The sequence below is a fragment of the Canis lupus genome, chromosome 5 (assembly GCF_048164855.1).
Source record: "Canis lupus baileyi chromosome 5, mCanLup2.hap1, whole genome shotgun sequence".
NCBI classification, from domain to species: domain Eukaryota; kingdom Metazoa; phylum Chordata; class Mammalia; order Carnivora; family Canidae; genus Canis; species Canis lupus.
The window spans coordinates 65,990,518-66,062,606 of record NC_132842.1 but is presented as its reverse complement, the minus strand read 5'-3'; the positions used below and the strand labels follow the sequence as shown (position 1 = coordinate 66,062,606).

Below are 72,089 nucleotides of genomic sequence, written 5' to 3'. Positions count from 1 at the left end.
AAGCCAGGCAGCGGCTCTTCTCTGGTTCAACAGTGCTGAGTGCAAAAGGTCGATCAAATAAGGATGCGCAATTCAAATATTTACTTTTCAAACATCTTCGGAAAGTTTATCATACACAAACAAGCACAAGAGAGAGAAGGGTTCAAGTTCAAGCCAATTCATTTGCCCAGTGGCCCCAGGGAACATGAGCAGCATATAGTGAGTCGACCATGAAAGGCCATGGGGGTAGTTCCTCCTGGCAGCCAAAGAACTTGGCCGGCAGGAAAACTCAGCAGATTTGGTGGTTGGCTATGAAGTATATGGTAGAGTAAGTATAACCAGAGTCATCACCAAAAAGAGTAAGTAAGATGCCAAGTGAGCATGAGAGTCTGTACTGGGAAAATAATTCAACAAAAACTTAAATGTGTCCAGGATAGTCTATAAGCAGCTCATGCAATGTATTTTAACACTCTGATGTATAGCCAAGTGAGGCAGATTTTAAGGAAAACTTCAAAATAAAATGCAAGCAATGCTTCTTTGGAATCTTATTTGACATATCCGCTTTCTTTTTTTCCTTTTGCAAACCATTTGCTCATAGGGGAAGAAAATTAACCTCAATCCATCTTGAACAGAGAAATCACAGAATGTTAATTAAGCATCTACTATATATACATGGCAGGATGCTAGACAACAGCATAACTTCCAGCTCCTTAGGTAGGGCACATGATCCAAGACTAACCTGGGAAGCAAGATGAAAGGATATCTGGTGTGACCACAAGCTCCTGGGCATAGAAAAAAAATCACTTGACAGAGTATATTATGCACCTGTTAGGTTCCAGGCATAGAAAGGCAGAGGGTTCAGGGCACTTGGGTGGCTCAGTCGGTAAGCATCTGCCTTTGGTTCAGGTCATGGTCCCAGGGTCCTGGGATCAAGCCCCACGTTGATCCCTCTTCCTCTCCCTCTGCCTCTCCCCTTCCTTGTGCTCTTCCTCTCCCTCTGCCCCTTCTCTTCCCTGTGCGCTCACTCTCTCTGTCAAATAATTTTTTTTTTTTTTTTAAAGAAAAGCAGAGGGCTCAGGCTCAGGCTCAGGCCTGTCTCCTGGGGGTTCAGTCTGCTGCTGAGACAGACAGACCTTTGATGGCATCAATGAGATAAATGGTGTCGTCAAAGGCATTCCTGGAACAATAGAAACTAGGAAGGTGTCACCTCTGAGATGTCTGAGGAGGCTTCCAAGAGGATGGAACATTGTGTTGAGTCTTAAAGATGGAAAGGAATTGAGTGGGTATACTAAAGACTAAGGGTGGGGTAGTAAGGGTGGAAGTTCTACCATAGGATTCATGGGGCCAGAGACTGGGGAGGTGAATATGAGCCTACACATGGCGGTCTCTATAAGCTGGGTGTAGGAATCTGCCTTTAGCTCATGACCTAGGGCTTCTCAAAGCTCACACAAAGACATACACACACAGACACACACAAACACACACATACACACACACTCTGAGGAAAACACTGCATGAACAGTTAAACCCCTATAACTCTGGATGTTCTCTTGGCAACAAAGCCAACCAAACAGAAATGCAGGCACTTAAATCGCACAACAGGATCAGTTATAAAGTAGTGATCCAGATAATCTAGTGTAAGTTTATATTAAAAATGTCTTGAAGATTATCATGAAAACTGAAACACAAAATCAAAATATCCTCATAGAACTCACAGTCATCTTGGTACAATTTTAAAGACCCCCAGGAGTCTGTGCCCCTAATTTGAAAAACACTCCTATGGGCAATGAAAGGTTTTAAGTATATAATTGGGGTGGGGCAACGTACAAGCGGAACTGGATTAGATTTCCACCATTTCTCTAACACTGACTCGGTGTTATAGAACACTGCAGCTGACAGCAGCCTGGAGGGCTGGAGTGAAGGCACTGGTGTGGGGGTGCCTGTAGCCTCAGAGGCAGTGAGAATAGGAAAGGAGAATACAATTTCTAGACATCTTCTATGTTCAAGGTCAGGAGCTACCAAGGATCTAATAAATCATTAAACAAAAAAGTCCATCAACAGACAAATAGACAAAGAAAATGTGGTATATACGGGCAGCCCGGGTGGCTCACCAGTTTAGTGCTGCCTTCAGCCCAGGGCCTGATCCTGGAGACCCGGGATCGAGTCCCACGTCAGATTCCTGCATGGAGCCTGTTTCTGTCTCTGCTTCTCTCTCGCTCTCTCTCTCTCATAAATAAATAAATAAATAAATAAATAAATAAATAAATAAATAAATAAATAAATAAATAAACAAATAAATAAAATCTTAAAAAAAAAACAACAAAGAAAATGTGGTATATACACACATATATATTTTTTTTCCTTAAAAAAGGAAACGCTGGGGCGCCTGGGTTGCTTAGTCCATTGAACATCCGACTCTTGATTTCAGCTCAGGTCATGATCTCAGAGCCGTGAGATCAAGCCCTGTGTCCGGCTCTGGGCTCAATAGGGAGTTTGCTTCTCTGCTTCTCCCCCTCTCCCTCCCAAATAAATAATCTTAACAAAACAAAACAAAACGGAGATCCTGCCATTTGCCACAATAGGGATGAACTTGGACGACATTATACTAAGGGAAATAAGCTAGTGCAGAAGAGCAATTACTACATGATCTTCCTTATATGACAAGTTTAAAGCAGAAGCTGGGGGAGGGGGAGTTGGGGAGATGTTGGTTGAGGACACAAAGTTTCACCTAGGCAAGAAGAATAAATCTTGGAGATTTACTATACAGCATAGAGCCTGTAGTGAAGAACACTGTATTGAATACTTACAAATTTGTTAAGAGGGTTGATCTTATGTTAAATGTTCATTTCCAAAACACTAAAAAAGAGGGAAGGAGTAAACTTCTAGAGGTAATATGTAAGTTCAGGGCATTGTATATGGTGACAATTTCATGGGCCCTTATTTATCTTCAGGCCCATTAAGACATGCACATAAATATGTACAGCTTTATTTTTTTTTTAAGATTTTATTTTTATGTGTTCATAGACACAGAGAGATAGAGGCAGAAACACAGGCAGAGGGAGAAGCAGGCTCCACACAGGGAGCCTGATGTGGGACTTGATCCCGGGTCTCCAGGATCATACCCCAAGCTGTAGACGGCACCAAACCGCTGTGCCACCGGGGCTGCCCTATGCACAGCTTTCTTGTATGTCAATCATACCTCAGTATAAATGCATATATACACATATACATGCAAAAACAAAACCAAAAAGTAAAATGCCCATTAGAAAAAGCAGGATTTGGGGCGCCTAGGTGACTTGGTAAAGTGTCCTGACTCTTCTATCTCAGCTCAGGTCGTTTTTTTTTTTCTTTTTTTTTTTTTAAGATTTTATTTATTTATTCATGAGAGGCCCAGAGAGAGAGAGAGGCAGAGACACAGGCAGAGGGAGAAGCAGGCTCCACGCAGGCAGGAAGCCAGATGTGGGACTCGATCCCAGGTCCCCAGGATCACACCCCAGGCTGCAGGCGGCGCTAAACCACTGCGCCACGAGGGCTGCCCTCAGCTCAGGTCTTAATCTCAAGGTCATGAGTTCAAAGCCTGCAACACCCAGCGTGAAGCCTACTAAAAATAAACAAAAACTAGAAAAAGTAGGATTCTATGAAGGGCAGACTGTCCTTCAGAAAACAAGTCCACTCTACACAGGAAAGACTTCAAGGTGAGTGAGAACTTAAGACTTTAAAGCCTGGAAAATTGGGACACCCATGGAAACACCATGCATGGAACGTGTTGGCAATCAAAGGAACAGGTCCTGCTTGCAGAGGCCAGCCTCTCTACCTGTCCTCCCAGAGTGCTCACAGAGCTGCACAGTGCATGTTCCCGGGCACCAAGACAGACTCAAGGAAATCTCAGTGCATCTAGGTTTGTTGTCACCCTCCCCCGGGGTCTGGTTTCTAATCCCAGAGAAGTTGCACCTCCTCTGAATGCAGAAATCAGGATGGTTTGGTATCGTGAGACCTGATGATGGTTCTAGCATGCAGACTTTTTCTCCACTCAGAAAAGCAAACTTGGGCAGCCCCGGTGGCCTGGTGGTTTAGCGCCGCCTTCAGTCGAGGGTGTGATCCTGGAGACTCGGGATGGAGTCCGACATCGGGCTCCCTGCAAGGAGCCTGCTTCTCCCTCTGCCTGTGTCTCTGTCTCTCTCTCTGTGTCTCTCATGAATAAATAAATCTTTAAAAAAAAAAAAAAAAAGAAAAGAAAAGCAAACTCTTCGATTGCTTTTAAAGGTTGATTATTTTCCTCTGACTGGATGCTGAAAATAAATATTTCCCTTATGAAACCACCCTCAACTTTTAGTCTATAGATGTCTGCTTTCTCTCTTGCTAGAGACAGGTGGCTTTTTCCACTTGTACCTTCTTATCTGCAACTGAACATCACCGCCCAGCATCCTTCCCTAAGGGCATCCTAACCACGCTCCATAGCTTCCCTTTGGCAGCCCTGGTTGGATTTGAGCCCCAAGCACAAGTTCAGAGGTTGTTCGTACAGACTGGCAGAAAGGGCTCTCCCCACACCAGCCCCCAGAGCTGGATTCCTTAAGACCTATGAAAGGGGCAGAGTTAAGTTTAAAGAATTCCAGAGGGTATGTGCGGGCATGTGCAGATGGCAGTGAAGGGAAACAAGTATCCAGCATTGTGATTCTTCCTGCTGTATAGACTTTGTATCGAGGACTCCCTCCTGCTGCTGGACATGTCTTGAGAACCATTAGCAGCCCAGATAGTTGACTTGTAAGGAAAAGAACATGAGGTTTTAGGGTTGAAGGAGAGAAACAGAGAAGACTCTAACAGGAGAGATCCCTTCTGAAAAGCCAATGCTTTTGAATAAAATGGATGCAATCAAGGTGGAGATGAGAATCGCTCACCTGTCCACTGGGGTTTAGGGACAGTCTCACATAAAAAGGCAAAGCTTAATTATTGCCCAATTACTAATTCTTTGTGTAGAAAAAAAGGTGTAACAATTCTAGCTTACTTTCCCTATGACTGCAGCACTCACAACCATCCCCTGGGGTAGGCAGAAACCTAAGATGACCCCCAAGATTCCTGCCCCGCAGTGTACATGCCTAGCATAATCCCCTCTCTTCGAGTGTAGGCCAGACCAATTAATATTATGGGAGATCACTCTGAGTTCACCAAACAGATTATCTTAGGATCTTAGGTGGGTCGGCCTGACCTAATCAGGCAAGACTTTAAAAGGAAGCCTCCAGGGGCACCTGGGTGGCTCAGTCGGTTAAGCATCTGCCTTCAGCTTGGGTCAGGATCTCTGGGTTCAGAGATGGAGCCCAACGTTGGGGATCCCAGCTCAGTGGGGAATCTGCTTCTCCTTCTGCCCCTCCCCCAACTATAAGCCTGCTCTCTCTCAAATACATAAAATTTCAAAAAAAAAAAAAAATCAAGAAGTAAAAGGAAGCCTCCATCAGTCACTCAGTTTTTGTGGATGTGCCCCATGTATACAGGAGGCATACATGTTATTAAACTTACCTGCTTTTCTCATCAAAAAAAAAAAAAAAAAAAAAAAAAAAAAGGTGAGGCAGGCTTCTCCTTTCTCCTTTGCTGTGCTGCCTGATGCTCCTTTGCAGTTTATTCAGTAAAATTCTATCTCCTCAGTCCTTCCTGGGATAAATTCTTTCACCACCCCCCACTGCGAACCTCCACCCAATTGGCTTGCCCCACATTTGGATCCCACTCAGGGAGACTTTGCCAGCCCTGGGGCTCTCCCTGGATTCTCTGGGTTACCTGGGCTTTCCCTCAGTGGACCAGCTCTAGCACTCCTTGGGGGAAGTGATGACCTCTGGCCAAGATTACCCTTCAGTGAGGATCCCAAGCCCCAGGGGGAACCCATCGGCCCACCCTTGCTGGAAAGGGTGAGGGATTTCCACTACTGCCCTTCAGAGGGGCCTTCTCTCCCTTTCCTTTCTATTTTCAGGCCTTGGGCAGTCTAACCCTAGTACTCCTCAGACAACTGGAGGTCTCTGGCTAGGGCAGCTCCCTGGTGTGGTCTGAAGGTCTGGGGACAAAGAGTTTGGACTGTCCTTTCCTATAAGGGCGAAGAACACCTTCCCTTCCACTCCTACTCCCTCTGCAGCTCCTCGAGGGCAAATCCACACACCTGATGGACTCAGCTAGGACCCTTCCTGATGCTGGCCGACTCTCAACCACCTCACTTCTTTGGGCCTCCTCCCCTGTTACTCCTTTGTTCCTGTGGGTCCAGCTGCCACCTTGATCTACAGGCAAAATACGTTCTTATGCGTCTGAGTGAATCCAACAACTCCACATATGAATGATGATTCAAAAAGGAATCCAACCTGGTCCATCACCCAGCCCAAACTCCATGGACCTGTCCACCAAGGAGTTTCACTCAAATTGCTCTCAGCACATTAATCTACTACCATGCTCTGGTCTCTACCTGCACAGAATCCCTGTTGGACTGACAAGTTTAGGTAGGGAGAGCATGGGCCCCCGACCAGCATGAAGCAATTACTGAAGACTTCACCCAAATTCCAAAGATTTGTCATTGTCTATCTGTCAATGGGGTTGTACAGACTGCTGGCTTGAGCAATGGAAACAGAAGCCTTAATAAGGCAAAAGGGCCCACACTGACCCCTGGGCTGAAAGCAAACAGGCCTATCAGGGTACACACCTCAAAAAACCCATAAGTCCTAGCTGACCAAAGGCCTACGTACAACTGAGCACAAGTACCAAAAGAGTGAAAATTCTAAATATTTCTATATTTCCTTATCTCCCCCGCGTAAGTACAACCCCCCACCAGTGCCTCCTGGCACGGTCTCTCCTTTGCTGTCCTGCCTGCTGTTCCCTTGCATTTTATTCAATAAATTTCTATCTCCTTTAAAAAAATTAAAAAAAAGGTGAACTCTCAAAGGCCTCAGAGGCTTTCCTGGTGACCTGAAGAAAGCAAAAAGCCATGTTATCTGAGGAGAGGCCACATGGTAAGGGACTCCTGAGAATCCCCAGGAGCTAAGAAGTGTCTCCAGCTAGCTGCCAACCAGTAAGAAAATGAGGCCCTCAGTCATACAGTCACACGTTAATTAATTGTCCACAACCAGTGAGCTTGAGGGGTGAATGGATGGCTCAGTGGGTTAAGCATCCAACTTTTAATTTCAGCTCAGGTCATGATCTCAGGGACATGGGATCAAGCCCCACATCAGGTTCCTTGCTCAGTAGGGAGCCTGCTTGAGATTCTCCCTTTTCCTCTGTGTCTACCCCTCCACAATCTCAAATAAGTAAATCTTAAAAAACAAACAAACAACCAGTAAGCTTGGAAGAGGACCCTGGGCCTCAGATGAGACCCACCTTTGCCCATCCATTGCTTTTCAGTCTAGTGAACAGAGGACCCAACTAACCTATACCCAGACTTATCCCTGTGGACACTGCAAGACAAGAAAACGTGAATTGTTTCAAGCTGCTAAGTTGGTGATAATTTGTTACACTGCAAGAGGAAACTAATATACCCACATATCAAAAGACCATGAAAAATCTGGTCAAAGCCTTTAGCCAGGTTCTGTTTTGGCTCACACAATAGCTCAGATGGACCTGCTTTGTTTCCAAGGCATTTGAAACAAAAACCATCATCCCCCCCCCCCCCGCCCAAAAAAAAAGAAAAGAAAAAGAAAAAGAAACAAAAATCACAGACCAAAGTGGAAAATAAAAATATATTCAACGGGTTGCAGAAAAATTAGTATTACCAGTTTCAATTTCATAAACTTTTAATCCAAAATCCATGTGGGATAAATTAGGGTCTATCATTATACCCAAAATTTCCTACTGTAAGGCCAGAAAGTATACATCATTAGACCTCCTTTCCAAATATTATCTTACCCTACTAATTTATTTATTTATTTTTAAAGATTTTATTTATTTATTCATGACAGGCAGAGACACAGGAAGAGGGAGAAGCAGGTTCCATGCAGAGGCTGATGTGGGACTCGATCCTGGGTCCCCAGGATCAGGCCCTGGGCCAAAGGCAAACGCTCAACCACTGAGCCACCCAGGTGTCCATATCCTACTAATTTAAAGCCTGAAGATAAGCGTAAATGTTTAGCCACAGTGATACACCTTTATTTGTAAAATTCACAACCTTAGTTTTCTTTATACTCCTAATAGCAAAAACCCACTTACATATTTCCTATTGAGTAAGAATTAGGAATATTTGAAACTGGCTCTAAAACTTGTTGCTTAAGCAGCACAGGATTAGAAATGACCTAAACTGTCCATCAGAAAGATCTGATGAAATAAATTAAGGCAAATCTATACTCCAGGATGATGTAATCATTAAAAAGAGGCAGTGATACATCTGGTTTTATAATTATTTTCAAGATACAATGGAAAATCTAAAGAGGTATGATAGTGTTGACAGGATGTTAGCATTTGTGTGTAAGTCTGTATAAGCTTGCTTCCACGTGGATAAATATCTATATAAATATCTGTGAGAAACTGTTACTAAGTTAAGAAACAGAAGTGAGAGAACTATTTCTTACTGTTTCCTTTTCATTTCTCTTGAATTTTGTATTGTGTATGTATCCTCTATTTTTTAAAATACTAATTTTTAAAAAAGAATAAGCCAACTTCAGAAAAATCTGTGCTTTTAAGAAATACACAAACTGTCTTCAAAACCTGAACACAAGTTACTGTTCTAATCTTGTTCTACTAAATTATTTATGTCACTATAAGAAAATAAAGTCTCCTCTGTAGATCCTAGTGATTCATCTAACAACTCTGATCATCTCCAGAAAGTTTATATATATTTATTATGTAAGGGAGGGCTCAGGTGCCCCTAAGGGAGTCTCTTAAAAGTGGGATGAGAACTTGATGATGAACACCAGCAGGCACATGAAAGCAGACTCACAGGACACAACACAAGGGCTCCACATGGATGAATTTCTCAACCTCCTGTCCCTCTACAATTTGGTATGTGGCCACTGGCTAGGGCTCCTACCTTGCCCTGTGTTACCCACTTGGTGGGGCAGGACCCTAATGTCAAAAAGCAAGCCAAAACACTCCCAGACAGATGTAAGCCTTCACACTCTGTAGGAAAAGACATGAATTCATGTCATCTAGGGAGATTGATGCCTTGAGACAAAGGGAAAAAAGGTTTCTTTTCAATGCTGTGGAAGGAAAAACCATGCACTGGGGACAGATAACATGGAGATACATGAGGAATGACCACCACATGACAATAGAGGGAGATATGGGAGCAATTCTTCTACAAACCAAGGAAAACCAAAGATTCCTGGCAAATGTCAGGAGCTAGAAGAATCAAGAAAGGATTCTCCCTAACAGGTTTCATGGGGGGAAATGGCTCAGCTTGATTTCAGACTTCTAGCCTCCAGAACTGTGGGACAATTTCTATTATTTTAAGTCACCCAGTTTGTGGCACTTTGTTACTAAGGCAGCCCTCAGAAACAAATACACTGGGGCACCTGGGTGGTTTAGTTGGGTGAAGCATCTGCCTTCGGCTCAGGTCATGAACTTAAGAGTCCTGGGATCAAGCCCCACTTCTGGCTCCCTGTTCAGCGGAGAGTCTGCTTCTCCCTCTCCCTCTACCATTCCCCCTGCCTGTGCTCTCTGGCTCTATCTCTCTGTCAAATAAATAAAATCTTAAAAAAAAAAAAAAGAAAGAAAGAAAAAAAGAAAAAAGAAAAGAAAAGAAAAGAAAAGAAAAGAAAAGAAACAAATATACTCACAAAAAAGCCTCTGTAAGTCTTTAGTAGCCCATCCCTAAACAGATACTGAAAAAGAAAAAGGTGTTTAACATCATTAGTCATCAAAGAACTGCAAACTAAAATAATGACAAACATTTTATGTTCCTCAAAAAAACTGACAACCAGAGTTCTCAGCCACTGCTGGTGGCCACATAAAATGGTAGCAGCACTCTAACAATTCTTACTAAATTAAATATACATCTACACTATGGCCCAGCAATTCCACTCCTAAGTATTTACCCAAGTGAAACAAAAATATATGTCTACCAAAGGACCTGTATAAGCAAGGTCTATTTATAATAGTCAAATATTGAAAACCACCCAAAGTCTATCATCAGGGGGAATGGACAGCTTGTGGCAAATCCATACAATGACCTCCTGCTCAGCAGCAAAAGGGAACAATCTATGGGCTCATGCGATAGTAAGGGTGAACTTCTAGAACATTCTATTAAGCAAAGGAAGCTAGTCTTAATAAAATGCATACTGCTGAATTCTGCTTTTTATTTTTTTTATTTTTATTTTTTTTTGAATTCTGCTTTTTAAATAAAAAACATGTGTTAAAGATTTTACTTAAATCACTATTAAAGAAGAAATCAGTAAGGTGTTGCAAACAGCTGAAAGAATAATCCAAAGTCACATAGTTATTTATCTATTAAAGATTTTATCTCCCAGGACCCCGGGACCATGACCTGAGACCACAATTTGAGCTGAAGGCAGATGCTTAACCAACTGAGCCACCCAGGCACCCCTATTTATTTATTTTTAAAGATTTTGATTAATTAATTAATTTAAAAAAGATTTTATTGATTTATTCATGAGAGACACACAGAGAGAGAGGCAGAGACACAGGCAGAGGGAGAAGCAGGCTCCATGCAGGGAGCCTCATGTGGGACTTGATTCCGGGACTCCAAGATCACATCCTGGGCCAAAGGCAGGCGCTAAACCACTGAGCCACCCAGAAATCCCCAATTAATTCATTTTTTAAAGATTTTATTTATTTATTTGAGAGAGAGAGAGGCTATGCATGCATGCACACATACGCAAGTGCTGACAGGCACAGAGGCAGAGAGAGGGAGAATGTCAAGCAGACCATATCTGAGCTGAGCACAGAGCCCATGACAGTGAGATCAAGTCCTGAGCTGAAACCAAGAGTCGGACATTTAACTGACTGGGCCATCCTGGTGTCCTTTAAGATTTTATTTTTTAAGTAATCTCTCACCCAATGTGGGGCTCAAACTCACCACACCTGGAGATCAAGAGTCACACACCCACCTACTGAGCCAGCCAGGTGTCCCTACAGTCACATTTTTACATCAGAAGTATTGAAATGAGTGCACAAACCAAAGCAAAACTGGATCCTTCTACACTGGAGAAGGGAAGTCGATAAAACTTCCACTGGAAATAGTTTACTTGAATATCCATAAAAAATATTTCTATTTATTTTTTGTTGTTGAGGTATAATTGATATATTTGTTTCAGTTGTACAATACAATTCAGTATTTGTATACCGATGACTGTGAAATGATCACCACAGTTAACTACATGATTCCACTTACATAAACTAAAAGAACAGACAAAACTAAGATGACAGAAAGTCAGAAAGGGCTGAAGTGATGGGAATGTTTATACTTTGTTTTGGGTGCTGGTTACCTAGGTCTATACAATTTTTAAAACTCAGTAAACATAACATTTAAGATGTTATACTTCATTTAAGAGGGAGGGTCCAATATAATTACTAAATCAGGCAAGAATCATCAAAGGATACTAAAACAATTAGTTAAAGTTTTTGGAGAACGGGATATTTGCTTGATGCCAAAGCATCATGCCGCAAGGGAAAAATGTACCTGCTTCATGGCAGTCACTACCTCCCCCCAAGGAACCAGGATTCACAACATTCCCAGGACAACGGTTATGTGCCTTCTATTACAATGCAATAGGAATTAACACCACATATGAAACATCCTTTCCAAAATGTAGGACTTGAATGTAATCAAGCCTCTAGACCAAACTCCAGGATACAAAAAATACAAGGAACAGAAGAATAGTTAAGTGATACCATGAAGAAAATCAGACTAATCCAGAATGTAGGATATTCTACAAAACAAGTGGCTTAGACTCAAAGTCAGTATCCATGGGGGGTGAAGAGGCAGGGTGTGAGAAGACTGTTATAGATTAAAAGAAACTAGGCACACATAAAAACCAAATGTGGTGCCTGGCTGGCTCAAGAGGTAGAGCATGTGACTGTTGATCTTGGGATCATGAGTTTAAGCCCCACGTTTGGTGTAGAGCTTGCTTAATAAAAAAAAAAAAAAAAAGGAGGGGAAAGGTAAATTATTTAAAAACAAAACAAAAACAAAAAATGTAATGCACAAACTATATATCATAACTATATAGGAAAATGTTCTCATTTTTAGGAGATGCATGCTACAGGCTTAATTAAGTATTTAAAGGTGGGATATCACGAACTCTGCAACTTACTTTCATGATTAAGAACAAGTTTTTATTTACACAGACATATGACATTAAGAAATGGCAGATACGGAATATCAGTTGTTGATACAGAATATATGGATGTTCACTGTCCACATCAAATTTTCTGTATATTTAAAATGTTTCATAATAAAAACACTGGAACATAATAAAGTTAAAGGAGTCTAAATGCAATGCAATATCTTCCTGAAACAGAAAGAAGACATTAACAGAAAAGTTGGTAAAATACGAGTCAAGTCTATAATATAGTTAGTGTTTCTGTACTAATGCAAATTTCCCAGTAAGATGCCATGGCTTTGTAAGACACCAGCATCAGGGGAAGCTGGATCGAGGGAACTACCTAGACTATCTGTGGGAATTTCCTGTAAATCTAAAATCATTCCAAAATAACAAGTCCTTGAAAAGTGGCAACCAATATGTAAAAGCTAAAAGTTTTATTGTATTTAACATGTATATAATCAAACAACTTCAAGATCCAATTTCTACTACAATGACCTTCCATATATCTCTAGTTTGGCACAAAGAGACTCTGAACAGGAAACAGGTTTCCATGGGACCACATACCAAACAGAAGGGAAGCACATTCGTACCCACTGCCCAGGCACCAGGGCTGCAGGTCCAACCGGGGCCTCGGTCCTTGAAGGAGGGTGAAGCTGCCATCTGGGCAGCAGCCACCTTGTTCTCCTGGCTCCAGGGAGCTTTCCTTAGTTGAGCAGAGACATGGGCTGCACCGCCTGCTTGTGTAGCACCGACAGAAGAACTACAAAGAGGAGGAACAAGCAGCATCAGTGTACGTGCCGTGCCGACTCCACAGAGCCCTCCAGCCGCACCTGCACTGACCTAGCTGCAGCCTCCACAGACGGACATCTGTGCCATGCTTGGGGCATGTTAAAAGCTGTTCGTGCACATTATTTCATTTAATCCTGGTGCCTGGTACCAAGCCTCGTCTGACAAAGGACTATGGGACACCTTCTTCATGGAGTATAAGCCTTCACCCAGAGGTCCCTCTCTATCCACAGGAGTCTCAGTGCCTTTTCTCTCCAGACACCTTAACACCTGACTTCCTCCAAGGCCAGCTCTTGGCTTTATGGCAGCCCTGCTAAACTATAACCACTCCTTCCTGCAAAATTTCTGCAGTGCTTACACAGTGAATGGAATGATATACTTGAAATCCAAGCAAAAATTTGGACTGTGTGTTGGGTAAGAGCACGGAGCATGGAGTCCCATGGTTGGTGTGCAGTCTCTGCCCCACCAGGTACCACTGTGTGGCCCTGGCAGGCTACTCACTGTGAGCCTTAGGTGACTCATGTGGAAAAGGAAGATCATCTCACTACGTAGCTCACAGGGTTGCTTGAAGACTAAGTGAAATTCCCTCAATGTCTGCCACATAATGATAACTCAATGCATAGTAACTATTATGGTTACACTTCACATAGGCATGCTTCATGTTTTCACTTTTTAAAAAAATATTTTCTCTATCAGTCCTGGAATTTGAGGCTTAGAGGCTCCTCAGACATCATAAATGGCCATCTTAGGGGTAAGGAAAATTCTCAAAATTTCCCTAAAATGTGGTCTGTCAGATGAGGATCTTTCAGAATGATGCAGACTGTCTAGGTTTCCAGGAGGGTCAGAGTCATTGACCTATGTCTGTTCCATGTCTTGCCACCATTTTCTAAACATACATCTTTCATACCACAACCACAGCAATGTGTATCTTACAGAATTATGTTTGACTAAAACATAGAGGACTGAAACTTCACTCATTTTTTTTTTTAAATTTATGATAGTCACACACAGAGAGAGAGAGGCAGAGACACAGGCAGAGGGAGAAGCAGGCTCCATGCACCGGGAGCCCGACGTGGGACTCGATCTCGGGTCACCAGGATCGTGCCCTGGGCCAAAGGCAGGCGCTAAACCGCTGCGCCACCCAGGATCCCTCACTCACTTTTTTAAAAGTAAATTCTGTCTCTAATGTGGGGCTTGAACCCATGACCCTGAGGTCAACCAACTGAACCAGCCAGGTGTGCTCAGGAGTGAAACTTTAAAATGGCAGTAAGTATCCTAATATCTCTTGCATGAAGAACAGAGAGGGACAAAAGGTCACCTTCCTAAGAGCAGGGGCTTTGGCACCAAATCTCGGAAGAGAACTCATATGTAACAGTGAAGTAAGAGAAACTGGGCAGTGCCTTTACTTAGGTTCAGTAAGCCTGAGTGACTAAAAATGAAGTCAGCAAAAATGCCTGCTTGGCTGCCTTCCACCCAAGCCAGAGTGCATCTCAGCTCTTACCACCACCTTTGTACCTTAGTGGGGTTGAGGGTAGATTGGGGGCCTCTGGCCTCATCTCTCCCAGACATACAGGAGGAAAGGCAGCATCAGAGAAGAGCTGGCCAGGTCTGCACTGGGAAGGTAGAGGAAAAGCCTCTCTTCCTGTGCTGCCTTGGAGCTAGGGCTGTGTTATCAATCAGTCAGTACCTTAAGTATGACAGGTCAGGTCCTGGGGAGGCTGTGCATCTCCCTGAGTCAAAAAGAAACAAAGCGCACACCACCAAATGCCATCAGGGATACACAGGCACACAATTATAAGACATTCAACCTCATAAGATACTCCCTGTGCCAATTTCTTCCAATACTCCTGAAGAGTCACAGTCAAGGAGGGAGTTTCTAGTAGCGCTGGTGTCCTATTACCACCTCCTTGACCCTTAGTAATCTCTTCTCTTAACCAGAGGGAAAGCAAGCCTTAAGCTCAGAGACTGATACAGGCAATAGTTTCTAGCAGGAATATTCTTTCTGTTCTCTTTATTAGGGTTACCTTCTTTTTTACAGCAACTGACAATAATATCCATTCGTGTTAGAGATATGTTTCCCTTTTTAAGTACATCTGCAGCTTTAAAAAAGGGAGAGAAAAAAACTAGGAAAGAATAGATTTCTACATGGTAAAAACACACTTACCTGCATATTGCTATAGCCTCTTGTCACCTCCAGTAGCCTAGAACTATGCTGACCATTACAGTAGCCACTAGCCACATGTGACTATGTGATCACTATGTGATCATATTCATTTAAATTAATTAAAATCAAACAATTAAAAATTCAGTTGTTCAGTCTTACCAGCCATGTTCCAATAGCCACATGTAGCCCAACAGCTACCATACTAGACCATATAGCTGTAGAATATTTCCTCCATTGCAGAAAGTTCCATTAGACAGCATGAGTCTAGAATACCATTCCCCCACTCACCTGGCTACTCACCTGTTGGTGGTACTAGAAGGCCTGGTTTCTCCCCAAGTAGGGGACGCTTGACACACTTGGGTTGGGGGCACCCCATAGGAGCAGGTCTCTTGGAGATGGCTGCTGGAAGCAGGGGAGGGGCAAACAGACCTTTGGGATTGACCAAGCCTGCAGAGAAAAAAAACCAGAACATAAACAGGAGATATGTGAACCTGGTTCCAGCTGCTCTCCGCAAAGGGACCTTCCCTTAATCTTCAGAAAGGGGCTGAGTGGGGAGCACCTGCCACACACACAAACCCCAGCTCCTCCAAGCTCTACCAAGTCCTCTCTGGGCCCAGACTGGGCCTCAGTGCTTGTCTAGGGGCTGGCAAACTACGGTCTGGGGGCCAAATCCAGCTAACTATCTGTTTTGGTAGGACCTATGAGCAGAGATAGTTTTCTCTCTCTTTTTTTTGCGTGAGTAGGGGTGAGGGTTCTCATTTTTAAATGTTTACTTTTTAAATGGTTATATAAGTATGTACATAATATCCTTAATTTTGCTTCTTGGTCTATAAGCCCTAAAAATAACATATTGACTATCTGTCTTTTAAGAAGTTTGCAAACCCTTTGTCTAGTCAGTGCGGGCATGCATGCATGTCTTGATTATCCCGGTTCTCCACCCTCACTTTTTCGTAAGTGAGTTTTGTTCCCAGTGTTGTATTTGACACTTGGAATATATTTTCTCAAACATCCAAATCAGTGAGGTTCCCAGACAGGTCATAAAGGCAGATCCAGAACATACCTGAAGCATTCTGTTCCTGAGAATTTAACATCTGTCTGCCCAGAACCTTGGCCTGGACATAGTCACAGGGGTCTCACACATAGCCTAGTACGCTGTCACTCCCTCTTGGGCAGTCAGTCTGCCCTACCCCATTCTTAGGCTGTTGAACAGGGGCTTTTTTTTTTTTTCACAGCTCATGCCAAGGGCCTGAAGCAAGCACCTAGCCCTTTCCGAGGGTCTGAAAGAATTTTGTTTTTAAACTTTCAGCAAGGATGAGAAGCAATTCAGAGCAAAGAGATCTCCTCCTGGGCCCTTCTCTTTTTAATTCATTTACTTCTCACAGGAACCAGGTGGTAAGAATGTGTAAGGATGGATCAAGGGGCTGGGCTGAGGCACAGGGGAACATGGTGAGTGCAGAAGGAAAGGAAGGAACAAACACAGGGTACAAGAAAACCCCAACTATGTATGATGGGAATCCCTGGGTGGCTCAGCGGTTTAGCGCCTGCCTTTGGCCCAGCGCGCAATCCTGGAGTCCAGGGATCGAGTCCCACATCGGGCTCCCGGCATGGAGCCTGCCTCTCCCTCCTCCTGTGTCTCTGCCTTTCTCTCTCTCACTCTATCATAAATAAATAAATCTTTTTTAAAAAAATTGAAACTATATTCTCTCTCTCTCTCTTTTTTGAAACTATATTCTCAATCATCCCCAAAGTCACCAGGTCTGAAAGGGACAGGGGCATAGATATGTTTGTCCTGTGGGCTGTGGATCTTCAACACAGACTGACTTTGCCAATAAAAGACATCCACATGTACAGCGACCAAAGCAAAAGAACACATTCCCTTTATTTTGATCCCCAATATAGTCAAGGTAGAAATACTACTTGTAAGAAAGTAGTGCTTGTAAGAAAGATGATTGTGTAAAATAATCCGTGTTCATATAAAAGACCAAAGTAATATCTGACTCTTATGCACAAATGCATCCCAGGTCCATATGTTCTTTAAGGCCCACGAGAAAAGCCACCTTTCCACAAAGACTTCACTGCCAACTTTGTATTTAACATGGCAGACTGAAAACATGCTTTATCCAGTTTCTTCTCTGCTCCCACTGTTAATACACAAGGAGAACAGGAGAGGAGACAAGCATGTATGAACAATACTGGAAAGATGAGGAACACAGAAAATAGGGACTGAGTAGAAGAAGCTGCATTAGCTGCATTCTAGGTGCCTAAAGAGTTCAAAATCTTTACCCTTGGGGCACCTGCGTGGTTCAGTTGGTTAAGCATGTTACACTTTTTTTTTTTTTTTTTTTTTTTTAGCATGTTACTCTTGATTTCAGCTCAGGTATGATCTCAGGGTCATGGGGTCAAGCCCTGTGTCAGGGTCTGCACTCAGCAGGGAGTCTGTTTCTCTCCTCTCTCTACCCCCTCTCCTTGCTCCAATGCATGCACGTGCACTCTCTCTCAAATAAATAAATAACAAATCTTAAAACAAAATAAAACAAATAAATATAAAAACCTCTTTACCCTCAAGAGGCAGGCGAGGCTGTGATATTACACACCCAGGAACCAGAGGCATATGTAGGGTCCAGAACTGGACACTGGGCTTGACTGGAACTCTGTAAGTGGTTAGTCCAAGTTTTGTCCCAGAGGGAAGCTATGGATGTCTGATGAACATCAGAATTGAGCAGGAGGATCCAGTTTGGCTGGAAGTTAGTCAACTCTGGGGATTTTCAGCTATGTAAGCCAGTCAAGTCTCCTTGTTTTAAGCTAACTGAGTTAGGTCGCTGTCACTTACAATGGAAGGGGTCCACAGTAATACAACCTCATTTTAGGCAGATGTCAGACACTATTTAGTGCCAACTACTCAGAAAAGCCTCAAAAACACTATGGAATTCAGAGTGCATATTAAAGGAACTCCATTTAAGCCATTCTAAACGTGGCCACCAACCTTGATAGAAGAGCTCCTCTGTATTTCCCCCTCCCCATATTAAAACTTAAGCCACTCATTCAAGAGGAACAGCACCCACTGAACCCCCAAGTGTCTCTCTTGGTCTCCTAAAATCTTAACATTCAATAAACTGCCCTGCTCTCTCAGAGCAGAGCTTGTAGAGGCAGCAGAGCTACGGCTGTCTCTTATTACTAGAAGGAAGCACTGACCTGGTGGTGGAAGGAGAGCCCCTCCTGGTCTGTCCCCTAACAACGGGGACTTGGCAGGAAGGGGGAGATGAGAGCCCGGGAAGGACTGCTTTCCAGGGGTTGGAAGAAGTGGAGGCAGCTTGCCCACAACAGGGGTGTTCCTGCCTTGAAATGAGGAATGATTGCTAGCCAAAGACTCGGGAGTTTCAAAGCCTGGAAAAATGAAGAAAACGAATGGTCACCAGAAGTCTGCTGCAGAGGTTGGTGAGCTGTACAAAGGACCCAGGGAATTCAAGGAAGACTAGCATTTTTCTGACTTAGAGGTTTCTATGACCAAAGAGACAGGATATTAATTAGATTGTTGCAGTCATCATTAGATATATATACAAATATCAAATCATTACGCTGCAAACCTGAAAGTAATATAATCTGTCCATCATACTTCAATCAATCAATTAATCAGTTAATAAACTACATAAGCACTCAAGAAAAAAAAAACCCTATTGTGTTTTAATTTTAAAACCTTGACAAAGTACAACAAAAAATGTACAAAAAATAAAATATATTCCATATTTAATAAGATGAATGATTTCTTGAAAGCTCTGACATGGCCCTGGAACTTCAGCTATGTTTTCCCACAGGGACAAGTGGTTATTATTTTCTTCTCACCTACTTTAACTCAAAACAAGTAAAGTGAAGTCACCATTTTAAGGAGTTTGGCTCGTATCTGGAATGCTCATTACATCCTTCAAGATTAGGAACTTCTTTATGTTTACCCCACACTTAAAAAAAATCTACAAATGTATCAATTAACAAGCTGAAACTGCAAATCACAAAACTAACCTGATAGGGGAATAGAAACTATATAGAGAAGTCATTCCATTTATATATTAAAAATTGGATTGAAAACAAAGTTTAGTTGCGCCTGGGTGGCTCAGTTGGGTAAGCTTCTGCCTTCTGCTGAGGTAATAATCCCAACATCTTGGGATCGAGCCTTGCTCAGCCGAGAGTCTTCTTCTCCCCCCGCACCCTACTCTTGCATGCTCATGGTCTTTTTCTCTCTCTCTCAAGAAAATAAAATCTTTAAAAAAAAAAAAAAAAAAAGGAAATTTAGCTTCAAAAGAAGCATTTTAGTCTATAAAGGTTACACATTAAAATAGTCTAGTTCCTACGTGGAATATGTTTCTATCAGATACCTTTATATTACAGAAGAATAGTCTCTCAATTAAATAAAAAGTTCTTATTTTTCTTTCACATACAGATTTTCAGGAAAGGATTTCCTGTGGTTTAAAATGGGGAAGGAGAAGGAACAGTGCCAAATACCTTCCAGCTGCCCTTTCCTGGTTGTCAGGTAGTCAATAAGCAGGTTCAACTCATTCCCATACAGATGCTTTCCCTCAGTCAATAGGAAGAGAAGGTGCTGAATGTCTGAAGGGACAGAGTAGCTGGTAAGGCGCTCCCGAGCCAAGAAGTCATCCACCAGATCTCCAGCCCGCAGAGCAACTCTAGTACGTTCCTGCTGCTCCCGTTTAGAGAAAAACCTCCTGTATTCTTTAGCCACCAGCACCAGGGCATCTTCCAGGGGCATATGGCGATGAACTAGGGATGAGAAAGAGCCTGCTTTATATCAAATGGGTGCCCTGATTCCTTTTAAAATCAGAAAATAACATAGTTAATCAACTACATGTTGTTTAAGCTGTGTCAGCTTTTGGTACAGATTTGACCATCTACTGATCCAACTGGACTGGGACCCTCCAAAGCAGGTGCCCTGTCGATTTCAAAATCAAACATAACATTGTTTCAAAATTATAAAATGTGCAGCTTAGTTTATAGTTTTCATACAGACCCACAGATGAGACAGAAAGGCTGTGGGGGGGGGAGGGGGAGGGGGAGGGGGAAACAGGTGCCACGTGTACCAATGCGAATTCTTAATGCTAATTATATCTAGCTTAAAAAAAGACAGGATGCAACCTCAACCATCACTGGCTACTAGAAAAGTTTAAGGGGAGAAAAATCCTAAAAGTGAAGGTATTTTAGTTCCAGCAAACTGGGTGGACAACTTGAGATAAGACAGATTCACAGAAGAAAGTGGAAGAACAGAACCTTTAGAGAGGTGAGCAGGTGAAAAATGAGGCTGCTGGTTTTCATTACACACATTGTAGTGTTCATCTCTTCACTCTGTATAGTAATACTTTGATAATAGGCAGACAGACAGAGAGACAGAATGTGGTGCAGACTTCAAGGCTATGTCACTGTAGGCTAAGGAGTAACCCACAATCCTCTACCTGGCTCTGCAGTCTTTAGCTCAGGCATATGGGATCTTAAATCGTGTTAAAAGCCTTTCCAGATAGGGTCAGTAGTGCTCTGGGCCCTAAATATTACATATAAAATAAATTCTAGACTCCAGGAATGACTTTTACATAACTTAATGGCTATAGTCAATGCACAGGTGTCTTCTAATCTCTCCTAGGTATACCTACTGAGAATAAGACTTCATAAAAGTTTAATTTTAGATGGGAGGCCCCTACCCTGTCTTGCCATTTTTAACTGACTTCTGAACAAATTTAGGACCCAAAGGACACTATGAAGTTTTAGCAGAGATTATGGTATTTGGTTAAATCTTAAACTGTTTATTAAGGTTACATTTAGGAAGAAATATGAATGTATATTTGCCTACAGGTGTTAAGGTTTCATTGTTTGACTGTCTTAAATGTTTGTCTTAGCATAGAAGCAGCTCCATGGGCTTCTTAATAATGGCTGCACGCAAGGTATAAAACAAACTGTCAGCAATAAAACAATGTGAAAGAGAAGCCAGCAAAGACTAATTTTGCTAAAATTATTAGCTTATAAGAGAAAACAGAGTGTCCTTTTTACGTATCATCTGAGTTCAATAATTAAATTCATGGATGAGAAATGAAATATGAACCTATTAATACTATTCTAGACATGAAAAACCCTTCTCTGAATTTGAAACATGGTAAAAATAGATCACATGCTTTTTTGAACTAGTGCTGGTTTTTACAAGTGTTTTAGTATTTAACAAATTATTCAACCTATCTACTTTTGTAGTAATTTCCTAAATGGTGTTGCACGAATGTAAACATATGTGATTAGTCTTCTGCACAACCTGTTAACTTAAATCATTCCCCATCCCCACCCCCACCAGGTTGGGATTTGTAATTTTGAAAGTATGCCTTTTCTTTCACATTTTCAGAACTTACATGTTACATAAATGTGATTTAGTCTTATTATTTGTTTAAAACACATTAGACATTTTCTAGTTTAGAAAAACCATAGTTTCACACTCTTGGGAACAGTACTGAACAAGAGCTGGCTAGGTGGGTATAGGTGGCTACAAAGAAGCAAAACAAATGGAATGGCAGGAAAAGATGTCCTGGCATCCCCCCAATTGTGGGGAGCCAACTGTTTCTCACTATTGTTTTTTCAAACCCAACATTATAGCTGAATTATAGGATATCCATCTGACAGACTTCTCTGAAGGCTCCAGAAGCCACAGGCAACTACTAGTGCTCCACTAGGTCTCTGCCCAGGGGAATGGTCTCCTGACTTAGCAGTGAGAATCTTACATTGCTATGGAGACTCAAGCTGAGATGGGCCTGTTGGAAAAGCCTGCCTGGCTGCTGCCTACCCAGAGAGGAAGGAAGCAGGGTTAGCTTGCATCTTGTACAGCCTGGCACACATGAGGAACTTAGTAAGTGTGGACTGCACAGAGCAGCATCAAGACCTTCTATAAAGACAAGAGGACTACAGAACTCATGCTCATCTGGGTCTGACTCTAAGGAAGCTACTGAGAGACCCTCCATAAGGCAGACCCTCCTCTCTAAAAGCAACAGATTTGACCAGCAGAGGAAAGATGAGTGTGATCTAGGATGTGTGCATCTGCCTAAGTCTATGTATTTTAGGGAAGAAAAAGGAGTCCATTTTTGTGCATTCTCCATTTTTGTGCATTATTTGAGCCTAAGAATAATGAAATGTTTGAGAGATCACAGGAAAGGCAAAGTCAGCAAGAAAGATAGTCTAAGAAAATGCACGAACATAACATCTTTTAGACTTCGATTGAGGGCAGAAAAGATGGTGGTGAGATTTGGTCAAAAGTTCTGCATAAGAGAACTGACTTGTTACATAATATTTTGGACAAAATATTCTAGATTCTTAAATAAGAAGCAATAAAGATGATTTAAGCTTTAATTACACTAATACACAAGAGAGTACTTTGTGATACCTATTCAAGTCACTTTATTCTCAACTAGATCCAGTTTAGTTACTGACAAATGTGAACCTTCAAAGTATACAGCATACAAAGAAAAACTATTACATTTTTAAAAGCAGAATCCATTTTAAGTGATAGTTCTAGATTGAGCTAAACTTACTTTTGATAGACTCATGAAGCATAATTACGGTGCAAGAGGAAAGTTTTACATTAGACTGTTCAACAAGAATGCAAAACGGGGACCCGTCATCCTTAACTTCCTGGAGCGCTCGCATAAGGCTCGACTCAGAGGAGAGGTGAATCATTTCCACCACAAGGTCATGATCCTGCAACCGATGACCTATGCCTGTCGCATATTCCCTTAAAAACAAAACATACACCACACACAACACACACGTAAAAGGTAGGTTATTTTCAATTAAACAAAAGAAGAAAAAAAAAAAAAAAGCCAATGTCACCAAGCAGCTGTGGAATAGATATTTTGATGACAAATTTAAGTGACATGTAAGATACTATATTTTTGCTGTACTTGGATAAGTGAAGTAGAAGATACTGTATTTTTTTTTTTAATTGTGCATACCCTGCAACTTGTTTTCATTCTTAGACACACTGAAAACATTAACAATAATACATTATCTCGGGCAGCCCAGGTGGCTCAGCGGTTTAACGCCTGCCTTCAGCCCAGGGCATGTTCCTGGAGACCCAGGATCGAGTCCCACATCGGGCTTCCTGCATGGAGCCTGCTGCTCTCTCTGCCTGCTTCTCCCTCTGCCTGCGTCTCTGCCTCTCTCTCTCTCTCTCTGTGTCTCTCATGAATAAATAAATAAAATCTTTAAAAATAATAATAATAATACATTATCTGTTTGATGGAACAGGTTAAGAGAACTGGAGGCAACTCTAACCAAAGGAAACTTACTTTTTAAAAAAATGTGGTGTTCTCATATGGTTGATTATGTACAGAATTTTACAAAGAAAGCAGAGTACGTCAAAGCCATGTTTTTGTGTGGCATAATACAATGGATAAGCACCACAAACGTGGCCCATGTTTTTCAAGATGGAATCATTCAAGTGTTATTCGATTTATTTCAATTTAAAGACCATGAAAGAAATATAAGATTGAAAGAACAGATAAGATTATCTTCAGAATAATAAGAATGCTCATCTACAACTAGTTCCTAGGACAGACCGATGTTGTTGAGATCACTACCACTGTGATAATTCCTTGCTAACAAGTAAATGGATGAGGGGTGCTTGGCTGGCTCAAACAGTAGAGCATGCAACTCTTGATTTGGGGTTGTTGAGTTCAAGCCTCAAGATGAGGGTACATAAATAAATAAATAAATAATTAAGTAAATGTATAGACAAACAATGAATAAATGGATGATACTGGAGTTAACCATCTATCTCTACCATTATCAACCATCCCTTAACCAACCTTGGATCAAACCCCAGAGTCGTCTCACTCCCAATTTCTCAGCCTTGGTCTTCAACTCCCAAAGAATCTATCCCAGACCTCTCCTTTGGGTTAATGCTTCCCTCCTTGCCCAATACTTGCTTAGAAACCTGCACAGAAACTTAGAAGCCTCAAATGACATAATTCCCTGAAACATTGATTCACCTCCTTGGAGCCTACAATGGTAGTCTGTTCTTCCTCTTATGTATCCTCTGCTTAAAGCAGAAACAACTCTTAGCATATCCCTTCTTCCACTTGTTATTTTTGGATGTGTTTTACCTTACTAGGCTGAATGTGGTACAAAAGAGGAACTGTCAATTATCTGCATGTTCCTCACAGTGCTTAGCACAGAGTTTTACATATGACAGGTACACATTAAATGCATGTTCTGTGAATTAAAAATTAAAATCAGAGCCAGAAAAATGCTTTCCAGGCAATTTAGGAGTATGGGTGATTTCAGAAAACAAATTCAAGAGGTAAACAAGAAAAACAATACCATGGTTCATATTTACACAATGACAGCCCAGGAGTCAAAACTATCACAATAGGGCAGCCCAGGTGGCTCAGTGGTTTAGCGCTGCCTTCAGCCCAAGGCCTGATCCTGGAGACCCGGATCGAGTCCTGGGTCAGGCTCCCTGCGTGGAGTCTGCTTCTCCCTCTCCCTGTGTCTCTGCCTCTCTCTCTGTGTCTCTCATGAATAAATAAATAAAAAAAATATATATATAAAAAAACTATCACAATAGGGGTGACTGGGTGGCTCAGTTGGCTGAGCATCTGTCTTCTGCTCAGGTCATGATTTCAGGGTCCTGGGATTAAGTCCTATATCTGGCTCTCTGCTCAATGGGGAGCCTGCTTCTTCCACTCTCTTTGCCCCTCCACCTGCTTGTGCTCTATCTCAAATAAATAAATTAAAATCTTAAAAAAAAAAAAAACCATCAACAGTAATAATTCATGTTGGAGGACACGATTTGAAAATTAATTATTGTTTTGAAGTATAAAGGAATGAATTAGCCAACCAGTGTATCACAAATCTTTTCAATATCAAAGACAACAGAGCAGGCAGCAATGCCTAGTTCTTTGACTCTCTGGCAAATGCATGTGGCAGAGGAATCCCTAAGCTACACCCACTGAGGGTCCTAATCCATGGCTAAATGCCAGAACTGTGAATGCCAGGCAGAGAAGCAGTTTCTGAATACCACCCCAGATGGAAGGGGAGAAGAAAAGCAATCTTGAGGATTCCTCTCCACCACACAACACTGCACTCCAGTCAACATCAGCCAGCCTGACTCTAGAGTTGGGAGACTGGCAAGGGCATGAGGGTGCAGGAGTCAAACAGCCACTGGAGCCCATCACAATTCTAAAAGAGCTATGAGGTACCACAGGTCTGATGTGATGCTACAAGTTCCAAGAAAGCTGATTTAGTCAAAGATTAAAATGTAGTTTCCCTGGCTGATGCAAACTACTATAGCAAAGTTGCTAAATGTTGAGGGAAAACCAAGCCACTATGCATGCTGAGTCTTTACTGCCTCTGGTTCAAAATTGGTTTATATTACCACATGATGAAATTAATCCAGGGCATGTCTGGTTGTCTTTCAATTATTAAAGGGAAATCCCATAATTTTCTAATGTAAAAGGAATTGGCCTCTCCCACCCTCCCCATGCTGTGACTGACCTCATTTCTTCTAGTATTCTGTCTCCCAAGATCCAACCCAAATACCCTCCAAATGAAATGAAGCTATAATTTTGCTTTCACAAACCTTACTGTAAAGATGCTATCTACACATAAGTTAGATGTCTGTAAAGCAAATATCACAGAATAAGAATTCGGAGTCATTTTAAGATTGCCGATTTTCAAATAAAGTGAGAATACCAATGTTGGCTTCATGCTGAGTTATATTTTGTGAGTGCTTGGTCTCTTGTTCAGGAATGATTAGTTATCATGGCTGAGTCTGCAGTATCATGCACTCAGCACCTAGCCTGGAGTAAGTGTGCATGCCTCCAACCAACCATTTGTCTACACATTCTTTGCCAAGCACTATGAAACCTGACAACCCAGAGACACAATTATCGTCACACATCACCCCTGTCTGCCTTCAAGTGCCAGCCAACAGTGCTCAAGATCAGGGCATTACACAGACCTAAAGGATGAGCTGGAGACAGCCATGAGGGCAGGAGACCAGGTTATAACTGTGCTTTAGTGGTCTGCATGAATTACAGGTATTAAGTGGCCTATACAAGTTACACGTTAGTTGGCCTGCACAAGTTACAGATGGAGAAGAAGGTCTGAGCATCCCCCACTGAAGGAAAAACAGCAAGGACAAAGGATGAAAGGAATTCAACAAGTAGTTAAGAAATGAGAAAAACCCATCTCTGAAATTATCAGTGAGGCCAACTTGTGGTATCCCACACTAGACTGTCAATGCCCCAAGGCAAAGGTTGGTATGTTATTTTCATTAAAGTATCCCCAGATAGTCCCTGGCATATGGAACCAGGGCTATTTTCAGGTTGGGTTTTTTTCCCCTGATTATGAAATTGATAGATATTCATTGTAGAAAACTTGAGCAATTCAGAAAACTGAGTAAGGTAGTAATCATCAGAAACCTCCCCAGCCACCAGTTTGGTAAACCCAACAGCAGAGTCTTGTAATTCTTAGAGCAATGTTCTAACAGCATTTCAAGAGTCTTTCAACCCTGAGTGACTTTTATGTATGTAAGGCTGAATACTTATTATTCCATTTGTACACATTTTCATTTGGCAAGCTAAAAAAAAATAAATGTACCTCTGTTCGTTGTTGATATAAACAATAACGCAATCTGAAGGCCTTTCTCGATCACGTTCTTTCTGAACCACTTGATAAAAGTGCTGGAAAAGCCCCTCTTTCCGAGTGTCCCTAATGCTGGCATCATCTGAAAAATATTGACATGTTCATGCTCTTGCAAGGGCAAAAACAATCACTGAAGGTTTTCAGAATTTTTACAAAAGTGTAAATGAAAGGCAACACCTCTATAAAGAATAGATGAGGAAAACAGAAGGAGAATCGCAGCAAGACTCTTACCTAACTGAGTGGTCTGGGGTCGCTCATGGTTCTCTTCGTTCCTTTTTGAATAATCAGCCACATTCCGCCATAATTCTTTAATGCTATTGGATGCATGAAAATATAATAGTTTGTGCAAATGCAGTTTCCCTCTAAATGTGTCCCCAAAAGCCAAAAATAAATACCAGGTCACCTGGCACAATATGTATGCACCAAAAGAAAGGCTGTATTTACACAGACGTAGAAAGACGCTCAATAATCCGTTCTCATTTTAGAAATATTATGAGTTTCTGGGATGTTTCTGCCCTCTCCTACTCACTTCGTCTTGCCTGTTATGACGAAACGTACTACATGGAGCCACTGATCTTTGTCAAGTCAGACTAAGAAACTCATACTTGAAGGTGTGTAATTTAAAGAAAAGGAGATAATTTTATCAGACATGTATATCTTTTGAAGAAGAGGTGCTTATCTGTGAGGGTCTTCATTGGATATGGGTAAAAAATGAGTCAACGAGGTCTGTTCACTTACTCCTAAACACTCTACAGCTCCTGTGAGCCAGCTATTTTCCCTTGCTAAAGGCATGCAAAATAGTGCACAGATGCTGGGTAATCTATTAGCCATCTAAAGTAGTCCCCTTTGCTGTGATTTAACAGAAGAAAGGGGGAATTCGCTGCACTCTGTACCCTAAATCAGGCATTTTTACTGCACCTCTCCAGCATCCAGACACCAATGTGTCTGTCCATAAGGAGTGTCCTGCCAGGGAGAGAACCACCTCGGCAGGCAGCAATTAGTTCCTTTCTCACCAGAGGCATCACGCTGCATGGCAAAGCAGCCACGGAACACGCTCAAACCATGACTATTCAGCAAGCTGCCAGCAAATGTCGATCCCGTTGCTCTTCCCCTGTATAATTTTCATTTGGGTTCTTGTCCACATCCAATTCCCTGACACAGCAGAGACACAGTTCCAGACTTTTAGAGGCAAAGCTTTTGCCTGAATCTATGCCTCCGCTACTGCCTGACAATCCTGAGCTACACGAGATGTTTCCTTCCCCCATGCAAACTTTATCTTTGTCTACTGTCTCTGACAAACATTAGCCATTGCCTCCAGAGGCCATTCCTCAAGCTGCCTTTCTCTACCTCTTGCTAGGCTGTGTTCTTGCTGGCTTTCCCTCAAACTTTAAATGTTTTCTTTTAATGAAGTAGTATGTAAACTGTTGACCACCACCCTAAGTAATTAGATGGGGATGGAGGGGTGCACCCGAGCCTGGTATGTGGTCATTCAGGAAAGGCAGTATGATGCTGAAATTCTTACTTCCTGGGTATGAATCTCAGTGCTATCACTTAGTAATTGAGTAAGCTCAAACAAGTTACTTAACATTGCTATGCCTCAGTTTTCCCACGCACAAAATGGGGCTATTAGAATCTACACGGAAGTGCTGCTATGAGGATTAAATGAGTTAATGCAGGTAAAGTCCTTAGAATAATGTCTAATGCACAACAAGCCTTCAATAGATGTAAGCCATTATCATCCATCTCTGCCTTTAGGCTTCTTTCACACCAGAGTTAAGAAAATACCTCCTTCAGAAGATCGCCTACTAGTGCAAGTATTCTGAGTCTCACTGTCAGGAAATGTTACCTGAGACAGACTAATCCCCATTAACAGTCACTCCTGAATTCTATACTTCCAAGTGCTTCCGCAGTCGAGGAAGGCATTTTTCAATTTTGAATTATTAATCTAATCTGACACAAATCTCATCTTTAATGCAGGCAAGAGAGAGGCCCTGTCAAGGTTCATACATATAAAAATCAATTCAAATACAGTTCAAGGAAAACTGCTTTTACCAAAACTAGAGGTAGATCCAAAGCAAGAATCCTGAAGTACCATGTTACTTAGTTACTCAGAACTCCACCTTTGAATGTGAAAGAGTAAACAGAGTAAGACCACCTTCAAAACTGGTCTATAAACTGTGGAATCCTACATGGTGGTCAACAATCCTCCATGACTTACTGTTACATGAAAGAAGCAAGTTCTAGAACAATATACCAGTGTGAGCTACTTCAGTTAGAAACAAAGAAGGGGGGCAGCCCTGGTGGCACAGAGGTTTAGTGCCACCTGCAGCCCGGGGTGTGATCCTGGAGACCTGGGATGGAGCCCCACGTCGGGTTCCCTGCATGGAGCCTGCTTCTCCCTCTGCAGGTGTCTCTGCCTCTCTCTCTCTCTATGAATAAATAAATAAATCTTAAAAAAAAAAAAAAACAACAAGGAAGGGGTGGGTGCCTGGGTGGCTCAGTCAGTTAAAGGTCTGCCTTCAGCTTTAGGTCATGACTCCTAGGGTCTTGGGATGAGCCCAGAGTCTGGCTTCCTGCTCAGCAGGGAGCCTGCTTCTCCCTCTCCCTCTGCCACTTCCCCTGCTTGTGCTCTCTCTCTGTCAAATAAATAAATTATTTTAAAAGAGGGGGTGAGTGGAACTGGGGAGGGCTCTGAAAGGGATTTTAACTTTTTATTATCAAACACTTTTACATCTGTTTATCCATTCCTGGGGGTTAGGGTAGGGGGCACGTGTGAGAGAGTGGGCGGGAGAACAGGCAGAGAGAGAGTTTCAAATACTCCTAGCTAAGTGCAAGCCCAACACGGGGCTTGAGTTCATGGCCTTGATATCATGACCTGAGCTGAGATCAATAGTCGGATGCTTAACCAACTGAGCCACCCAGGCGCCTCAAATCATTTTTATTTTTGACTTTATTTATACTGGAATACTGGAATAATTCACCTCACAACTAAAATAAATTTGCATTTTTAGAGCATATACCCATGGGCAGATGGTAGCACAAAAAAGGTGGGGAGGTGGGGAAGAAGGGAGTTGAGGGCCTGCTGCAGCAGGTCACTCACTCGGAGCTCACAGAGGGGCTCCAGTAGTCGAGTCCCTTCAGTCTGGGTCTGTTTTAGTTAACTACAGTCCAAATGACTATGGAAAGGGACAAGTTAAAGCAGAATGGCTTAATACAATTGAGTTGACCTGAGGGACTTCCCCAAAAGCAAATATTAATAGCATCAATTTTAACAAACACATAAGTCTGCACAGTAAGAATACATCTAAATTACTACTAAAGCTTTTAGCAAATTGAGCCACAACAATAAAACTTTACCTTAGCATGTCTTCACCCTCCTTTAAGTAGCCCTCTTGGGGAGAATAAGAAGTCGGCAGAAAAGGTTTATATGGCTTGCTGCTAAAAAACCAACAAAGACAAAATTACACTTAAGAAGAAATTATTTCCCATAGCCCACACGTTAGCTTCCAACGTTCTGGTATACTCAAAGGTGATTAAATCTTCAGTTAAACTGGATTTTTAAAACTCGAACAGTGCTTTTCTCCAGACTTTTTTTTTTTCCAGAATTTCTATTCTATTTTGTAATGCCTATTTCTATTTTTGTCTAGTTTGTTTGTTCAACTGCTTTTCCAGAGTTGACAACTGAAGGCACAGCTCACAAGAAAAGACCACTATAAATTCACCAGCAGAAAAGGGCTTCAACATAATGAACCAGATTTACCCAAATGAACTGAATTAAACGTAAAAGAAAAGTAAGAATGCAATGCTGACAGTGTTTGGTAATTTTAAAAAGTCTATTTTTTTTTTAAAGCTTCTCTTTGATAGATGCTCTACCAACATCACCATAAATTTTCATTAATTATCTGCCACCTATAATGTATCTGACACTAACTCCACAATGGCGCTTATGAAAGAACGTTCCTGAATGATCTGTGTGCATCGATTCTAAGCACTCAAGGTCCTCGATTAAGACCACTGTTATGTTATATGCCAAACGCATCTGACACATGTCAACACCGTCTTCCTCGTTTAAAAGTTGTGTGGCTAATAAATAACACAGATTGAAATCTAAGACAAAAATCAGGGGCAAAATCTAAGAAGAAAACGTCTCCTCCAAATTGTTAGCTGAGAAACAAGAGGTTGAACAAGATTAATTATTATGAATTTGGACCGAGAGGGTTAAAGAGTTATTAGAAAGCTTTCCTTTTCCAAAAAGGATCAGGAGCACAGATGCTCCACTCGACCCTCTTCTCAATGATCCTAGCCAAGTTTGAAGGCCATGAGAAGGAATAAGCAGATGGTTCAATGTGAGTAAGTCAAAAGGAAGTTGCATTTGCCTTATTCGGCTTCCTAGCAACTAGACTGAATGATGCCAAGAAAGCCAGCCGGCTCTAAGGAGAAACGCTGCAGGACACTTGGAACCCAGCGGTCGGGCAGGGGAGAGAAGGCCCCCAGACACCCTCACCTGGCAAAACAAATCCAGTGCCTACTGACACCCACACTTCCCACCTTATCAGGACCTTCCCCTTCCCTTGTAGTTCTCACTCCAGCCTACCCTGGCCACACTAATGACAGCCACTTGACTACCAGGACAACCTTTCAAACTCCAGTAACATCAGATGAGCAGTCTGGCCCAGCCATCAAAGAATAACTTCCCACTTCTCCATGGGAGAGAAGGCCCAACGCACTCAACACACCTCAGCCAGCTGGACAAAGGATTCTGCAGGCCAAAAGACCCGCGTTCAAACACTGCAGCCCAAGCACTGAGAAAGGCAGACGTGTACGCTGGCTGGAATCCCAGAGACCTGAGAAACATCCCTCCAGAGCCACAGTGTTCCTTTTCTCCTCCCTAAAAACATCCCCTAAGTACCAGGACGCTGGGGGGTTCCCAAATGGGCTGCTTAGAGGAATCACATTCAGGCAGGAATTGTCTTTGTGTAAGTACATAAATTGAAACATGAAATATACCCACAATATGACACAAATGGCCAAAGGAAGGCTTAGAAATTATTGATCATTGTAAGGTTACCCTAAGCCCTGGCAATACCACTGTATTTACCATATACTCTGGGACCCTAACTGGTGGCACCCAATAAAACTTTAGTTCTGGGATCCCTGGGTGGCTCAGCAGTTTAGCGACTGCCTTCAGCCCAGGGCGTGATCCTGGAGTGCTGGGATCGAGTCCTGCGTTAGGCTCCCTGCATGGAGTCTGCTTCTCCCTCTGCCTGTGTGTGTGTCTCTCATGAATGAATAAAAAAAATCTTAAAAAAAAAAAAAAAACTAACTTTAGTTCCTCTCCTACTCAGTGGGTAGTAGGTCAGTCTCTGTCAAACAGAAAATGGGACTTAGAAATGTATCTTGGGAAATAATTACGGTTCCCAAGATGTTCAATGAAGATGTTTTCAATGTATTATATTTAAGCCTTATAACAACCAAAGCTGGGTATTATCAACCTCCCCATACTTTTTAGAAACAGATGAGGAAACCAAGGGTCATGGCCCCCCGACTTTCTACACAGCTAAGCTATAAAGCACAAATTCAAATCCAGATGTGTCTGACTTTAAAACCCAGGCTCCCTCTAATAACTCCTACACCAAAAACTCTGGGCTTAATGCAGGAGGTCTGCAAGTAAAAGAAACATAGGAAAAGAAATGAAAGGAGGACAAATATAAGGGATAGAGGTGTTAAGTCATTCTATCTCTTTATGGAAAGTAAATTCATGTGGGCATAAAAAACTCGCATTTGAGAACATAGAGAGTATGGCAGAGGGCTCCACGGTGAAATGGCTGTCTGCCCATGCCTCTCCTGGCCATGCTCCAGCAGGCCTTCGCCTCCTGCACACATCTGGGTGGACCACCTAAGGAAGAGCAATTCAAAATTCAAGCCTCAAGACTGATGTGGAGGAACCAGAATTCTTATACACCACTACTATGAAAGTAAAATTGTACAATCACTTCAGAGAATCATCTGGCAGTTTCCTAAAAGGTGAGACACACAATCCAGCCAGTCCATTCCTAGATATTTACCCAATAAAAATGAAAGCACAAATCTACACAAGAACTTGTACATGAACCTTCACAGCAGCTTTATTTGCAACAGTCAAAAACTAGAAATGTCTAACCCACAGGAAGATGGGAAAACAAACTGTGGTATACCCACAGGTCGTAAGCCTGCCCAAGTCACCATAACAAAACACCATTGTCTGGTTGGCTAAAACAATAGAAACTTATTCTATCATTCTTCTGCAGGCAGAAGTCCAGGATCAGGATGTCAGCATGGTCCAGACCTAGTGACGGCTCTCTTCCTGGCTTGCAAAGGCCACCTCCTTGCCGGGCCCTCACACAGCCGTTCAACACTGCATGCGCATGGAAAGGACTCTTCTTCTTACTTTTAAGGCCACCAATCTTACAGGATTAGGGTCCCACACTTGTGACCTTATTTAACCTTACCCAGCTCCTAAAAGCCCTATCTCCAAATAAAGTCACATTGGGGATTAGGGCTCCAACATGTGATTATAGGGAACACAATTCAGTCCATGGCACCATAAAATGGAGTACTACTCGGTAACAAAGAAATGGAAGTACTGATTCGCCCAAACAATACGGATAAATCAAAATAATTGTACTGAAGGAAACCAGAGACTTCTTTATAAAAATATAACTATATGATTCCATTTAAATAATTCAAATCTTATACACAATATATAAAAATTTATAGAAAATGCAAGCTAATCTTTCGTGCTAAAAGTGACAGACCAGTTGTTGCCAAGAGAAGGGGGAATGATAATGACGAATAAGTAAACTTTGGGGACAGCTGTGTTCATTACCTTGACTGTAGTGCCTGTCATCCACATGTCAAAACTCAAGTTGTACATTTTAAATATGTGTAGTGTATTTACTATATCAATGTTACACATCAATAATCATATATTGATAAGGCTAAAAAAATCCAAGCCTTTCTCCCCCAGCTTTGTTTTCTCACTCTTTATTAACATGTATTCTCTTTCTTTCCTTTTTTTTTTTTTTAAGTTTACTTATTTACTTTTAAATAATCTCTACATCCAATGTGGGGCTCAAACTCACAACTCCAAGATCATGAGTCACATGGTTTTGACTAAGGCAGCCACACACCCTAACAACAACATGTTTTCAGTGTGTTTCAAGTTTTAGTGTTGGTCAGAAATCATGCAGATTCTGAGGTCTTTACATGGAGAGAACCTTACACAGAACTTTACACATCTATGGAAACAGCCCACCGAAACACTTTCTCGTTATTTCATTAAATGTACATGTCAGTCCCAAAGCCTCCAGGAATGCTAGTACGATTATTTTTAACTTGTTACTATTGTATCTCAATTACTTTAACTTATTAGACAGCTGATCTATTAAGTTCTCAGGGTAGGACCCACTGGGGATAAATTTTAAAATTAAAAAGATTTTTAAGAATCTACTCTTAGAAGTTCCATCATAATTTCAAATTTCACTGAAAACAATTTGAATTTTAACACTCCTCTGGAGAAATTTCAATCGAGCCTCCAGAAATAGGAAAAGAGTAGTATCATGGCATTGTCAAAGGACACAAACCAAAAAAATGTCAGATTTCCTCTATGATATTCTAAAAGAAACAAAAAACAAAAAAACCCCACAACTCAGGGTAAATACACAGCTAAACACAGTGTCACCATGCAATTCAGCAATCACACCCAACTGATTTGAAAACGTACATCCACACAAAAACCTCCACATGAATGTTTATATCAGCTTTATTCATAATGGCCAAAGCCTGGAAGCAACCAAGATGCCCTTCAATAGGTGACATAGATAAACAAGCTGGCACATCCAGACAATGAATATTATTAAGTGATAAAAAGAAAAGAGTATCAAGCCACAAAAAGACTTGGCTAAATCTTAAATGCATATTGCTAAGTGAAAGAAGCCAGTCTAAATAGGCTACATACTATATAGTTCCAATTATATGACATTCTGGAAAAGGCAAAACTATAGAGATGGGTGAAAAGATCAGTGGTTGCCAGAGGTTTGACAGGATGGAATTGAAAAGGTGAAGCACAGGGGTTTTTTCCAGGCGGTGAAATTATCCTGCATGATACAGTGATGGTGGATACATGACACTATGCATTTGTCAAAACCCACTGAACTTCACAGCATAAAGAGTGAGCCTTAATGTATGCAGATTTTAACAAATCATTTAGGAAGTCAAGAGAATCCCAGGATGGAATACAGAATGTGACAAAACAATTACAAATGGTCTATGAATGTATGAAACCACCTCATGGAAGGGAGGGAGGGAAAAGGTAGGAGCTCACCTTTGTACAGCTTTGCAGAGAACCCAGTGGGATAGGATTTGGCCCAGGGCTGTAGTTTCCAACCCTTGCTCTAAAGCCTAATGAGGCCCTCAAGTGGTAACTTTCAGAAGCCTGTGAAAGGAGGACCATGTGATGTGGGATCTGTGCCACAGGGAAGAAGGCCAGACCCATGGCTTTGCCTGCATCTGGTCCAGAGTCGATGCCAAAGTCCTGATCCGGACTTAAAAGATACCTAACACCCAGCCCCCACCCTCCCCCAGCCCCCATCCCCGTCTGACCTAATTCTCTACCTGTACTCCTGGGGAGCTCTCCTCATGGCAACTGGCATGCCTTCTAGCTGCTTCCTCCAGTGCCTTGCCCCTTGCAGGTCCCTGTCTTCAACACCCCCTCCCCAAATACCCACATGGCTGGCTCCCCTGCTTCCAGCCAGGGCTCTGCCCAAATGTCACCTTCTCTGTCAGGCTCTCCCTCACCTTCCCCACCACCTGTGCTCCCTGCCCCTCTGATCCAGCTTCACTTTTGTCAGCATCATTCACACACACACACACACACACACACACACACACATTTTAAAAATAAACTTTACTTTTTACAACAGTTCTAGATTTTCCGAAAAATTGTAAAGATGATACCATATAAGAAAGTTCCCATATAACCTACACTTAGTTTCCCCCATTATTAACAGCTTACATTTGGGGTACATTTGTTACAACTAGTGAACCAACACCGATACACTATTATTAAAAGAAGTCCATAATTTATTCTGATTTCCTCAGTTTTTACCTACTGCCTTTTTTTCTGGTCCAGGATACCACATTTCATTTTTTGGTCCTATCTCCCTAGGCTCCTCTTGTCTGAAGCAGTTTCTCAGACTTTCCTGGTTTTTGATGGCCTCGACAGTGTTGAGGAGCACTGGCCACATACTACATATTTTTACTTCTTTGTGTATTATCTCACTCCAAGCAGGAAGGTAAGTTTCTAGAAGACAGGGCTTTTGTCTGTCTGTTTATGGTTTCTCCGGCAACTGGAACGGGGCTTGCCACAATATAAGTGTTCAACAAATAACTGCAGAATTTATGAATTTGCTCAAAGGAATTATTTTTTTCAACTCTAAAACTCTCTAGACTTTCAGGTTTCATAGAATCCAGTCCTTCTCATTTAACACACGAAAACAATTAGGTCTCAAGGGGTTAGGTAACATTCTTTTGTTTTTTAAGATTTATTTGAGAGAGAAAGAGTGAGAGAGTTCATGCAAGCAGTGGGGAGGGGCAGAGGGAGAGAATCCTCAAGCAGATTCCTTGCTAAGTGTGAGCCCAACATAGGGCTCAATCCCATGACCCTGAGATGTCCACCAACTGAGCCACCCAGATACCCCAGGTTAGGTAACTTTCTAGTTACAGGAACCAGAACTAGAACTTCCTCAACCTTTTGTGACTGTCACACCCAGAAAATCCATACTTCATTGTACACAGGACCCTACAATCAGTGTCAGTCCAACACTTCAAGTTGCCCACAGGGAACTTGGGAGCTGATACTCATTCTCAGCAACCTCAAAAGATTTTTCTGCAGAATGGTATTTATTTGGGTCAATGACTCGAATATTTTATTGCATTTTGCCCTTATTATTTTATAAACATTAAGTAAAAAAAATGCCAACACCAATACTTAAAGAAGTCATCTAGCAAGTGACAAACAGGACTGAAATCTTTCAGGTCAAATCAGATTCTTCTGATTAGGTCTTGGCTGATCACCTGAAACCACACCAAGTGCTAGAAAACCTCATGAATGGCAGTGTGTAAATGGAGAGACATGAATAGCCTGTCACATGAGATAGACAGTTCTATTTTTTACTCATTCCTTCCTCTTGAGTATCTTTTCAGGAAAAGATATCAAGGAATCCCCCCATTCACTATACTTGTTTGGCAACTTTTAAACATGTGCTTTAGCAATAACCAAACAGGAATCCAGTAATTGCTAAATAAAATGTAATAAGCATGAACTTCAAATGTGTCCTTTCTCAACTCACCCAGTGCCCAGTATATACTATGCTCTAAATAAATACTTACAGAACACATGAAGATGAAGTGATTCAAAACCTTATTAGAAATGAACAATATGGGGGATGCCTGGGTGGTTCAGTTAGTTAAGCATCCAACTTTTGATTTTGGCAAAGGTCATAATCCCAGGGTCAAGAGATCATGTAGTGTGCTGGGCTCCACAATGGGCATGGAGGCTGCTTAAGATTCTCTCCCTCTCCCATCTGAAAGAAGCGAAGCAAGAGAAGAGAAGAGAAGAGAAGAGAAGAGAAGAGAAGAGAAGAGAAGAGAAGAGAAGAGAAGAGAAGAGAAAGAAAAGAGAGAAAGAGCTACATAAACATGGAAAATTTATTTCTAGTGCTTCTACTCTTCTATATATCCCATGCAACTACAAGATATTAAAACAAATACTCTTTAGGAAGTATTCCTTGCCAAATCTATATTCTGGGAAAATTTATGAATTTTAAGTGTATCAAACAGATAGCCTTGGGAAAATTTTACTTTGTGTTTTTTATTCTGTCTTCTTCCAAAAACCTTACAGGTGCTACCTAACAAAGTCGACTGACATATGTTAACCTCTCATTAAGCAGTATCATTGGGGGATCCCTGGGTGGCGCAGCGGTTTAGCGCCTGCCTTTGGCCCAGGGCGTGATCCTGGAGGCCCGGGATCGAATCCCACGTCAGGCTTCCCATGCATGGAGCCTGCTTCTCCCTCTGCCTATGTCTCTGTCTCTGTCTCTGCCTCTCTCTCTCTCTCTCTCTCTGTGTGACTATCATAAATAAATAAAAATTTTAAAAAAAGCAGTATCATTGGGATATTAAGACAGTTCATACACACACACACACAGACACACACATACGCACGTAATGTCAAAGCATTTCACTTTACACTTTTTCTAATGGGCCTTTCTAAAATGTACTAAACTCCCCTTGTCCTTCTTCAACAGCTGAAAGTCTTTCATCCTTTGTCTGTTTGTTGGCTATTCAAGGTCAATTATGACCAACATGACCATATTTTCTCAAATGTAAGACCTGCACTTTTTGTTTTCCATATATGAAATTAGGGATCCTTCTTATAATAATACATACATTTGATGTTGTGTATTTTCCTTTTAAAAGTTACTATTAAGGGGTGCCTCGGTGTCTCACTCAGTTAAGTGGCTGCCTTTGGCTCAGGTCATAATCCTGGAGTCCTGGGATCAAGCCCTGCATCAGGCTTCCCTGCTTAGTAGGGAGTCTGCTTCTCCCTCTCCCTATGACCCTCCCCCCTTACTGATGCTCTCGCTCACTCTCTCAAATGAATAAATAAAAAATCTTAAAAAAAAAAAAAAAAGAAGCTACTATTAAGATGAATGATTTTTCTTTCCAATTGGAACTATATCTCAGAATAACCAAACTGTTTACAAGGGGATATTATAGAAGTAGTCCAACTAATAAATAATGAGAAAATAATGGAATAAAAAATTATCAAACATCCTGCAACAACCAGTAAATAAATGGACCTAGACAAAAATCAATGGTTGCTAACAACATATACAGAAAGACAACTAGGCATTAAGATTCTTTTTTTTTTTTTAAGATTTTATTTATTTATGCATGAGAGACACACAGAGAGAAAGAGGCAGAGACACAGGTGAGGGAAAAGCAGGCTCCATGCCGGGAGCTGGACGTGGGACTTGACCCCAGGTCTCCAGGATCACGCCCTGGGCTGAAGGCAGTGCTAAACCGCTGAGCTACAGAGGCTGCCCAGCATTAAGATCCTTTTCAATAGAAGTGCAGATCACTTTTGGAATGAATTATGTTGCCAAAAAAAGAACATGAATCCTGTCACAACTCTAGACCTGTCTCTAATTTGCTGGAAATACAAGAGGGAGAAAGACAAGTTAAATGACTCCACAAGGTGTGCCTTCATGGCTCAGTTGGTTAAGCATCTGAGCCTATAGCTCAGGTCATGATCCTGGTGTCCTGGGATCAAGCCCCATGTCAGGCTCCCTGCTCAGAGGGGAGTCTGCTTCTCCCTCTCCCTCTGCTCCTACCCCCTGCTGTGCCTTCTCATTTGCTCTCTTTCACAAATAAATAAGTAAAATATTAAAAAAAAATGACACCACAAGATGCAACTGGCCTAGATTGTGGGAAACTCTATCTAGAAGACAAAGGACTTGCTTCTTTAATAACAACAAAATACAAAAAAAAAAAAAAAAAAAAAGAGGGAACCTATAGGTTTTAGACGTAAGAGACATCAACCACTACAGAACATTGCCAAGGACAAACCATGTTAGGTCACAAAACAAGTCTTAATAATTTTAGAAACATTGAGATCATAAAAAGTATCTTTTACTGGTCATAATAGAATGAAATTAGACATTAATAACTGAAGAAAAACTGAAAAATCCTAAAAAACAGAGAAATTCATACCCTTTTAAACAACAACAGGTCAAAGAAACCACAGTGAAAATCAGAAAATAGGGATGCCTGAGTGGCTCAGTGGTTGAGCGTCTGCCTTTGGCTCAGGTCGTGATCCTGGGTTTGGTATCAAGTCCAGATCCAGCATCCAGCTCCCTGAGAGGGGCCTGTTTCTCCCTCTTCCTCTCTCTGTGTATCTCTCATAAATAAATAAATAAAATCTTAAAAAAAAAAAAAGAAGAAGAAAATCAGAAAATACCTTGAGACGATGAAAATGAAAACACAACATAGCAATACTTCTGAGATGTAGAGAAAGTAATGCTAAGAGAAAAATGTATAGCTGTAAACATTTACATTAAAAAAAAAAAAATCTCAAATCAACAACCTAACTTTACCACTTAAGGAACTAGAAAAAGAACAAATAACCCAAAGCTAGCAGAAGGAAGGAAATAAGGTTAGATCAGAGATAAATAAAGACTAGAAAAACAATAGAAGAAAATTGATGAAATGAAGAGTTGGGTCTCTGAAAACAATCAACAAAATTGATAAGCCTTTAGCTGGATTAAAAAAAATAAAAAACACACAAATAATTAAAAGAATATAAAAAAGAGTTTTACCAGTTTTACACAAATAAGAAGGATTATGAGTGTACTATGGGGGCACATTGGTGGCACAATCAGTTGAACTTCCAACTCCTGTTGTCAGCCTAGGTTGTGATCTCAAGGATGTGATCTTGGAATCAAGAGCCACGTGGAGCTCAGCGCAGGAGTCTGCTTGGTATTCTCTCTCCCTCTCCCGCTTGTGAGCACATTCGAGTTCTCTCTCTCTCTCTAAAATAACTATTAAAAAAAAAGATTACTATGAGCAATTATACAAAACAAATTGGATAGCCTAGAAATACACAACCTACAAAGATTGAATTATGAACAAATAAAAAACTGAATAGATCTGTAACTAGTAAGAAGCCTGAATCATTAATTAAAAGACTCCATAGAGGACCTCATTCAGGGATCATTTCGATAGTTTGTTACTAGAAAAGTTTCTCTGAATGTATAGAGTACCCAAAACCATGAGGAGGGGGCATAGGCATAGCATTTTCTCCCTAGCGTGAAGCCAACATTGGGTGGTGCTTCTGCAGCTTTCTTTTGCCACTGAGGACTGTTCTCTCACTTGAGACAGCAAGAGAAAAAACAAACAAAAAATCTCCTTAAGGAACAGTTCAAAACCAGATGGCTTCACTGGTAAATTCCACCAAACATTTAAAGAATTAACACAGATCTTTCTCAAACTTCCAAAAAACTGAAGAGAAGGGAACAGTTTCTCCCTCATTGTATAAAGCCAGCATTACCCTAATACCAAAGCAGGACAAAGACACAAGAAAACTATACACCCCTGTGATTTATAAACATTGCTGTAAAAATCTTAAAAAAAACACAAGCAGGATTTAACAGTATAAAGAAAATGATTAAACACCATAACCAAGCACAATTTATCCCTTCAATGCAAGGATGATTCAACATATATATATATATATATATATATTTAAAATCAATCAATGTGAAACTCTGCACTAACAGGATGAAGGAAAAACTCACATGAACATTTCAATTGGTGCAGGAAGCATTTGACAAAATACAACATACTTCCATGATTTAAAAAAAAATTACTATATAAGCACTCTACAAACTAAAAATACAAGTAAACTACTTCAACATAATAAAAGCTACATATGAAAAGCCCAACGCTAACATCATGCTCAATGGTGAGACTGCAAGCTCTTCCTCTAAGATCTGGACCAAGACAAACATGCCCACTTTCACTACTTCTTTACAACATAATGCTGGTCCTAGCCATAGCAAGTAAGCAAAAGAAAGAAATAAAAGGTATCCAAATTGGAAAAAAAGTAAAAGTATCTCTGTTGATAGCATGATGTTATACATGTAGGGAAAACCCTATAGAGATTGCACCAAAAACAACTAAAAAAAAAAAAAAAAAAAAAAAAACCCTGTTAGAACGAATAAATAAATTAAGCTAAATTGTAGGGCACAAATTCAACTTGCAAAAACCAGTTGCAGTTCTATACACTAACAATGAACAATATCAAAGGAAATTAAGAAAACAATTCCATTTACAAGAGCAAGATAAAGAATAAAATACTTAGGAATAAAACAAGGAGGTCAAAGACTATGTATACTGAAAACTATTAAGTGCTGTTGAAAGAAATGAAGGAAGACACCAATAAATGAAAAGATATCCCATCTTCATATATTGGAATATTTAGTACTACTAAGATGTATAGTACTACTGTAAACAATCTATAGATTCAATACAATTTCTATGAAACTCCCAATGACTTGGGTCCCTGGGTAGTTCAGCGGTTCAGCGGTTTAGCGCCTGCCTTTGGCCCAGGGTGTGATCCTGGAGTCCCGGAATCGAGTCCCGTGTCAGGTTCCCGGCATGGAGCCTGCTTCTTCCTCTGCCTGTGTCTCTGCCTCTTTCTCTCTCTAGGTCTATCATGAATGAATAATAAATAAAATCTTTAAAAAAAAAAAAAAATCCCAATGACTTTTCTGCAGGAGTCGAAAACTCCATCCTAAAATTCATATGGAATTCCAAGGGACCCAAAATAATCAAAATAATCTTGAAAAAAAGAACAAGGTTGGAAGTTTCATACTGCCTAATTTCAAAACTTATAAAAAGTACAGTAATGAAAACAGTGTGGTACTGTCATAAAAACATATATAGACCAAAAGAACAGAAAAGAAAGCCCAAAATATACTCTCACATATAAGGGTTAAATAATTTTTTAAGTGCCAAGACCATTCAATGAGAAAAGGACAGTCTTTTCAACAAATTGTGCTGGGAAAACTAGCATCCACATGCAAAAGAATGAAGTTGGAGGGCAGCCTGGGTGGCTCAGCGGTTTGGCGCCTGCCTTTGGCCCAGGGCGCGATCCTGGAGACCTGGGATCGAATCCCACGTCGGGCTCCCGGTGCATGGAGCCTGCTTCTCCCTCTGCCTGTGTCTCTGCCTCTCTCTCTCTCTGTGTGTGACTATCATAAATAAATAAAAATTAAAAAAAAAAATTAAAAAAATTAAAAAAAAAAAAAAAAAAGACCTGAAGCTATTAAAGCCCTAAAAGATGATCCTGGAGACCTGGGATCAAGCCCCACATCAGGCTCCCTGCATGGAGCCTGCTTCTCCCTCTACCTCTGTCTCTGCCCCTCTCTCTCTCTGTGTCTCTCATGAATAAATAAATAAAATCTTTTTTTTTTAATAAAAAAAATCTTAAAAAAATAAAGCTTTAGGAGAAAATGGGGGAAAGCTTTCTGACACTAGATCTGGCAATGATTTCTTGGATGCTACAGTAAAAAGCAAAGACAAAAGAAAAAAATAGATAAATTGGACTATATGAAAATTTAAAAATTTTGCACATTAAAGGTCACAATTACAGGCAACCCACAAATGGGAGAAAATATCTATAAATTATATATTTGATAAGAGTCTTTTTAAAAAGATTTTATCTATTTATTCACTAGAAACACAGAGAGAAGGCAGAACATAGGCAGAGGAAGAAGCGGGCTCCTCACAGGGATCCCAATGTAGGACTTGATCCTGGAACTCCAGGATCATGCCCTGAGCCAAAGGCAGACGCTCAACCACTGAGCCACCCAGACATTCCTGATAAGACTCTTATATGCCAAATATATAAAGAATTCCTACAACTCAACAACAACAAAAAAAACAAACCCAACCCAAAAATGTGCAAAGGACTTGAACAGACACTTCTCCAAGGTATACAAATAGGCAGTCAGCAGCTAAAAAGATGCTCAACTTCACTAATCATCAGAGAAATGCAAATCAAAACCACAATAAGGTGCACCTGGCTGGCTCAGTCTGTAGAGCATGCAACCCTTGATTTTTGGATTGTAAATTTAAGTCCCACATTGGGCATAGAGTTTACGTAAAGAAAAAAACCAAAAACCAAACCAACCAACAAACAAAAAACACTACCACTTCACACCCATTAGGATGGCTACTACCAAAAAAACCGAAACAAGTATCGGTGGGGTTGTGAAGCAGTTGGAACCTCTGCATTGTTGGCGAGATTATAAAATGGTGCAATAGCTATGGAAAATAATCTGGCAGCTCCTCAAAAAATTAAAATTAGAACACTCATATGATCCAGCAATCCCACTTCTTGGTATATATCCAAAAGAACTGCAACATGTAAGAGATATTTGCACATCCATGTCCATAGCAAAATTATTCATAATCGTCAAGAAGTGGAAGCAATCAAAATGTCCATCGATGGAAGAATGGAAAAACAAAATGTGGTTTATACATACTGTATTTGTTAGTTCTCCAGAGAAACAGAACCAACATGATGTATGCACACATATTTATTATAAGTAACTGGTTCATTTGACTACAGAGGCTGAAATGTTTAAAATCTGCAGGGTAACATGACAGGCTGGCAACCCAAGAGAGGCAGTGTTCCATACTGAGTCTGAAGGTAGTCTGCTGAAGAACTAGCAAGAGCCTGATGTGGCAGATGAAGTCCAATCGAAGTCTACTGGAGAATTCTCAATTGCTAAAAGAGGTGGATCTTTTTTGTTCTATTCAGGCTTTTAACTGATTGGATAAAGGCCATTCACATTTTGGAGGGCAATCTCCTTTACTCAAAGCCCACCAATTTAAATGTTAATCTCATCCTAAAATACCATCACAGAAACAGCCAGAACCACGTCTGATCGAATACCTGGGCACCCCATGATCCAGCCAAGTTAATACATAAAATTAACTGTTGTATATACAATGGAATATCCTGCCTTAAAAGGAAGGAAATCCTATAACATGCTACAACATGTATGAACCTTGAGGATATTACACTAAGTGAAATAAATCAGTCACAAAAGTACAAATATTATACGATTTCACTTACATGAGGTAACTAAATGTAGGGTAAGTTCCTGACATTAAGCTTCTGATTGTCAAGATATCCATTTCAAAAGATATCCCTCTTGAATAAACATATTGCCAAATGTATGACACAATCACTAGGTAAAACAACCAGATTAGGAACTAGGTCACCCACACCCGTTAAGTTCCTCTTACAGAAAATCCTGGGTGATTTGGATGACTGACCACTTGAGTGACCCTGCTTCCACTCTCCCATGCCCTCATTTCTGCTTTCTTGATTTTATAGTCTGGTGAGACCCAGGTTGCACTTCTGACCTACAGAACTGTAAGGTAACAAATGTGTTCTTTTAAACTGCTAAATGTAGGATAATCTGACACAGCAGAAATGGAAAACTAATACGTGGTCCAGAATATCTATGACTTTTAATATTTCTGTCTGCCTTTTACATTTTTCCCCTACTTTCCTTTCGTTTGAGGCTATAGTCTATGATTGCTGCTTATTCCCCATTTCAAATGTGCTATGGGAGTGGAAAGCAAATATATGTTTGTTCATTTGTTCAACACCAATTAGCAGATATCCAAGGAGTGCCTGCTCTGTATAAGGCAGGCAGTAAGCTGGACACCAGGGCTGTAACAGGGACCATCCTAAGAGATTAGTGCGTGTACCCAGACCTCCAGTAGCACCCACACTAGTCAGGCACCCTGACTCCAACCAAGCACAACTAGTGATTGGTGGTGGGTGTAGCTAGGCTCAGCAGGCTGCCAAGTTTCTCAGATAACTGATACCAGCAATTTGATGATACAAGATTCTTGAAGTGGTTCCAATACCAACAGCTGAGTAATATATAAACGTGCATCTCCCTGGGCCCGAGGTTTCAAAATCTTGCAGGCCCAGGGCCTGGGAATCTGCATTTCAACAAGCTCTTAAACTCACTCTTAGGCAGCCCTAAGTTTGAGAAGCAAGGCCACAGTGGGTCTTGGGGGCCCAACCCCGGCTCTCTGGAAGTAACAAGGCTCTGAGTAAGGGCCATAAAGCCTCTAAGGAATGTCTAAACATAACATTGCAAGAAAAAAAAAGTGCAAAGATTTGATGGTAACTGTTTTGGTGATTGCAGAGGTAAAACACTGAGTATACAATTAAATTTGCAAACTACCATCAAACATGTAAAAATCAATAAGTTAGTTTGTTCACAGATTTCTCTAAGCAATATAACAAAAAGCATAAAGAGCACATACCAAGCTGTTAACAGTGGCAAATGCTCAGGAGTGGGCTTATAGAAGATTTGCACTTTTCTGTGTTATGCATGTTGTTTGAATATTTAAAAACAAATACTTACTGCACTTCCTATGAGTATATATTTCAAAATAAGAAGTTTAAAAAAAAAAGCATTATTTTTGCTCTTAGATTGAAAAGAATGTCATTTTGTAAATTATATAAACTAAAAGCAAAATCAGCAACAAGTGCTAAAATTAAATCTTGATATCTGCATTTACATCTTCATCTAATTTTACTATTTTACCCTAGGGACACCTAAAAACCAAAGAACATTTCACTTTACCTTTTAGCTACTGAAGATCTTCCATATTGTCTTCTGTGAAGCCTAGCTGATGAAGACATCTTAAGTCCTAGGAAAATAAATTGCCTTTTTTTTTTAGGATTAAATTAGAAAACCATTTCACAATATCAATAGCACTGTGAAACATTAATGAGCAGCAATGTTAAGGTCCTCCACCCTGCATCCCATCATACCAATTTTCAAGCAAACACAACAAGAAGCTAATCACAACCCTGAGATACACTCCCCAGCTCTATTTCTCTGCTACAGAAAAAGTCTAAGTCAACACAACACCTAGGGAAGATGCAGGGAGGACTGGGAAAAAGGCTCACAGATTGGAGAAAAGGAAAAGAAGTAAGTAAGAACTAAAACTTACAGTGGAAATGTGAGTTTTAGTTCATACAAACTTTATTCAACTTGGGTGTCCTGTCTTCCTTTAGAACCATGTGATGCTTGTTAAAGAGACATGGCAAAGCCAAACCAACACAAAACATACTGTCCAGCATACTGGCCAGATCTGGGGCCAGCAAGGATGGCTTTCCATTATTTTTTTTTTAAAGATTTATTCATTAGAGAGAAAGCATGCAAGCTCACATGTGTGCGTGCATATGGTAGTGGGGAGGGATGGAGGAAGAATCTCCAGCAGACTGTACGTTGAGCACAGAGACCAATGTGGGGCTCTACCTCACAACCTTGAGATCATAACCAAAGCAGAAATTAAGACTCAGCTGCTCAACGGACTGTGCCACCCAGGTACCCCTCCATTATTTTAAATGACATAATACACACCATAAAATTTACCTTTAAAAGGGTAAATTTTATCATATGTGTTTTTCAGTACATTCACATAGTTATGCAACCATCACCAGTTACATAATTCCAGAACTATCTCATCAACGCCCACCTCCCCCCCACCCCTGACAAAAAATTCAGCAGTAGTCACTCACTCTCTATGCTCTGGCAACCAGTAATGTACTTCCAGTCTCTCTGGAATTATGTATTTCAGACATCTTATATAAATGCTGGGTGACACGGTAATTATGTTTAACTCTTTGAGGAACTGCCAGTTTGCCACATATGCTATACTATTTTACATTTTCACCAATAACCCATGAAGATTTCAATTTCTCCCCAACCTTGCCAACACTTGACATGAATCTTAAGCAGCGGTCTTCAAATTGGGTACATGGAGCTAGGGAAAGGAAGACATTCTGTGGAGAGCATGAGCATAATGGATACTCTGAATACAATTTCAGGCCCTCTGCTTCCATAATGCCCTTTCCCACATGGATTTGATCTAACGTGCCGAGAAAAGACCTGTGACCTCCTTCTCCTCTCCTGTTGCTCAATCACCCTATCCCACTGCACAAAAGAAAGATCCAACTGCTCACCACCCAGAATCTTACTTGGATTGCCCCAGCGTAAAAAATTCAGAATGAGATTAAAGTAAGTGGAGAAGGCAGAGTAATGCAAACAATTTCAATAAGAGATACTGAAAGGAACAGAGCCTTATTTCATCTAATTCCTAAATGGCTCTAAGCATTGTCCATCCTAGAAGAGTGGAATGTTCAACATAAGGATGGATAAGTTTGATTACACCAAACCAATAATCAACTAAAAATGAAATGGACTAAAAAAAAAAAAAAAAGAAATGGACTGCAGACCTAAATGAAAAAGTCAAAAGTATTAAACTCTTGGGAAAAAAAAACACAGGAGCAAATATTCACAACCTTGAGTCAGAGAAAGATTTCTTGGATATAGCACCAAAAGCACAAGCATTAAAGAGTTGACAAGTTGGGGGGAACATAGGTGGCTTAGTCAGTTAAGTGTTCAATTCTTGATTTCAGCTCAGGTCCTGATTTCAGGGTCATGAGATCAAGCCCCACGTCGGGCTCTGCGTTGAGCGTGGAGCATGCTTAAGATTCTCTCTCTCCCTTGATCTCTATCCCTTCAACTCTACCTCATGCTCTCTTAAAAGAAGGAAAAAAAAAAAAAAAACACCTTAAAAAATTGAAAAGCAGGGATCCCTGGGTGGCGCAGCGGTTTGGCACCTGCCTTTGGCCCAGGGCGCGATCCTGGAGACCCGGGATCGAATCCCACGTCAGGCTCCCGGTGCATGGAGCCTGCTTCTCCCTCTGCCTGTGTCTCTGCCTCTCTCTCTTTCTCTCTGTATGACTATCATAAATAAAAAATTAAAAAAAAAAGAAAAAATTGAAAAGTTTATTTTTTTCAAAATTTTAAAATTTGGGGCTTGAAAAGATATCATTTAAAAAGATTTATAGAGCAGCCCGGGTGGTTCAGCAGTTTAGCACCACTTTCAGCCCAGGGCCTGATCCTGGAGACCCGGGATCGAGTCCCACGTCAGGCTCCCTGCATTGGAGCCTGCTTTTCCCTCTGCTTGTGTCTCTGCCTCTCTGTCTCTGTGTCTCTCATGAGTAAATAAAAAAAAATCTTTATAAATAAATAGATTTGTAAATCTTATAATGATAAACAACTTGTGTTCAGTACATATAAGGAACTCTTACAATTCATTAATAAAAAGAAAAATAACCAAATTTTAAAATGAGCAAAAGATTTGTTTTTTTAAAGATTTTATTTAATGAGATGCTTGGGTGGCTCAGCAGTTGAGCGCCTGCCTTTGGCCCAGGTGTGATCCTCGAGACCTGAGATCGAGTCCTACATCTCCCCGCATGGAGCCTGCTTCTCTCTCTGCCTATGGCTCTGCCACTCTGTGTATCTCTCATAAATAAATAAGATCTTAAAAAAAAAAAAGATTTTATTTATTTATTCATTTATTTGAGAAAGAGAGAGAACAAGAGGAAGGAAGAGTTGAGGAAGAGGGACAAGCACACTCTGTTCTGAGCATGGAGTCCAGCTTAGGGGCTCAATCCCAGGACCCTGAGATCATGACCTGAGTCAAAACCAAGAGTCAGACCTCAACCGAGCTACCCAGGCATCCCTAAAATGGGCAAGGGATTGGAGTAGACATTTTTTCAAAGAAAATGTACACATGGCATAAAACACATGAAAAGGTGCTCAACATCAGTCATAAGGCAAGTGCAAATCAAAACTATAATGTTGTCACACCCACAAGAATGGCTATCATTCTTCAAAAAACTATCAAAAAACAAAATAATAATCATTGGTTAAGGTGTGTAGGAACTGGAATGTTTGCACACTGTTGGTGCATGTGAAATGGTGTAGCTACTATAGAAAACAGAATGGCAGTTCCTCAAACAATTAAAAATAGAATTACCATATCATTCAATAATTCCACTTCTGGGTATATACCCAAAAGAACTGAAGGCAAGGTCTCAAGAGATGTTTGTACACTCATGTTCATAGCAACATTGTTCACACATAATAGCCAAAAGGTACAAGCAACCCATAAAGTCCACCAGTGAAGGAATGAATACACAAAATGTGGTATATACACACCATGGAATATTACTGAGCCTTAAAAAAGGAAGGAAATTCTGACATATGCTACACCATGTATGAATCTTGAGGACATTATGCTAGATGAAATAAGCCAGTCACAAAAGGGCAAATACTGTATCAATCCATTTATATGGGATATGTAGAATAGTCAAATATAAAGAAACAGAAAGTAGAATGGTGGATTAGGAGGAAGAGTAGGGAGTTGTTTAATGTGCAAGGAGTTCCATTTTTACAAAATGAAAAAGTCCTGGAGATTTGACTGCACAATTAGGGGAACATACTTAACACCATTAACTAAACACAAAAAAGTGGTTAAGATGGGGGCACCTGGGTGGCTCACTCAGTTGAGCTTCTGACTCTTGATTTTGGCTGTGATTGGCAAGTAATCTGCTTGAAATTCTCTCTCCCTCTCCCTCTGTTCCTCCTTCCTCATGTGTGGTCTCAACACATGCACTCTGTTTCTCTCTCTAAAAATAAATGAACATCTTTGAAAAAAAAAAAAACAGTTAAGATGGCAATTTTGTCATGTGCGTTTTACCACTATTCTTTTTTTTTTTTTTTAACATGATTCTTTAAATTGAAGTGTAGGTGATACACATTACATTAGTTTCCGGTGCACTACCCCGTGACTAAGTGACTCAGAAAGTCTATATGCTGTGCTCACCACAAGTATAGCTACCACCTGTCACCATACAACACTATTACAACACTATAGACTATGTTCTCAGTTTTTGCTTTGTTGTTTAAATCACAATGAGAATGCAATTCACACTTACTAGGATGGGTATAATCAAAAGGACAAGTGTTAGGGAGGATGTGAAGAAACTGGAACTCTCACACATTGTTGGTGGGAATGTAAAAGCCACTTTGAAAGCAGTCTGGCAGATTCTTAAAAAGTTAAATAAACATAAATAGCAATTTAACCTACCTAGCCAAGAAAAATGAAACACAAGTCCACACACAGACTTGTGTGTGAATGTCCATGGGAGCATCATTCACAATAGCCAAAAGATGAAAACAATTCAAATGTCCATCAACTGGTGAACAGGTAAAAAGAAAATAATGTGGGATATTCATACCATGAAATACTATTCACCAATAAAAAGGAATTAAATACTGAGATGTTACAACATTGATGAATCTCAAAACCAGTATGCTAAAGTGATAGCCAATCAAAAAAGACTACATATTATTGGTGTCGGAGGTCATTGAGAGGACTTGACCACAGGCTGAGGCTCCTTACCCACTTCCCTATCCTTAGGCTGTGCAACCAGCTTCTCGTTCCCACTTCTAGAGGATGCCCTAACAAAGCCTTAAGATAGTGATGTGGTATTGAGACCATCTGAACAGTACACAGAACTGAATGCAGGTAAGATCTTTATAGATACTGTAGGGGGCAGCCCGGCTGGCTCAGCGGTTTAGCGCCACCTTCAGTCCGGGGCCTGATACTGGAGACCTGGATGGAGTCCCCACGTTGGGCTTCCTGCATGGAGCCTGCTTCTCCCTCTGCCTGTGTCTCTCATGAATGAATAAACAAAATCTTATAAAAAAATAAAAAAAAGAAAGAAAAGAAAGAAAGAAAAGAAAGAGAAAGAAAGAGAAAAAGAAAGAAAGAAAGAAAGAAAGAAAGAAAGAAAGAAAAAGAAAGAGAAAGAAAGAAGAAAGAAAGAAAGAAAGAAAGAAAGAAAGAAAGAAAGAAAGAAAGAAAGAAAGAAAGAAAGAAAGAAGGAAGGAAGGAAGAAACAGGAAGAAAGAAGGAGGGAGGGAGGGAGGGAGGGAGGGAGGGAGGGAGGGAGGGAGGGAGAGATTTGGCAGCTGGGTGAGAGATCTACTTATCTTGTAGCTGCCCAAGACACACCTTGTATCTTAAGTTCTTTTACTTACTATACCTGTCACTTACCAATCTGGAGTGGCTCACCTTTCTTTGGTCTCTCTCTACCCTCAACCGGTTTCAGATTATACCGAGAAGCTCCAAAGAAGCTTACAAACCAACATTTATATAATTATGTTCCATTTATATGAAATATACAGAAAGTGTGAATTCATGAAAAAAAGAAAAAAACAGAAAGATCACTGGTTGCCTATGGTGGACTGGGAAGGGAATGAAAATGGGCATGGGGCATCTTTCTGGTGTCACAGAAATCCTCCAAAAGAACTGTGGTAATGGTATTATGTAAATTTACTAAAAATCATTAAATTTTAGGCAGCCCTGGTGGCTCAGCGGTTTAGCACTGCCTTCAGCCCAGGGCCGGATCCTGGAGACCCGGGATCGAGTCCCACATCGGGCTCCCTGCATGGAGCCTGCTTCTCCCCTCTGCCTGTCTCTGCCTCTCTCTCTCTCTGTATCTCTCATGAATAAATAAATAAAATCTTAAAAAAAAATCATTAAAATGAGCAAATTATGTGATATGTAAATTCTATATCTCAATAAGCTGTTTTTAAAAAGCGAACTCAGACTTCTGGGTTGGACAGTGAGGGACAATTTGGTCAGATAGGTGTTCTGCCATAAATACAATTTCCATAAACTAAACGAGTGAAATCTACAATTTCTAGATTTTACTCCAATAGGATTAAAACACCGCACATGAAAACCACAGAACAGGATGGTCGTGATAGCCTTTGCAACTCCTTAGAAGTATAACAAAAAAAATTCTGTAGTTGTCAATTGACAAATATGTAAGGAGGAAACAAATTTTCCCACCAGGAGCTCCTGAACAGGGTCATACCACAGGTCAGCCTTGCCACGGGAACTAGCAAAATAAAACCTCACCCTAGAAACTACCCACACTAGTGGGTAGTGAGAACGCAATGGCGTTGTCAACACTTAACTAAGAGCAGAATTAGAAAACCAGCACTGAATTGCAGGCAGCCTCTTGTCTGCTCTCATTCCTCCATTATGGCCGATCCAAGGCAGCAGGCATTTACCTTGCAAAATAGGTAGCTTCTTGGACCCTACTGCCCCCTAGGACTGGGACAAAGTTGAAATACAGAGATGACCCCAAAAAACGAACGAACCAACCAAAAAACCCAGAAATCTCAGTTTGGAGCTTTCAAGATTCAATTCCTTCATGAGTCGCATTTTTTTAATTCAAGTTTATTTAAGTATTGTCTACACCCAAAGCAGGGGCTCAAACTCAGGATCCCTGAGGTCGAGTCACATGCTCCTCCTCCTGACCCAGCCAGGCACCTTTCCTTCAAGAGTAACATTAACCTTAACTGATTTTTTTCCCCAGACACTGAGCTCCCCAAATAAGACCCAACCATGCCAGACCCGCTCCAATGCGCCTTTCGGACTGAAGGTGCAACCCTGATCACCCCTGTATGTACTCCCAGCCCGGGCAACCCTGGCTTCAGACTCCCCGACTCAGGCAACCAGCTTGGTGCAGGGAACATAGGGCGAGCAAGTGAGCGCGTGGCCCTGCCCTCAACGGGAATAATTTATTAACCACGAACATTATGGGATCCCTGGGTGGCTCAGCGGTTTGGCGCCCGCCTTCAGCCCAGGGCGGCATCCTGGGGTCCCTGGATCGAGTCCCACACGGGGCTCCCTGCACGGAGCCTGCTTCTCCCTCTGCCTGTGTTTCTCATGAATAAGTAAATAAAGTCTTTAAAAAAAAAAAAAATTAACCAAACATTAAACAGCCAAAAACGGTTATTAAATAATCCCTGAAGCAAACTTACAACTACATATGGTAACGGGCAGGGGAAGTGGAGGCGCTTTGGAAATGGTGCGACAGGAGACTGTGTCTGCTCTAAATCTTTATCCATATTAACTCATTTAATCATCAAAAGACCCTATACGGTAAGTTCTAGGATTATCCCACTTGGGGGATGAGAAAAAGTGGGCACAGAGAGGTCAGGGGACGCGCCCGGGGTCACCCCGCCGGGCGGTGGCCCGCCCAGGCGCACGCGCGGCCCGACTCGAGACGCCTGAGGTAATCCCCTAATCTGCCCGTCGGTAAATCCCGGAAGGAAGAGTGAAGCCGGGGCAGGGCCGGCCCGGCTCGTCCCACAGCAGCGCGGCGGGCCCACCTGCCGCTTCTCAACTGGGCAAACTGAGGCCCCTGAGGAGCCGGAACGCGGGTTCTGAGCACCGGACTCCTCAGCCCCCCTCAGCTCTCCTTGCCGGAGGTGGTCAGCGGCACAGGGAAGCACCGAGGCGGGGCCCAGCCGCTGCCCTCGGCGCGAGGCACTCACCTGGCCTGACCAAGGCGGACAGCCGCGGCCCCTCAGGCGGCCTCTCAGACGGCCTCTCGCGCCTCCTCTCCAGCCTCTCCGCTCCCGCCTTGCCCTGCGCGCCTGCGGCCCCGCCCCCCGCAGGCCCCGCCCCCCGCAGGCCCCGCCCCCGCCCGCTCGGGCGGCCCATAGCGCCCACAGCGCCCCTGCCGGCTGGGAGGCTGGGAGGCTGCGAAGGCTGCAAGGCGCAGGCTCGCTAACTGTCTTCTAGGCCCTTCTTGCGGCTTTTCCCCTTTCCTCCCTCCCTCCCTGGCTTTTCCTTGGTCTTTCAAGTTTTCAGTCACACAGTCATTCTAGTGCTCATTCTTACACTTAATAATTATCTGTGTGCCAAAAACAACAGCAACAACCCCCCAAAAAACAATTAAGTGTGTGCCAGAAACTGTTCGCAGGATAAAGCAGAGAAGACAAAATGCCTGTGCCCATCAGCTTACATTCTAGGAGAGGACAGCAGAGGAGTGGCTTTCCAGCCTTGTTACTCCCAGCTGCCGTTGCGACTCCTTTTACCCCGTCCCTTCCCAGGACACTTACACACACACACACACACACACCTAAAACTCAAGCTCAGGCTTCATGGAGCAATACTTACCCAGGAGATTGGCAGCTCCTCAAAAGACAACCAGAAAAACTTGCGACCAACCACAATTAACTCTGTAAGGCTTTTGCTGCAGTAATGGAAAATGCTAACCTTGACAATCCGGGTAGGATCTCGGAATGGAGGGACAAGGAAAGGAAATTGTGAGGTTCAGGGGGAACCCTGGGTGGCCCAGTGGTTCAGCGCCTGCCTTTGGCCCGGGGCGCGATCCTGGAGTCCCGGGATCGAGTCCTGCGTCGGGCTCCTGGTGTGGAGTCCTGCTTCTCTCTCTGCCCGTGTCTCCGCTTCTATCAAGAATAAATAAATAAATAATCTTAAGAAAGAAATTGTTAGGTTTTACATGGTCGGCCTGAAGAATTAGGGACTGCAGAGCCAGGCAGCGCCAGGTTCGAGAGTGCTTTAACATGAAGCACTCTGGGTGCTTAGGGACATAAGGTTTTTTGTGATAGGGTGAAGCAGGGTGCATGCTCTTGTTTTTGGCTGATTCTGGTGTTCTTCCTCTTTTAGGCGGGTCTCGGTAGGTCGTGAGTTGTTTGTGGCTTGAGGAGTTCCAGGACCTTATCCGTAGTGACATCTAGTGGAAGGGTGACCCCACCTAGTAGCCTTAGGTCACCCATTTTGGAGAGGCCCTACCTCAGTCTGCCCAACAGAAATGTATATAGGGTCGGGGTCTGGGCTTGGGTAGTTCAAGCAGGTCTTTCAAGATAAGGAGTGACTGGGAGTCTGTGAGACCTAACAAGCAAGAAAGATGTTATCAAGAAAGCGGAAAAATTGAATTTTAAAAGGACATTTTTAGTTCCTTAAGTGTATTGGCTATCAATGAGTTTAAAAGGCTATAGAACTTCCTCTTTAGTAATATAGCTTCTTCTTGTTCTTGTCCTTCTTCTTCTTGTTCTTGTCCTTCTTTTTTTTTTTAAAAGCAGGCTCCAGGGCTTTTTAGGTGGCTCAGTGGTTGAGCAACTGCTTTTGGCTCAGGGCATGATCCTGGGGTCCCAGGATCAAGTCCTACATCGGGCCCCCATGGGAGCCTACTTCTCCCTCTGCCTATGTCTCTGCCTCTCTCTGTGTGTCTCTTGTGGAAAGAAATAAATAAAATCTTTAAAATACATAAATAAAGTAGGCTCCACACTCAGCACAGAGCCCCCAACATGTAGCTCAAACTCATAACCCCAAGATCAAGACCTGGGCAAAGATGGAGAGTCAGACTCCCAACCAACTGAGCCACCGAGGCACCCTATAGTAAGTAGCTTTAGTAAATAACATCCTTCTAATTTTAAAGAAATGTTAAATGTAATTTCCTTGATATTTATGTACTAAATAAATTATAAATTTTGAAATACTTTTTAAATATTTTATTTATTTATTTATTTATTTATTTATTTATTTATTTGAGAGACAGAGACAGAGAGAGAGCAAGTACATAAGCAGGGGGGAGGGGTGGAGTGAGAAGTAGGTTCCCTGCTGAGCAGGGAGCCCATGTGGGGCTCCATCCCAGGACCCTGAGCAGGATGCAGACACAACCAAATGAGCTACCCAGGCACCCCTACATTTTGAATTATTTTTAAAAATAGGGATTGTTTGGGATTGGGCAAACGTCTTGGAGTAAATTTTAGGATTAGTGAATACAAGGCAAGGATCTTAAAGCAAGTCTCAGTCAGTAAAATTGCTATTTGACAGGAATGTGTTTTCCCAGACGAGTAATCTCAATGAGATTCCTAGTTCAAGAGCCCATCCTGCAAACTCCAGAAAAATAGGTCTGAACAAATTCCTAAACCAAACAATTATTTATTGATTTATAGCCTTATCTTACTGAGCACAGCATCATTTTTGCTGTATTCTACAGGTCTAAGCAATAGCAAAGAGCTCCCAGACTCAAGGAAAGGGCAACAGACCACATCTCTTGATGTAAGGAATATCAAAGAGCGTAACCATCTTAAATCCTCCACATTTGAGGGCACCTGGCTGGCTCAGTAGGTAGAACACGTGACCCTTGATCTTGAGGTTGTGAGTTCAAGCCCCATACTGGGTGTAGAGATTACATAAAAAATAAAATCTTAAAAAAAAAAATCCTCCACATTTGGATGATGTAGAAAATAAGGAGTCCCTTCTTCTGAGCTAAAGAAAGAAGAGGAATACAGGAGAGGCAGCCCAGGTGGATTGGCTGATCATTGCCAATTAAACTTTCCTCCTGGCAGGGAAACCTAAATATAACTTTTCTTGTACTCTCTAGTGCCAACCTGGGGTCTCAAAGTTGGGCCCAATTTCCCCAAACGCATTTTCCTTTTATGCAAACCACATCATAACATGAATTAAGCTGGTGTTCCTTAGGTCTTTGACTGTATCAACTTCCAAAAAAGTCATTTTCCCCCATGTTTTTGTCTCTGAAAAGGTGTTTTACCTGTTTTGGCTAGGAAATGGGAAATATTAGAAAGTAATCAGCATATACAGCAGAATAGAAACATGCATAGTGATCGATTTTCTCTGAAGATTGGGTATTGAGTGAGCCATTTGTAACCAGCTATAATGTCGTACTCAGAAAAAAAAATAAATAAACCTTAAAAAAAGGTTAACATAAAAGCAATTTTCCATTTACATATTATAGTAAATGGGCAGAGAATGAAGAGCAACATGACTAGAATAAACCAAAGATTTGAAGAGCAAAACCAGAAAGATAAGGTGGAAAGTACTCTTCATTTCATCTACTTGGTCTGATGGCTTGGAGTAGCAATTTTTCTTTTCATACTGTTTGCTTTTAGAGGAACCGAGAATCTTCTAATTATAGCCCAATTGTCAAAGGGTAATGAATTGATAACAAAATGTGGTAGATACATACAGTGGAATATTTTTTTAAAGATTTTATTTATTCATTTGAGAGAGACAGAGATCACAGGCAGGGGGAGGGATAGGAGAGGGAGAAGCAGACTCCTCACTGAGCTGGGAGACTGACGGAGGTTTCAAACTCTAGACCTGGACATCATGACCTGAGCCAAAAGCAGACGGTCAACCATCTGAGCTACTCAAGCACCCCCATACAGTGGAATATTATTCAGCCTTCAAAGGGAAGGAAATTCTGACATATTCTCCACAATCATGACAATGTGGATGAATCTTGAGCACCAAATGTTAAGTGAAATCAGTCATTCACAAAAGGGCAAATACTATTTTATTCCACTGACATGAGGTACTTAAAGTCAAAATCATGGAGACTGAAAGTAGAACAGTGATCACCAGGAGCTGGGGAGGGCAGGGAGTTAGTGTTAATGGATAGAGTTTTAGTTTCTCAAAATGAAAAGTATTCTGGAGATGGATAGTGATGATGGTTACACAACTATGTGAATGTACTTAATGCACCAGAATTGTACACTTTAAAAAATAGTTATAAAGTGTTAAAGAGTCTCTCCCTTATATCTTCAATGAATTCACCTTTCTTGCTTTTGTGTCAAGGTAAGATCCTAATCTATATTCACAGGAAATTGTCTGCAGAACACCAAACATCTAGCAGCAATGTCCACAATAGCCAAACTGTGGAAGGAGCCTCGGTGTCCATCGAAAGATGAGTGGATAAAGAAGATGTGGTCTATGTATACAATGGAATATTCCTCAGCCATTAGAAACGACAAATACCCACCGTTTGCTTCGACGTGGATGGAACTGGAGGGTATTATGCTGAGTGAAATAAGTCAATCGGAGAAGGACAAACATTATATGGTCTCATTCATTTGGGGAATATAAATAATAGTGAAAGGGAATAGAGGGGAAGGGAGAAGAAATGGGTAGGAAATATCAGAAAGGGAGACAGAACATGAAAGACTCCTAACTCTGGGAAACGAACTAGGGTCGGTGGAAGGGGAGGCGGGTGGGGGGTGGGGGGACTGGGTGGCGGGTACTTAGGGGGGCACTTGACGGGATGAACACTGGGTGTTATTCTGTATGTTGGCAAATTGAACACCAATAAAAAATAAATTTATTATTAAAAAGAAAAAAAAAGAACACCAAACATCTGCAGCTTCACTAACCCCCTTTGGCTCCCTATGCAATTTGAGATGTTTTAGGTCATCTTCAAGGGTATGAAAATTAACAAAAGGAAATCTCACTAAAATAAAGCCAGGAGGCCAGAAGGGGGAGCTCTTATGCCATACCACTTGATGTCAATCACAGGAAGAATGATCAATTACAGACCCCAACAGAATAGTCACAAGGATCATCAATTATAGGCCCCAAAAAGAAAAGACGTTCACTGCATCACCTACAAGAAATCAACAGCTCCAGCAACTCAGCCAATGAGAAACATCATCACCCTGAAATCTTGCTCTTCATCAGTGGATTTTTGTTCAAAATAACTCTTCCTAGTTTCCTCCTCCTCCATAAAATAACATTTCTCATTCCTTTATTTGTTGTACTAGCTAGCCTATGGTTTTTACTGTAGCCTGCCTGTCCAGAATGGCAATTTTTTGTGATTCCCAAGTAAAACCATATTTGTTGGTAAAATAACTGTTTAATGAAATTACATGGTGTCATAAGTGGGATCTGGAGAGGACACCACCCCACCCCCAACTCCAAGGATGGTGAGCAAACAGGTGCTGGTACCTATAGAGCCCATTGAGCCCACTGCTTTCCTGCCCATCCTGGAGTCTGAGTGAGTAAGTCTCTCCTGAATTGCTAAGTAGTCTACTCTGCGTTTTGAGCTCCCTGGCCTTTATTTGGGATCTATTTGAAGGCTCTGTCTTTTCTGAGAGTACTCATTTGGCCTTTAGTCTGACTCCATTTTGGAATTGTACTGTTCCTATCAGAACTGTGCTGGCCTTTGGCCTGATTCCTTTTGGAAATGGGCCATTCCTATTAAAGTAGCAGTTTAGGAATTTTTCTTTTCACTCTAGAGAAAAACCTCTAAGGGGCACCTGACTGATTCAATCAGTAGAACATGTAATTCTTGATCTCAGGGTTGTGAGTTCGAAACCCCATGGGGGATGTAGAGAATACTTAAAAAAAACCCAACTCAACTGTAAGAAATGGGGTCCAGTCAGCAAAATGTTTTGAGGCATCCCCCTTCTGGATTCCAGACAGTTTTATGTTTAAAAACTGTGATCCCGGGGTGCCTGGGTGGCTCAGTCAGTTAAGCACCTGCCTTCCACTCAGGTCATGATCTCAGGTCCTGGAATTGAGTCCTGTGTTGGGCTCCCTGCTCAGTGGGGAGCCTGCTTCTCTCTCTCTCTCTCTGCCATTCCTCCTGCTTGTGCTCTCTGGCTCTCTCTCCCTTTCTGTCAAATAGATAAAACCTTTAAAAAGGAAAATAGACCAATCAACTTTATAAAAAAAAAAAAAAAAACAACCTGTGGTTCCTCGTACACATTTCTAAGCAAATGGACCGACTTAACCAAAAATAATTTCAAACACCGATGCCCATTATAGGGAACTTTCAATCTGGACGAACTTATTTTTCTCCAAACCAAATTGGACAGCCACAGGTTTAAAGTTGTCAAAGCTGAATGGGATGCCTATTTTGATTGGTATTTTGAAGCTTCCAAACGTCATCAGGAATCTAAAATTGCCTCTCTGCTGAATACAATTTCTAGACTAAGTGAGGCAAACAATTAGGAAAAGAGAAAAAGGCTTCTGGGGGACAAACAAATCCCAAATTTCTTATGTTCCCTGGACTAAAGCTGTATTGTGAGCCATAGTTAAAGAGTTTCCTAAAGTGACTGAGGACCCCCATAGGTTTGCTGAAGAATTTAACACAGTTATTCAAACTTACCAACCCGGTTTCTCAGATTTCTATCACTTAGCCCACATGCTTGCCAGTGACAGCCAAGCCAAACATTGGATGAAATTTGCCCATGGGAGCATGCTAAATGGGATTTAGAAAAACAAACCCCTAACTTTTTGGCAAAATACTAAAAACACATGCTGAAAACCTCCACCGAAAAATTGCAGTAGCTTTCTCCAAACCAGTCAAATTTTGACTGGAACAAAATTCAAACTTGCACACAAAATCTGAGGAACCTGTTCATGACTATTTTACATCAGATTTTCAAAGAAAATTCTGGTCTTCCTTTAGATGTTGAATCCACTTGGGTAAGCCTTTAACCCCATATTTATTAATGGGCTGAGCCAGGAAATTTCTTTTTGTTGAAGGACAGGGGGAAATGGGAAACTGTGTCCACTCCAGATTGAGTTAATTTGGCAAACCGGCTCACCTGCATGCTAGATGAGTCACCTAAAAAGAGAGACCACTAAAATTCTGAATTTTTAACTCCGGCAAATAGAAGTCCCTAAACAAAACTGCAAAACCTCATGATCTCTGCTGTTATTGCAAAAAGCCAGAACATTGGAAAAAAGACTGTTACCAACTTATAGCGCCATCAGCCCTCCAGCTAGCCTTTCTAGCCTTTCCAGCGGCCTCCTAATTCCCAATGATGGGGCTCCGGGGAACTATAGAGGATTTTCCCAATCCTCCCTCTTACTCAGGTTGAAGAAAAAAGTCTTCAGATTAGGAATGAATCTCTCTGTGTTCTTATTGATACCAGAGCTACACACGCAGTGCTTAACCCCACTGCTACACAGCAAGCCCTGCCTCAGAATATTAAAATATTTCAAATAGTAGGGGTCTCTAATAAACTTCAACAGGTTCCTAATTTTGAATCTATTCCCCCTCTTTTTTTAAAGATTGTATTTATTTATTCATGAGAAACAGAGAGAGAGAGAGAGAGAGAGACATAGAGGAAGAAGCAGGCTTCCTGTGGGGAGCATGTTGTGGGACTCAATCCCAGGACCCCAGGATCACAACCTGAGCCGAAGGCAGACATTCAACCATTGAGGGAACCCAGGCACCCTGAACCTATTCCCTTTTGATTAGGCTGCTTAAATTACCCATCCTTTTCTCCTTAGTTTCTTTTCCCCTATTTTTATTGGACAGAGATTTCTTAGAAAAATATCATGGTAGGGGATGCCTGGGTGGCTCAGCAATTGAGCATCTGTCTGCCTTCGGGTCAGGGCGTGACCCAGGAGTCCCAGGATCAAGTCCCACATCGGGCTCCCTGCTTGGAGCCTGCTTCTCCTTCTGCCTAGGTCTTTGCCTTCCTCTCTGTGTGTCTGTCATGTTTAAATAAATAAAATCTTAAAAAAAAAAAAAAAAAAGAAAGAAAAATATCATGGCAGAATTTATTTCTCCCAAAAGGGGGAAATAATTCTAGAAACTGACAGAAATAATTCTAGAGAGATGCCTAGGTGTCTCAGCGGTTGAGCATCTGCCTTTGGCGCAGGAGTCCCAAGATCGAGTCTCACACTGGGCTCCCTGCATGGAGCCTGCTTCTCCCTCTGCCTGTGTCTCTGCCTCTCTCTCTCTCTCTCTCTCTCTCTCGGAATGAATGAATAAATAAATAAATCTTTAAAATAAAATAAAATAAAATAAAATAAAATAAAATAAAATAAAATAAAATAAATATTTAAAAAAAATATAGAGGGCAGCCCAGGTGGCTCAATGGTTTAGCGCCGCCTTCAGCCCAGGGTGTGATCCTGGAGACCTGGGATGGAGTCCCACAAGGGGTCCCTGCATGGAGCCTGCTTCTCCCTCTGCCTGTGTCTCTGCGCCCGCCGCCCCCCCATGAATAAATAAAGAAAATATTAAAAAATATATATATATATATATATGAAATAGAGGGGAGCTTGGGTGGTTCAGTCAGTTAAACATCTGACTTCGGTTAAGTGTCCGAGTTTGGTTAAGTATCCGACTTTTGATTTAGGCTCAGGTCAGGATCCCAGGGTCCTGAGATGGAGTCCTGCATAGGGTACCCTGCTCAGCGGGGAGCCTGCTTCTCCATCTCCCTCTGCTGCTCCCCCTGCTTGCATGCCCTCTCTCTGTCAAATAAACAAATCTTTAAAACTTAATTAACTAATTAAAGTGAAATAGAGTAGTATAGAAAATGCCAAGGTGCCTCCCCAAAAATCAGGATAAATATATGTGTGCGTAATGGGTCAGGACATAAACACAGAGAGGAATATAAGGGCAAAAATGAAGGCCACTACTCACAAGAAACCCTTATAGGAGTGCACCAAGAGACATGTAGAAGTACTGTTCAAAATAGGAATAAGAGGGATCCCTGGGTGGCACAGCGGTTTGGCGCCTGCCTTTGGCCCAGGGCGCGATCCTGGAGACCCAGGATCGAATCCCACGTCGGGCTCTCGGTGCATGGAGCCTGCTTCTCCCTCTGCCTGTGTCTCTGCCTCTCTCTCTCTCTCCCTCTGTTACTATCATAAATAAATAAAAATTAAAAAAAAAAGGAATGAGAAAAGATACAGTAGCAATCAAAATGTCTATCAGTAGTAATAAGAATAAAAAAATAATGCATCTTACCTTGGATTACTAAATAGCAACAGAAATGACTGTCTCATAGCCATATACATCGACACAAATGAATCTTAGAATTAGGACTAGGAAATAAGCAAACCAATTTGCGAAGGAGTACTCACAAGTTGATCCTATATTTGTTGTTGGGGCCAGGCGGGAAGGGAAACTCCTCAAGATGGCGGATACGCCAAAATGGCTGAGGTTCCTGTCACCACCTCCACTTGGGACGCCAATGGACCAATGACCTACTGACAGCTTGAGCAGACCCTTACACCTCTCCTTTGGACTTCCCCAACCGAACCCAATGCCCTTCAAACCCCAGAGGAGGAAGTCACCTTTGACTGGTCGAATTGCAATCCTTCCTTTGCATAGCGAGGGTCACTCTGGTTGGATTGCAATCCTTGCTTTGCATATGAGCCAACCAATAGGAAACCGTTTTGCCTTACAACGTTATGTAAGCCCCCGACCACCTTGTCTTGGCGCGACTTCCTCGACTCACTCTCTTTCCCCCGTGAGTCGTGGAACCTCGCCCGAGGGTGCCTGCAATAAAATCTGTTCTTGGACCCTCGCCTGCCTTGGCGGTCTCATTTCCATCCAGTTACTAAAAAACTTAACATTTGGTGCCAAAACCCGGGAGGAGATCGAGCCCCTGCAACAGCACGGAGGCTCTCTCCTCCTCCGTCGGACTGGGACTCCGCTCTCTTTCTCTGCTGGGGTCACCGGACTCCTTGCGGTGAGTGTTCCCTGGTTTCCGACCCTCTCCCGGGGCGCCCTGTCCTAATCGCGGCCGTGTCAGGGCAAACCCTCCTCCGCCACCTGGTGGCTCCGCGGTTCCGGGGAGTAAAGGAGACCAAATTCGATTCCAAAACGCCTTTAGGATGCCTACTGGCTAATCTCCGAACTCTGGAGTTAGACCAGGACTTACGAAGGCAATGCCTTATCCATTACTGTACCGTCGCTTGGCCTCAATATCGGCTGAATAACCAATCACAATGGCCACCTGAAGGCACTTTTGATTATCAGATACTTACGGACCTTGATAATCTCTGTAGACGCCAAGGCAAATGGTCTGAGGTGCCCTATGTCCAGGCTTTCTGGACCCTGCGCTCCAGACCAGAACTCTGCTCTAGCTGCTCAACCTCTCAGGTACTCCTAGCCCGCTCTCCCCCGCGGACTCTTCCCCACTCCACCTCTAGAGACTCCAACTTGGCCCCTCCATCCCCCCTCGCCGAGCCTCCTGAAGATCTCTCCAGGCCCCCTGTAAGGGCCCCACACCTGTCTCCTCCTCCCTACCAACCCGCTCCCCAACAACCTGTGTCCCCGACTCCTTCCTCAATCTCCGACACTCCAGGCCCAGGCCCAGCCTCGAGCGTACCCTCTCCAACCGTTCCTCTCCTCCCAGCCCCAGAACCTCAACCACCTTCCAGCCCCCTCCCTTCCCCTCCTATCTCTGCCCGTACCAGATCCAAAAACTCTTCCCCAGACCTGGTCTGCCCCTTGAGGGAGGTTGCAGGGGCTGAAGGGGTTGTCCGAGTCCATGCGCCCTTTTCTCTACAAGACCTATCCCAAATAGAAAAACGCTTAGGTTCCTTTTCGGCCAATCCCGACAACTACATCAAGGAATTCCAATACTTGGCGCAGGCCTATGACCTAACCTGGCATGACTTACATGTCATCCAGACCACCACCCTCACCATTGAGGAGAGGGAACGTATCCAGGCTGCTGCCCGGGGACACGCTGATCAGGTCCACCTGACCGACGCCACAATGCCGGTCGGCGCTCAGGCGGTCCCCGTAGAGCCAGGCCCGGATTACCAAGACGGTCAAGATGGCCGCCGGCGCCGCGACCACGTGGTCCGATGTCCCATCGCTGGCGTGCGGGCGGCCTCTAATAAGGCCGTAAATTATGACAAGATCAGGGAAATCATACAGGCCCCTGACGAAAACCCAGCTATATTCCTTAACCGGCTGACCGACGCATTAATTCAGTACACTCGCTTGGACCCGGCCTGTCCCGCGGGGGCCACGGTTCTAGCCACACATTTTATCTCTCAGTCAGCCCCAGATATCCGCAAAAAATTAAAGAAAGTCGAGGAAGGCCCTCAGACCCCCATTTCTGACCTAGTGAGAATGGCATTTAAGGTCTTTAACTCCCGTGAGGAAGCCGCAGAGCTGAAGCGACAGGCCAGACTCCAGCAGAAGGTTCAGCTACAAACCCAGGCCTTGGTAGCAGCCCTGCGGCCGCGGCTCCAGGAGCCAGCAGAGAGGGGGACCCACCCGCACCCCTCCGGGGGCCTGCTTCAAAGGCGGGGCTGAAGGCCATTGGGCCCGTCAGTGCCCCACCCCGAGGGCACCAACCCGACCATGCCCTCTCTGCCATTTGATGGGCCACTGGAAATCCGACTGCCCTAGCCTCAGGGAATCCTCGGGGCCTCAACGCGGGGGAAGACCCAGACGGTGAGTCCAGCCTTCCAACTGCTCGGGCTGGAGGAGACTGACGGAGCCCAGGCTCGGCCGCCCCTCTCACCCAGGCCGAGCCCAGGGTCATGCTCCAGGTAGCGGGCAAGTCCATCTCCTTTCTGCTGGATACGGGGGCTGCCTATTCTGTTCTGCCTTCCTACGCGGGACCTACTCGACCCTCACCAGTCGCTGTTATGGGGATCGACGGGAACCCCTCCACTCCTAGGGCCACACCTCCCCTTACTTGTAGCCTGGATGGGTTCCCCTTCTCTCACTCATTCCTGGTGATTCCCTCATGCCCAGTGCCCCTGCCGGGTAGGGATATCCTCCAAAAGCTAGGGGCAACTATTCATTTGTCCCCCTCTCCTCCCTCCTCACCCTCAGCTCGTCTCATCCTATATCTCTCCACTCCATCTTCTCCTACCCTTCGTGAACCCTCAAGTATGGGATACCTTGGAACCTGTAGTGGACTCCCACCACCCTCCCGTCAAAATAAAACTCAAGGACGGTTCCAAGTTCCCCTCTAGACCCCAGTTCCCTATCTCCCTCCTCCATCACCTCGGCCTCAAACTGATCATAGAACGACTAAAGCGTCAGGGACTTCTGATTCCCATAAGCTCTCCCTGTAACTCCCCCATCCTGCCGGTCTGTAAACCCTCCGGAGCTTATCGATTGGTTCAGGACCTCCGACTCATTAATGAGGCAATAGTCCCTCTCCATCCAGTGGTTCCTAACCCTTATACCCTGCTATCCCATATCCCTCCAAGCACCACTCACTGTATGGTGTTGGACCTGAAGGATGCCTTTTTTACTATTGCCCTACACCCCGATTCCTACTTTCTTTTCGCCTTCACCTGGGAAGACCCAGACACACGTACCTCTGAACAATTAACCTGGACTGTCTTACCCCAGGGGTTCCGGGACAGCCCCCATATTTTTGGTCAGGCCTTGGCTGCGGATTTACAGCAATGCCTCCTTAAGGCTAGTACCTTACTACAATATGTAGACGACCTCCTCCTCTGCAGCCCTGCCCTCACCATCTCCCAGGATGACACCACCTCCCTACTTAACTTCCTAGGGAGCAAAGGGTATCGGGTCACACCCTCTAAGGCAACTCTGCACCCCTTCGGTCACTTATCTGGGAATCCACCTGACCCCCACCTCTAAATCTCTTACCGGAGACCGTATCCACCTCCTACGAGAGCTCCAACCCCCTCAGACGGCAGATGAAATACTTTCCTTCCTCGGGTTGGCTGGCTTCTTTAGACACTGGATTCCAAACTTTTCTATTTTGGCCCGCCCCTTATACCAAGCGGCAAAGGACACTCCCCAGGGTCCTCTCATTGATCCCTCTTCGGTCCGCCACCTGTTTTCCAAGTTAAGAGACTGTCTCACCGCTGGGCCGATACTAACTTTGCCTGACCCTTCAAAACCATTCCACCTTTACACTGAGGAGCGGTCGGTTTCAGCTACTGGCCTTTTGGCCCAACCGGTTGGCCTACTTACCGGATTATAGCCTATCTATCTAAGCAGCTAGACAGCACCGCCCGCAGATGGCAGCCCTGCCTTAGGGAGGGCGCTCGCAGCTGCTGCCTCCTTAACTAAGGAGGCTCTCAAATTGACTTTGGGACAACCCCTCGTGGTTTACTCCCCCCATCGACTTGGGGATCTTCTTAGCCACCGATCCCTGGCCCACCTAACCCCCTCTCGTCTCCAATTCTTCTATCTGCTATTCATCGAAAACCCTCAAATCTCCCTCTCTACCTCTCCCCGCTTAAATCCTGCAACTCTGTTGCCTACACCTTCGCCCACCTCTGAACCCACTCACTCCTGCACGCAGCTCATAGAGGATCTCACCTCTCCCCACCCTGGACTCTCTGATCAGCCATTATCCAACCCTGACCGTATACTCTTTGTAGATGGCAGCTCCTTCCTGGCTGCGGATGGTCGGAGACACGCCGCCTATGCTGTAGTCACCCCAGAGACGGTAGTGGAGACAGTCCCCCCTCCCAATTGGGACTACTTCCCAAAAGGCTGAACTTATAGCTCTCACCAGGGCTCTACATCTATCTAAGGGACAACGAGTCACCATCTACACCGACTCAAAGGCCGACTCAGTGGCCAGGGAAATGGCCTTAAGTAACACAATATCTCCCATCCTCTTCCTTAATACCCCTCATCGACCTTCCTACTCTATAAAGGAAACTCAAGCCCTCCAGGCCCTGGGAGGAAAGGCAGAAGGTAAAGGATAGATTTACATCCGAGGGAAGATTGCCCTCTCAGAAAACCTGGCCCATACCCTAATTACTGATATCCACCAATCTCTCCATATTGGCCCAAGGGCACTGAACCACTTTCTCCAGCCCCTGTTTTACTATCCATCCCTACCTAAGGTGATTGAGGCTGTCCATAAGGCTTGTAAAACCTGCTCGGCCGTAAATGCACAGGGAGGAATCCACAGGCCGGGGCCTAACCATCAGCCCGGTGAAGACTGGCAGCTGGACTTCACTCACATGCCCTGCCATAAAGCCTTTCGTTATCTGACTTTGGTTGATACTTTTACAGGATGTATTGAGGCATACCCCACAGCCAGAGAGACTGCAGATGTGGTGGCCACAATCCTCATCGAGCACATCATCCCAAGGTTTGGGTTACCCGGACCCTACAGTCAGACAACGGGCCGGCATTTATCTCCAGTGTGACCCAACAGGTGGCCGAGAGCCTCAACATTACCTGGAAGCTGCACATCCCCTACCACCCTCAGTCTTCGGATAAGGTGGAAAGGGCAAACAGGCTACTTAAGGCTCAACTCACTAAACTTACCCTGGAGACTCGCCTGTCGTGGCCCACACTGTTACTTATAGCTCTCACCAGACTCCGGGCGTCCCCGCGAGGACCATCAGGTTTGAGTCCCTTTGAGTTACTGTTACTGTACGGTCGGCCCTTCCTTATCAACCACAACCTCCCGGCCATTCCTCCACCTCTTTTATCCTATCTGCCTTACCTTACCCTCCTCCGGGCTCTCTTGAGAGCCCATGCCGATGCTGTCATTCCGGCCCCGACCGACAATGCCTCCGAGGAAGCCTCACCATGAGACTTATCCCCAGGGGACCAGGTCCTTCTCAGAAATCTGCAGCCAGGCTCCCTGCAGACCCGATGGACCGGACCTCACACGGTCATGCTCACCACCCCAACCGCAGCAAAATTGCTGGGACATACGGCATGGGTGCACATCAACAACCTTAAACGGGCACCCACAGGTATCGAATGGACCTCCCAGATGGTGGGACCCACCAAACTCCGCCTGGCTAGGGCTCCTTTTCATACTTCTCCTGAGCCCCCCGATACAAGGGGTAGAATGTGATTGCATGAAAGGCAGCGGTACCTCGCGCTACTTTTCATCTTATACCCACATGCCCAGAACTTGTTACTCAGTGAAGACACCCATCACCTGTACTTCAAGATATGCCGAAGGAACCTTTTGGATGTCTGAACTTTCTCAAACCAGCCGATCCCCTAGCAGCCGGTACCCCAAGACTGGAACGCCTGCAAGAACTCACCCGGGTATCTGTCAACCAACTTTTACTTCACCCATACTATCGTCTGCCCACATCCGACTACCCCTACAACGACGCCCCACCGTCAGCAGGAAGTAGCCAGAGCAGAGTTGACGCCCCCGACACCATTATATAAAACAAAAGGTCGGAATGTTGGGGCCAGGCGGGAAGGGAAACTCCTCAAGATGGCAGATACGCCAAAATGGCTGAGGTTCCTGTCACCACCTCCACTTGGGACGCCAATGGACCAATGAACTGCTCACAGCTTGAGCAGACCCTTACACCTCTCCTTTGGACTTCCCCAACCTAACCCAATGCCCTTCAAACCCCAGAGGACGAAGACACCTTTGACTGGTCGAATTGCAATCCTTCCTTTGCATATGAGCCAACCAATAGGAAACCGTTCTGCCTTACAAGGTTATGTAAACCCCCGACCACCTTGTCTTGGTGCGACTTCCTCGACTCACTCTCTTTCCCCCGTGAGTCGTGGAACCTCGCCCGAGGGTGCCTGCAATAAAATCTGTTCTTGGACCCTCGCTTGCCTTGGCGGTCTCATTTCCATCTAGTTACTAAAAAAACTTAACATTTGTAAAATTTACAAACAAAAGCAAGTAATAAATCGCTCAAGAATACACACACATATATATGGTAAAACTATAAAAGAAACAAGGATGGGGTGCCTGGCTGGGTCAGAAGGAAAGCACGCCACTCTTGATCTCAGTTCAAGAGCCCAAGTTTGGGTAGAGATTACATAGATAGAGAGATACTTAGATAGATAGATAGATAGATAGATAGATAGATAGATAGATAGATAGATAAAAGAAAGCAAGGGAATAGTTTCAAGCCAACAATTTTTCTTAAAAGGCCAAATTCCCAGTAGTGTTGAGGACACTCAGGACACCAAAGCATTTGGGACTGTTCCCTTTCCTAGGTAGGGAGGTAGGCCCACAGAGATTGTTTTGTTGCCACGCTTCTTAACCTCCACATGCAGTTCTTTTAAATGTCTGTACATATCAAACATTTTGTCGTTTAAAGAGAGAAAAGTGGTCTCTTGGAGTGCACTAAGTGACGTGGGAAACAAAAGCAGAGGAAAAATTACTGAATTTCCTTCCCGCCTGCAGCCCGTTGGCAAGCCCTTGGAAGAGGCAGAGTGGTCTTCCTCTGGGGGCTCAACTACCTCCGCCCCGATACCGTGGGGCGGCGGGATCAAGGGGGACGGACCCAGAGGCACCGACAAAATGGCGGCCGGCCCGCCATCTTGTCACCCTCGCCTCGGGACTTTCCCGCCACTAGCGGACCCGCAAGGACACGTCATCATGGGAAAACAGGACCCTCGCAGGAAACAGAAACCGAGCCTTGCCCAACCCCGTACCACATATAGACAGCAGCAGCTACCCCCGCTCCCCGCGCCACCCTGCCCTTCCCTGTAAAAGCCTGCCTGTGTTCCCCACGGCCACTCCCCCGTCTCACTCCCTTGTGGGCCCAGAAGCTCGCCTCGTCCACCTTTGCCTGGCCTCTCTATCTCACTTCGCCAACCGGATCAAACCTGACATTGATACTTTGCTAGGGGCAAAAGGAAATCTTAGCCCACCCCCTAGGACCCTGTAAATGTACTTTAACATAAAATTCCTTTCAAAACTTCCTTTATCTCTACCCTCCCCAAGATATATGTTGCAATCATCCCCCAAGCATATGACTCATCGATTTACATCTCGTGACTCAGATTTTATTGGACAGTAATAAATGACCAACAATAGCTAGTCCCCTCAAGGCCCTGGAAACTTTGCTCCCAAAATTCCTTAGAGACTCACACTATCCCTAACCCCTCCCAACTTGAACGTATATAATGGGCCACTTCTCGTGACCCCGGTGCAGCTCTTTCTGCCCACGGGTCCTGTCCCGATGCTTTAATAAAACCACCTTTTTTCACCAAAGAACTCTCAAGAATTGTTACATGGCCGTCAGCTTAGAACACTAACATCTTTCCTATATTACTAAGGAGAATGGCCAGAGGTAGGAGAGTTCCAGAGAGAAAGAGGTGGGTAGGCAGTAGATTGGAGCCATTCCAATCGTCTCCCTGGGAAATGACAGCAGTGTGGCAATGCAAGGAGAAGACAGATTTGAAAGCTATTTTGGAGGTAGAATGGACTTGCTGTTGGGGTATCCATAAGGAACGAGGAAAAGGGAAAATCAGTAATGACGAGCCAATGGAACAGACTCCAAACAACAGGCCCTTGCAGAGGTAGAAACTTGATATCGGATGGCACTGCCCAGGTAGATCACAGGGAAAGAGGATGGGCCACGAGTAAATGGCGCTGGAACAACTGGTAGACCACGTAAAAACGAAGAGACTTTGGATAGGTTTCTGAACAGGTCAAAGAGTAGTAGGATAGGCAAAACTTGAGAATATTTAGAAGAAAAAGTGAACGGTTCTAAGATCCATTCTGAAGAATGGAAATAGGGGAAAGAAAGAGCATGAACAACTCCTAGATTTCCGGCTTAAGTAACTGGATGGATAATAAAAATATTAATAGCTAGCATTTTCTTATTGTTGTTCACATTTTTTTTAAGATTTTATTTATCTATTCATGAGAGACACAGAGAGAGGCAGAGACACAGGCAGAGGGAGAAGCAGGCTCCTTGAGGGGAGGCTGATGCAGGACTCCATCCCCAGGCCCCGGGACCATGACCTGAGCCAAAGGCAGAGGCTCAACCACTGAGCGACCCAGGTGTCCCTGTTATTAACATTTAAAGAGGAAAACCAGAGGCACAGGAAGCTTAGGTAACTTCCTTGACTCACGCGGTGGGTTAGTGGCACAGTACTGATTGGCTGCAAAAACTCTGTCCATGGAAGAGTGACAAAACCCGTGTGTAAAGCTTAGCCTGCAGAGGTTTCCCTAAAAGTACTACTTGAAAGAAGCTGAACTCTTCTCAGGGCATTCAACCTCGGAGGCAGGGTTCCCAGGATTTCCTGTACCCACCTCCACTCACCTTCCCAGGAGGGCGTGCATGCTAATGGGTGCAATGAATAGGAGGAGTGTTATGTTAAAAAAAAAAAAAAAAAATCCCTGAAAATCGCAATCACAGACTACTCCCTCTCTGAGTGGCTAACCGTTCCTAGAATGCTCTGACTTGGCATCATTTAACTTTCTTTTTTCGTAGCTAACAAAGCTATCAAATATAATGTGGCAATAGTGTTTATTTTCTAACTGTGGTAAAATACACCATTTAAGCCATATTTGAGTATACAAATGAGTGGCATTAGGTCCACTCACATTGTGAGCAGACATCAAGCTTCATTCACACTTAATGCGTCTTGAGCTTTTGAT

At 42.9% G+C, this 72,089-nt stretch overlaps 1 protein-coding gene, 1 long non-coding RNA gene and 1 other non-coding gene across 3 annotated transcripts; 2 read left to right on the top strand and 1 right to left on the bottom strand.

Moving 5' to 3' along the window:
• Nucleotides 1–12,783: 12,783 nt before the first annotated feature.
• Nucleotides 12,784–64,857, bottom strand: LOC140634490 (uncharacterized). Its single transcript, XM_072828447.1, has 10 exons — nt 64,852–64,857; nt 64,413–64,702; nt 30,205–30,285; nt 27,079–27,161; nt 26,803–26,929; nt 22,731–22,930; nt 19,663–19,956; nt 18,361–18,552; nt 15,469–15,615; nt 12,784–12,978 (listed from the first exon to the last, which is right to left on the bottom strand). Exons 1-10 carry the CDS (start codon nt 64,855–64,857, stop codon nt 12,923–12,925), a joined length of 1,476 nt encoding a protein of 491 aa, XP_072684548.1. The 3' UTR covers nt 12,784–12,922.
• LOC140633936 (uncharacterized) lies at nt 35,153–37,760 on the top strand. The gene is made up of 3 exons (XR_012031533.1): nt 35,153–35,197; nt 36,053–36,179; nt 37,383–37,760. It is a non-coding gene; the product is annotated as an uncharacterized lncRNA (long non-coding RNA).
• LOC140634555 (small nucleolar RNA U3) lies at nt 40,643–40,848 on the top strand. The gene has a single exon (XR_012031994.1). It is a non-coding gene; the product is annotated as a small nucleolar RNA U3 (small nucleolar RNA).
• Nucleotides 64,858–72,089: the final 7,232 nt, after the last annotated feature.

Bases quoted from the DNA above. Each gene is read 5' to 3' on its own strand.
- LOC140634490 (XM_072828447.1), bottom strand. The intron at 30,286-64,412 runs GTAAGTCATGCC...TTGGTTTTTTAG, and splicing joins GGTGGTGGTCTGGATGACAT to CAGCAAGCCATATAAACCTT. The intron at 15,616-18,360 runs GTCAGTGCTTCC...TTTTCTCTGCAG, and splicing joins GGCTCTCCTTCCACCACCAG to GCTTGGTCAATCCCAAAGGT.